Raw genomic sequence first — 72,089 nt, forward strand, 5'->3', positions numbered from 1 at the left:
CGAGCATCTTTTTGTGGGTCTGTGGGTCATCTTTATGTCTTCTTTGGAAAAATGTCTATTCAGATCCTTTGCCTATTTTTTAATCAGATTTTTTGGGTTTTTTTTGGTTTTTTTTTTTGTTTTTTTTTTTTGTTTTTTTGGTGTTGAGTTGTAGCAGCTCTTTGCGTATTTTGGATATTAACCCCCTATAGGATATATCATTTGCAAATATCATCTCCCATTCCCTGGGTTGCCTTTTTATTTTGTTGATGGTTTCCTTTGCTGTGAAAAAGCTTTTCATTTTTGTGTAGTTCCGCTAGTTTATTTTTTGCTTTTGTTTTCCTTGCCTGAGGAGACATATCTAGAAAAATGCTGGTAAGGCTAATTTCCAAGGGATTACTGTCCATATTTTCTTTTAGGAGTTTTACGGTTTCAGGTCTCACATTTAGGTCTTTAATTCATTTGGAGTTTATTTTTGTGGGTGGTGTAAGATAGTGGTCCAGTTTCACTCTTTTGCATGTGTCTGTTAAGTTTTCCTAACACCACTTGCTGAAAAGACTGCCTTTTCACACAAGAACCCATTGTGTGTGTTCTTGCCTCCTTTGTCACAGGTTAACTGACCGGGTAGCTGTGGGTTTATTTCCAGACTCTCTATCCTGTTCTGTTGATCTCTGTGTCTGTTTTTGTGCCGGCACCACAGCGTTTTGATTACTATGACTTTGTAGTATGTCTTGAAATCTGGATTGTGATACCTTCAGCTTTGTTTTTCTTTCTCAAGATTGCTTTGGTTATTTGGGCCTTTTGTGGTTCTGTACAAATTTTAGGATTATTTGTTCTAGTTCTGTGAAAAATGCTGTTGGCATTTATTTAAAAGCATTAGTAATGATGCCTGATTAGTCTTTACTTTGATGGATTTGATTTTTGTTTATTTTTCATTTTACTGGATGGTATTTTCCTAGGCTTACTTATAAAAGGTGCTTTGAAGAGAGATGAAATTATTCTAACAGTATTTCATGTAGTACCAGGTTGACCTCTGGTGGTAGTTATGATTGATATATTTTTTCATCTTATTGCAGTCCTCATAATACTCAATGCCAAGGAAACTTAAAAGTACTGAGAATTCTAGCTGTTTAGTTGACCAGACTACATAATCTGCTTTGAGGACTAAATCATCCACTTCATTTTTCTAAATAGCTGAATTCACCGCATACAGACATGATTTTGGATTTCCCATTAGCCTTTATTTTGTTTTTCCTCTAATGGAAAAACACTGATCAATTCTTGTTTAAAATGATAGTCTGTTTCTTTTTTGAATTTTTATTCCATTCCAGTTCGTTAACATACAGTGTAATATAAGTTTCAGGTGCACAGTATGGTGATTCAGCACTTCCACACATCCCTCTGTGCTCATTTACAAGTGCACTTCTTAATCCCCATCCCCTAGGTCACTTCTCCGCCACTGACCCACCTCCCCTCCACCAGTAACCGGTAACCATCAGTGTGTTCTCTGTAGTTAAGAGCCTGTTTCTTGGTTTAATTGTTATAGTTTAGGTGCTCGCCATTTTTTTCCTATCTCGTTCATCCTCAGGTATGCTTTGCAGTTCAGCATTATTCATGATTTAACCTCAAATAGCAAAAACCAGAGAAATGATTCTTTCATGTGGTAGCTAGTGGTGATTCTCTACTTTTTTTTCTTTTTTTTTTAATAAGTAGATGAAATAGTATTTTAAATAAGGTTGCTAGAGGTCTAGTAAGGTAGGAGTTATACTCTGGTATTTTAGACTCCTGTTTGAGAAAATGGGGAAAATAAGGCATTCATGAAGTCTTTTTTTTTTTTAATCTTTAAAAAATCATAGTAGTATAAGGGCACCTGGGTGGCAAAGTGGGTTAAGCTTCCAGTCTCTGCGTCTGGCTCCATGCTAAGCACAGAGTACTTAAGTAAAGATTCTCTCTCCCTCTCCCTCTCCCTCTGCCCCTCCCCCCAGCCCTCTCTCTTTCTCTCTGTCTCTCTAAAGTAAATAAAAAAATCTTTTAAAAAAATCTCAGTACTTGTTGGGGTGTTCTGTTGTCGAATTTCAGCTGAAGTGAACCATTGAGGTTTAGGAGCAGGGACAATATAGCTAATTTATTTTTTTTCTGGTATTCTAAGGGTTTGGCCTCAGAGGGATCACTTTTGCAAATGAGTGTGTTGGATACACAGCAGTCAAGTAAAGTGCTACTCTGATATCCTTGCTGAACTAATTCACACTTAACATGTTGACTGGCTTCCCTATGGTGAGAGGTGGGCACTCTTATTAAAATTGACATTGTTTCTTGTCCTGCATGCAAGTGGAGAAATAATTTTTAATATAAAGAAGAAAGGATGGGCTGATATGCAAAATGAAATTTGTTTCGAGCCTTCGAATTCTGGATTTTCCTCAATCCTGTGACAGTGAAGTACAGTCAAGTAGCAGTAGCATCTCAGAACCGAGAAAGAATTTGGAGCAGAAAAGGGAGCATTAGTGTATAGGGTTAGAGAGAAGTCCAGTTAGATAAGTGTTGGGGGGAAAGGGCATTTGTGTGAGTATTATGAGGTACTTAGTGCCCTTAACAATGAATGTTTGGGCTGAGTGGTGGTGGAGACAATGCCAGGCTGTAACCATCTGGGGAGTAAGTGGAGCCCTGCAGTAGACATGATATTTTAAGACATTTGACTCCAAGAGTGGGAGTAAAGCTCCGGCTAAAGGGGCATGGAAATGGAATGAGTGTGTTATAAATATTATATATTTTTGGTAGAAAACTTCAAAAGCCTGGAAATACAAAAGTAGGAAGAGAAAACAAAATCCCTCAATTTGAAAATCCGATTTACTACTGATGACAGTTTGCTACTTACTTTGTGAGTCGATATAATCATTTTATGTATATAAGTGATATATATATAATTTTGTTTCTTTTATGTTATGAGCATTTTCTCATGTTAAAAATGTTTAAAACATAGTTTTGATGGTTCTATAAGACTGTATTGTAAAATGTGTAATGATTCAATTAATCCTCTTGCTGGATTCCTAGTGGTTTCTGGCTGTTTGCTGTTACAAGCGAATACAGGAATATCTTTGTACGTACATGCTGGTATTTCTGATTTAGAGTAGTTACATACATGTCAAATGATGTTCCAGTTGTTTTCCAAAACATTTGCACCAATTTATATTTTCACCGCCTGCCTAAAACTGCGTTACCATTAAAAATGATGCCCTTGCTTGGGGCGCCTGGGTGGCTCAGTCGTTAAGTGTCTGCCTTTGGCTCAGGGCGTGATCCCCGCGTTCTGAGATGTAGCCCCACACCAGGCTTCTCCGCTAGGAGCCTGCTTCTTCCTCTCCCACTCCCCCTGCTTGTGTTCCCTCTCTCGCTGTCTATAAGTGAATAAAATCTTAAAAAAAAAAAAAAATGATGCCCTTGCGAATTTTATGAAAGAAAAATCTAGTTTGTTTTGTTCAGTCATTCAGCAGACTTAAGCTCCTTGCATCTAACTGGGAGGTTGGGTTCAGACTGTGTGCATGGATGCGGCATGTCCAGCGAGCAGTGCTTTCTCTAGGGAGCATCAAGGAGGAGCCACCTCCCTCATGCCAGCGTTAGGACGGTCTTACCCTGAGTTCTCAGTTCTAATCACTCTGCAGGCAGCTTATCTCTTTATCTAGAGAACTGATGTGCATTTTGACTTTGGGGAGTAAGTGCAAAACTGCCTCAGCTTTGGGGGTGAAGGGAAGATGTGAGAGAGGGGAAACCTGCCCGGCTCCTCTTTCCTGAGCCGTTCCCTTGGTCCTGCTCCATCCACTACTCCGGACCCGGGCTTGTCCACTTACGCTCTCAGCCTTTCTGGAAGTGGTTTCCACCTCCGCGACAGGATCCTCCTCTGTGCGTTTTGGGTCATGACTTCCTCCAGTCACTTTTATTCCTCAATAAGCTATTCTTAGCATGTTTTCTAGAAATTTGTCAAAAATCCATTACGCTGATGACTGTAGCCCAGCCCACACCTCGTTTCCCCATACCAATTCTCAGTGATGTTAGGTGTTCCCTTTTTGTATGCTTTTCTATCATTTCTAAAGAAGCTTTAGGAAGAAAGGAGTAGAAACATTTGGGTTCAGTCAGTCATCTTGGAAACCTCTGCCCCAGGTATTTTAAACATTCCAAAAATATTTTATGATTATGTAGTCAAATCTAATAGTATCTGTAATAAGGATTTCTTTCATTGCTTTATGCTCAGATTGTTCTTTTCTCTTTCCAGAGATCATTTAAAGCTCAACACTTTTATTGGCTGTGTTAAAAAAAAAAAAAAAATTAACACTGTTCTGTCTGATTTGCTTTGGGGAAAGTCTAAGGTAAAAAATTCAGTGATTTTTTTCTCAAATATAAAGCCAATTTTTTTTTAATAATGATTTTTTATTATATTATGTTAGTCACCATACAGTACATCCTCGGTTTTCGATGCAAGTAAAGCCAATTTTTAACATTGCATTTCAAATAAGTTATTCCTTTCTCATCTACTTGTGCTCCCTACATCTCATGTTATGTTCATATTTATTCACGGAATTCTTACAGGCTACCTACTCTGATCCGTTTATTTGAACTAGGATTCTGAAGCTAAATCCATAGTGTTTTAATTATTTTTAAAAATATGCTTTAATATTTACCTTGCTGTCCCAAGGTGATTTACTGTTTCTTTTTTAAAAGTGTATTCTCTCTTCTTGAATATTCTAACAAGTGAACATGGGTACAGTTTGATCAAATTCCAAACAAAACAAAACAAACTATCTAGTGGGATTTCATGGGGAATTTATTCAGTCTATTTATAATATGGAAAGGATTGACTTTTTCCAAATACCATCTTTCGTTAAAATAATAGAATATTTCTATACACTTAGTATTATTTCTATGTATATGTCTTTAGGGAAAGGCTTGTCATACTTAGTATAGCAAACAAATATACTTTTTAGTTCATTTTAAAGGTCCTTTATGTACTTTTTTGTTATTGTAGATGAGATACTTTCATCATGTATTATTTAAAAACAATACTTACTATTTTTATTAAGAGTAATACATGTCCTTTATAGAAAATGTTAAATTAAAATCCCTTGTTATTTACACTTTTATATGCATATTATAAGTAATATACATTTCACTTAGTAATATGCATTTAAGTTTTTTCCCTGTCTTTTAATGATTTGATGGTTCATCTTCTTTTTAGCACTGAGTAATTCTCCATTCCGGTTTATCTATCCATTTACCTTCTGGAGGACATCTTGGTTGCTTCCAAGTTTTGTCAATTATGAATAAAGCTGCTAAAAAATCCATGTATACAGGTTTTTGTGTGCACATAAGTTTCAACTCTTGTGGGTAAATACCAAGGAGCGCAATTGCTGGATCATATGTTAAGAGTATGTTTAGTTTTGTAAGAAACCGCCAACCTGTCTTCCAAAGTGGCTGTACCATTTTACATTCCCACCAGCAGTGAATGAGAGTTCCTGTTGCTCCGTATTCCCTCCAGCATTTGGCATTGTCAATGTTCTGGATTTTGGCCATTCCGACAGGTGTGTAGTGGCCCCTCATTGTGGTTTTAATTTGCATTTCCCTGATGACACATGATGTAGAGCATCTTCTCATATACTCATTTGCCATCTGTATATTTTCTTTATGAGTTGTCTAGTAAGATCTTTGGACCTTTCCAGAGTCAGGCTGGTTACTTTCTTATTGTTGAATTTTAAGAGTTTTTTGTGTATTTTGTAAAACAGTCCTTTATCAGATGTGTCTTTCGCAAATATTTTCTCCCAGTCTGTGGCTTGTCTTCTCATTCTCTTTTTATTATCTTTCTCAGAGCATAAGTTTTTAATGTTAATGAACTCCAGCTTATCAGTAGACACACTCTGATAAGTCTGGGCTAGCAAGAATCTTACCGTTTGTCGGTAGTTGTGTTAGTCACTCTGTTATCCACCACAGTGAGGTTTATGAGATTAAAGTGCTGTTGTGGTCCTACATACTTAGTTTTGTATTTGAACAACAAAGTAACACACTTGTACAAATGATGCTTCTTTGTTGGTAATTAGTAGTTTTTCATGAAGACCCAGTAGACATTGTTTTTAGAAGATATTTTGTCACACAGCTATTGGTACGTTTGCATAGTTACTTTGGGAATCTGTATATACAGAATGTATGCACTTTTTCTAACCTTATATTACTTCTGTAGCTACTAGTACTAAATTAATTTATCCACATGTTATGATTTAAAATTCAGTTCCTCAATCACACTAACTACACTTCAGCTGCTTAATATTGGATAGTGAGGATATAGGACATTTTCATATTCGCAGAAAGCTCTACTGAACAATGCTATTCTCGAACAAAAGCAGTTGTGCATTAAAAAAATCCATTTTCTATGATTTTTTTTATTTTGTAGTAATTACTGAAATAAAATATTAAAGAAGGAAGAATAGAATAAAAAGCTCAGTGAAAGGATTTGTTTCCTACTATTATTTTTGGTTTTGTGTCTTAGTTATTTATGGTAGATGAAGCAATGGTTTTGACTGTGGCTGAATGAACTGTGTTTTCACTGCTCAGCTAGATGCAAAACAGAGTGGGAGGAGTAGTTCCTGTGATTGGTCCATCAACTGGTCTGTCTTCTTGGCCATGCAAACAGTGACAGGTAGTATTAAACCACAGTAGTGAACTCTAGCTGCTGCAATAACAACAAATAAAATGTTTGCATAAATCTCATTCCTAGAATTAAGAACGTGTCTACTGAGAATCCCTAATTTTTAATTCCTTGGAATTGGAAAGCTCACCAGAGAGGCACAATAGAGAGACACTACAGTAGAGCAAAGGCCCGGAAAATTTCCTTCAAGATTGGCTATTTAATTTCTTTCTTTATTGACCTTGTAATTATAGAATAAACTTACTTGATTGCTATAGAAATAGTGTTTTCTCCAAATTTATTTTTTTAAAGCCCTCATTTAATTCAAGCATCATTTAGCATATAATAATATGCTTATAATGTGCATTACTTCTGTTTATTCTTAATGGTATAGTGTCAACTCATCTAGAAATAGTTCGAAAATTTCTCTGGAGTGGGAGGGAAAAGGCCCCTGCAAATATATAACGCATTTCGTAGTTTAATCTTGATATTGGAAGAATCGATCATTTGCCTGCTATTGATTTCTTTTTTGTTTTTTTAGGTTGCTTGCAGTGTTTGAATGTTGAGAAGGTATAGTTGCTAAAACTGCATTTAGATGGTGGGAATTTGTACCAGCAGGATGGTTAATATGTGATAATGAGTAAAAATAGATACTGATTTGGTGATGTGCATATAAATCTAATTTAAGTTGTTCCTTCAAGTAAAAAGATCCAGTTTGCACAGGTAGCTATTGTTTAGATCTTTTCTCTACTTGGAGGCTAATTTAGAATCTAAGTAAAAACTCTACTGGGTAGGGCAGGGGGAGTTGGCACACTATAGAGCCCCCACAGGTTGGGCACGTATTTCTGAAAAATGACAGAAGACAACACTATTGTACGTGATCTAGTACCGTGAAAGTGTAGAAGTGATAGGTGTCACGTGTGCAGCCGTCGTCTAACTTGCCCTTTGCACCTGAGTTACAGATAGAACACAAGGAAGTGTGGTCTGGGACATACTCGTTCATCATCACTTCTTCCATAAGCATTTACAGAGATCCAGTTAACTCTCTTGAATTTTCCTATTAAAAGTTTCTCATTTAATGCCCTGAAGTGGATAGGCAAATTGATAGAGATTATATAAATAGAGACTGCCAGGTTACATAAGGGTATTTAGGCAAAGGGGAAATTCACATTAAAGATAATTTTTCCTGTAGAAAAATGTCTTTTCTATAGAACCGTTACTTGAAAGGATTATTTTTTAAAACATAATCTTTCTTTGGTATGCTTTGGTCGTAATTAGGTATGTAACCGCTGTGATAAAATGATTTAAAAAGAGATATACATGCTAATGCACCCAGAAATACAAAATCTTGGCTCTTCTTCCTGGGATTAACGTTGATGTTCAATTAAAAGATAAACAGATGTTTCACAGATATCTCACAGCAATTATTCAAAGAGGAGAGATCTTTGGACATTCAATCTTACAGAAGTTTCAGATTTTCAAAAATCTAGTTCTCAAAAAAAATCTAGTTCTCTATTGTTGATGCAGTCGTGTGCTCTGAAATGGATACGTTTTAAATATATTTCAGTTTCTGTCAGCTTTGCTGTCAGTCTATACTTTAAAAGAATTATCTTTCAAAAATAGATAATTAGAACCAGTATTAGATACTTTTACACAGTGATCCTTAGACAAAGTATTGGATCATGAGGTACTTGGGAAAAAGTCTCTGTGATTGTTTTGAAAATAGGGATTGTACTTTGTTTTAAGTAGTTTTCTGGTTGTCATTTCAGCTATGAAGTCTTACACTCCGTATTTCATGCTCCTGTGGAGTGCTGTTGGGATAGCAAAGGCTGCCAAAATCATCATCGTGCCGCCAATTATGTTTGAAAGCCATATGTACATTTTCAAGACGCTAGCCTCCGCCTTGCACGAGAGAGGCCACCGCACGGTGTTTCTTCTCTCCGAAGGCAGAGACATCGCGCCATCTAATCGTTACAGCCTCCAGCGCTACCCAGGGATTTTTAACAGTACCACCTCGGATGCGTTCCTGCAGTCCAAAATGCGGAATATTTTCTCTGGGAGATTGACAGCAATCGAACTGTTCGACATACTGGATCACTATACCAAGAACTGTGACATGATGGTTGGCAACCGGGCCCTGATTCAGGGTCTGAAGAAGGAGAAGTTTGACCTGCTGCTGGTGGACCCTAATGACATGTGTGGATTTGTGATAGCTCATCTTTTAGGGGTTAAATATGCTGTATTTTCAACGGGCCTTTGGTATCCCGCGGAAGTGGGTGCTCCCGCCCCGTTAGCTTACGTCCCAGAGTTTAACTCACTCCTCACAGACCGCATGAACTTGCTGCAAAGAATGAAAAATACCGGCGTTTACCTCATTTCCAGATTGGGGGTCAGCTTTCTGGTTCTTCCCAAGTACGAAAGGATAATGCAGAAGTACAACCTGCTGCCGGAGAAGTCCATGTACGACTTGGTCCATGGGTCCAGTCTGTGGATGCTGTGCACAGACGTGGCTCTGGAGTTCCCGAGACCCACCCTGCCTAACGTTGTGTATGTGGGAGGAATCCTCACCAAACCGGCCGGCCCGCTACCGGAAGTAAGGTTTGCCCACCTCCTCGGTGACCTTTTCTAAATATAAAGGTCAATCGGTCAGCTTTGATTTGTGGAAGAGATGGGATTGGTTATTGTTGGCTAACGAGTGCTGCTCTAAAAAGTAGCTGAGGCCGTGGAGGCTGCTCTGCGGTCCCTGCCGTGCGGATGCGCCATTCCCCTGGAGCACGTGCCTGCTTTCGCGGAGCGTCTCTGCGATGCTGAGAGGCCGTTCGCCATACGGTCAATAGACGGGCTGGGAAATAGACTTTTGGTTAAGTAATAACTGTAGTGTGTGAGGAGAATGTAGTCAGTTAGCTTTAATGAACGGAATGGTTTTGCTTTTCCTTAACCCCGGAGCGCGCTCTGTTGTCTCCCAGAAAGCGCCATCGCCGGTCTCCGCGTCTAGATCAGGTTCGCGGAAGTCAAATAAACAGAAGCCATGTGAAGAGCGGGTCTTCTTTCAGCAGTCATAACCACTAGAAAGCTTAGGTCCAACAATGAAAATGAGGTAGTAACTTCTATCAAACTCGGGAGCCAACTAATTTTTAATAAGCAACTACAACTGTATTAAAGAAATACTGCCGGTTGCGATTTCATTCAGAGATGGAATTGATTGCACTTTAGCAAAACCCTGTCTCCTAAGTCAAACCTAAATTCTTTTTCTGGTTGGGCTGTCAGCGAATCCCTTGTGTTCTTTTCTCCATCCTAGTTTGTTTTGCATTAGGTAACTCAAACTCACAGGAGCCAAACTTGTGTATCTGTTGTCGTAGGGTTCTCTTACCTCAGGCTTGCTCTCTAGGTTTAATCTCAACATCTGATGGCATTTACCTGGAAGCAGCAAGTGGTTCTATGATTTTGCTCTCTATTGAAACTATTTCTACTCTCGAAAATCTGAAAGACACACTCACAACAACTCTGCTAAATCTCTGGTCACCACATACCAAAAAAATTTGTCAGGGCCTTGTTGAAGAGCATATGCGGATGTTTTCATGTAGGTATCGGATAAGGACGATCGCTGGGCAGAATTTTCTCATGGAGAAATAATGTGACTGGAATATACAACCTGTAGACTTTTCGAATCCTTTGGAAGTACATTTAATAGATAATACCTTGATATATTTCATCTAACATGAAAAAATAGAGCTTACCCGATTTGGGGCCCACACCACCCTAGCATTTCAAACCGCTGCGGCCAGCGGAGGCTGTGAGGGCTCAGCTCTCTCTGCCATCAACTGTAAAGGATAGGAGCTAATCTCAGCTTTTCTCAGCCATTCATGAAGTTATCCAAGCCCACTTCAAATCCTTAAATATTCTCTGCCAGACTCACCGTGTGATATATTAACTCCCCTTCCTAAGGTAGCAAAAATCAGATTGAGAAGTAGCTTCTAAAAGACTTGATAAGCAAATCCGTCTTTACTCCGAGTCATTCAGAATGTGACACAGATCAGCTCTGTTCCCTCCAGGTCTTCATTTTTTCCCCGCCAGAGCCCTGCCCTTCTGCCTTGCTCCTTTTGTTTCCGTTTGGGGGCTGCCTCCCTTCTTCAGTCACCGGATTGAAGAAGGAATGGATGATGAAAAGGAATGTTCTGACGAATCTTCAGTCTCTGTACGTTTGTCTTGAGGGGCAGCAACTTGAACTACATAGCATAAGTACAGGATAATATTTTACGGTTTTTTTGTTTGTTTCTGTCGTCTACCCTTCATTAAGATGCATAGCATGGGAGAATGCTTCTTTTTTTCCTATAACCCAAGCTTATCTTTTCCCCCATGGATCCTTCTGTCTCTTAGTTTCACTATTTTATTTTACTTTTAAAGCATCTTTTGAGTGATTTTGGAGCCTTAGGCAAGGTTATTACTCAAAATGTTTTCCGATTTGCATAATTTCTAGTTTGATACTGGCTTGACTTGCTTTATGGGCTTCCCTGTTCTTTGTTTCCTCTTTCGGCTTTTTGTAATGATTCTTTTGAAAATGTGCTGTTTACTTACAGTGACCACTTTGGCTGTGCCAGTGAGGTCACACACACAGGTACATGCAAATATGGCCGTGCGTGCGTTTTATATGTAGACCTAGCTAAGTCTACTGTAATCAAGTCTACTGTAATCAGTCTTAGGTCATAAGTGTGAAGGGCCATTTTCATTTCAGTATGCCATTTATGGAGTTTTTCACTAGGGAGTATTTTGAAGGATGAGGTGACTTACCCTTTCAGATATTTCTTTTTTTTTTTTAAAGATTTTATTTATTTTTGTGACAGAGAGACAGCCAGCGAGAGAGGGAACACAAGCAGGGGGAGTGGGAGAGGAAGAAGCAGGCTCCCAGCGGAGGAGCCTGATGTGGGACTCGATCCCGGTACTCCGGGATCACGCCCTGAGCCGAAGGCAGATGCTTTAACGACTGCGCTACCCAGGCGCCCCCCTTTCAGATATTTTTTACTCTGGTGAGGCTTCATATGCTTAGGAACACATGTGTTCCTACCGGGATTTCTCTGGTGGATTTGTCTGATATGATAAACTGTACCTCAGGGTTCTACAAGTTAATGAGTTTCTCAAATGCCTATATTATTTACAGGTCATGGTTGTGACACTAAAATAATAGGGCCTAGCAAGTGACCGTTTAGAACACATGATTCACTAATAACAGCTTAATTGTTAACTACCTTGGTATTTTACACCGGGAATGGATTCGGTTTTCCAGATGTCTGGAAATGATTTGACAGTGGGATTTCATTTCAAAACTTGGGATGAAGGGTACAGAAAATTTCTAAAAGACACTTTTTAGTAGTCTTCATAATGTTTGAGCCCAGAGAAACTAGAGAGCCATCTAGTTCAGTCCCATTAATTTAGTTTATTTTTTTCCCCTTCAAAATACAGAGAATAGTCCATTCATTTGTCACATAGGAGAGTCAGAGAGTTCGGATGTCTCATCCAAGTCCATTAAGCTAGTTTGTGGCATAGCCAAGTAAAATGTGGATTATTTTGCTGTGATTGAATATTTTGTCAAGATGCCTACATCTCTTGTTACTCTATCACTCGTTTACACATTTATAGTGTATAAAAAACTGCAAAGACAAATATTTCTCAGTTCTTTCTTTGATATCTCAAAGATTATGAGGACTTAACATGAAAGTCAAATTTTAAATCATGCATACCCTTACCTATGCTTTAGAAATTTAGTAACAGCAATCAGCCAGAATCCAAATGCTTTTGCTTACAAAGTATTGTCTTGGCATAAAGTGAAGCAGCTGTGTGCCTTAATAATGCAATCATTTTAAAATGCATGTTAGCAATGTGCCTACCTTATCATGCTATTTACTACCTGACTGCCTAGAGAGTGAGTCCTTAAAGTGTGTCAGTGAAGGAGAAGAGGTCTGGATTGGATCACATCTACTCTGTCATTGAAGGGTGGCAGAGAACACGAATACACATTTCTTTAAAAAAGAACATTTGTCTTGGCCGAGAAGGAGGTCTATAAACAGATCCCTATTTGACTAGGTCCTTTAAGTATTAAATGTGAATGAAATAATATCTAATAGACAGCCGTTGTAGCTTTTAGCAGTTTTATTGGGGGGGACTAATAATACAACTAAAGAATAGTACATTTGCTTAGGAGTCTATTAATTTTTAGAGTTAACATAGTTCAGGTGATCATTTTTAAATGATTTCTTATTGACTGAAATGGCCTGACTCTGCCAGCCAAGCTGATCTCTCCCACTTTTCTGCTTCTCCAGCCCCGAATTATTTTTGCACTTAATAGATTGTACTTTAACTACCGGTTTTTCACATGGCTCTCTCCCTAACTAGCATGTGGATGCCTCGAAGGGTGGATCCTCTACTTTTTCATCTTTGTACCCTGAGTATCTGGAAAATGGTAGGAATTCAATGAATGTTTAAGATTAAATGAACTGCATCGAATAGAAATAGTTGCCCCAAAAAAAAAAAAAAAAAAAAAGGTTTCAGCTAGTACAACAATGTTAATATTATGGCCATTATCTGCTTTTTTCAAATTTATGTACACATACCATCCCAGCCACTAAGCGACCAAACATTCCAGGCTAAGTTATTTTAATGACTTGGAATTGCTACATAATGTTATTGATATTGACAAAAGATCATCATACATTACTCAGTCGGTGAACTAAATGGTCTCTACTGTCTTCCAAATAGCAAATGACCAGGGTTAGGAGTATAAATCAGTCCACCTGTTGCTGTCTTGAGACACGTTTTGGGCTGATGAGGTACTCATTTGGTGTACCTCAGAGGTGCTTTATTGCTGGGCTAGGAGTATAAAGGGCATCTTCATTTCACCAGTTGTAGAGACATTTTTAATTTAGGGAAACAGTCCTGGGGATAGATACAGATAAGAGATAAACAGAGATAAGAAAGAGCATGAGACCAAGGACAGGGTCATGAAACACTCACTGTTTGTCTTTTTGTTATTGCCAGAACTCCTTCACAGAGAAAGGTTTTAGGGAAAATGAGACATTGGGCAACAGATTCATTAGATTAACTGCTTGTGAGCTGAGCAGGTTATGAGGACAATAACACTGAGGAGCAAAACAATGGCTTTTTATATTCAGTTTTTATTGATTTGCCTGGAAGCCATTACTTACTATTACATATGGTAATGGAAAGTGGACTTCCCCAACAATGAATGAAGTGTCTAGGCTGAGAAATGGGACCAGAGTCGCTGGGGCTAACAGACTTGATCCAGGATTATAGCAGATGTGGAAAATTAAGGCCATTTTAATACCGTGTAACATATAAATTATATTATCATGAATAAAAAGCTAGAGATGGGATTATAATCATTGTACCATATTGATTAAAATGTCCACTTTTAAATAAGTGTCATTTAATCAAAATATATATCCTTCATAGCTGGTTTCTTATTTTGAATGCCATCACTCACAAAGAACTTTGTAAAATGTCTTCATCTGTGTAGTATTACTGTGCTGTTGGTAGCTATGTGGGGATCAGAAAATTGATAACTCTCATGTTTGGGAGAGACAGATGATTTCATTCCAATTACTAATTCTGAGCTTAAATATTCACTACAACGTGGAAGCTGGGCAGAAATGATAGATTTGCTATGGGAAGTCATTAATGTAAAACGTTGTTGCAGATATTTCTTGCAAAAGTTTTACAGGTTGATCATATATTTTGTCTTTATTTTGTGGTGAGAAACCACCTTGCTAAATGAATCTGTCCAGGAAGTAAATCAGGCAGTTTGAACCATCAATAACTTCCTGTTCACCTCACTGATATGATAATTTTCTGAGCAGCCCTGGAGTTTTAAATAGCTTATCAGTTGCTTCTGTAAGCATTATGGGTTTACAGAGATGCCATGATACGATAGGAGACCCAAATATAATTGGAGCTGCAGAGTCTGGTATGATTTTTAAACACCTTCCTCTCTCTGCTGTTACGTATTTAAGCTTTAGGATGCCCTACAGAATTGTTCGTTTAGGTATTAATTCAAACACTGGCCGTGTCCAGGGAAATATTGTTAACTGATCATCTTTACAAATTATAATTTTCATAATTAAATTCCTGTTGGCACTAGTTTTTTGGTATGATAATTCATCGCAAATGCTCTCATTCTAAACCAAACAAGTTCTGTTTTTGAAATTAAAATCTCTACTGTCAATTCAATTTGCCAGACCAACTCCTGAGTGTAGATTTTGAAGGAGAGGATGGAGTGAACTGGAGCTTCTGAAGAGTCAGTGTCACTGGAGACAAACTACCTAATTCATAGTTTTGTTTATGGAATTTTTAAATAACAACTTTCCAGGAGCTTGTGGCAGAAGTAGCAAAGTGGAAAAACATCGGCTTTTTCAGCCAAATGGTCTTGACTTTTAATCTTGGCCTTAATAGGACTCTTGGATAAGGGCATCAGCCTCATTACAGTGCAGATGGCGGGACTTCCCTCAGAGTGCTTGATAGAGGAGAGCCATGGCAGTAGCTGGCGGTGGTAGTTGTTGCTTTTATTGTTGTTTTAGTTAACTCTTGTCATTTAAGGTGAGCTCTAATTACTGAATCACTATCCCTTGCTATTTTCCACAGGGCAAATAGAATGGTTTCGGGGTGAAGGAGGGATGTGGAGGAAGTCTCTAATGCTTCCCCTCTACTTATTTTAGGGTTGGCACTTGGTCCTTCTACTTCTGTCTTGGGGATGTTTATTTCTCTTTCCTTCATCCTCTCTCTCATCCTCTTTCCCACAGAAATGGAAGAGGACAAGTGAGATGTGTGGGCATTAGCCCATCTGACTTGTAAGAAGGTAGCAGAAGCAGACAAGTATCTTTCTCAAGGGTGAGAGAATTACGGGAGTAGCTTCATGGTACTTGGGAATGCTGGCTTCTTTAGGCTCAGTGATTCTGTCTGTGGTTTTTCAGTCCTTTACTTGGAGGAGGTGGGACTCTAACCCCTGTTCTGCCGGCTCTGCCCCTGTCCATTTTCCTACTTCCGGTGCTTTCCATTCCTAAAGTAGCTTAGGGCAAAGAAATGACTGCCTGCCTTCTACAGAGACTCTCCTCACGTTTTCCTCCACACTCAGACTCTGTAAACTACATTGTTAGATTAGATAACCTAGAAACCTAAAAAAATAAGATAAAATAAATTTAAGGTTTTCTTCTAAGATCTAGAATGCAGACTCAGCAACCAACCCCAATCTTTATCCTGACTTCTATGTCTCTATATCTTGCCCCCCTTGTATTTACTCTCCTCAGTATTGTTTAGATCAGTATGCTGCGACTATTCTTGTTAAAACATGGGTTGTAGGGCCGGCTAGTGGTCTGGGATGGGCATACTAACTTGTGACAAGTTCCCAGGTGTTGCCGATGCTGCCGGTCTGAGGACCAACTGTATTTTGCAGACAAGCTGTGTGATCTCTAGATTTTAATTATATTATGTAATATATTTTGCATGAGAATCTTTTTTTCCCCCTAATCATTATAGGTTTTCTCTCTTCTAGACAGTTATTTTCAGTATAAATTGTGTGTGTGTGTGTGTGTGTGTTCGTGTATTTCAATAACTAGAAAAGCCCTGGATTCTGTTGTGCATTTGGAGAGCTTATTATCTTACACTTCTGTGTTGTGAAATTAAGATGATGTTGTTGCTTTTAAGATACAGTCCTAAATAGGGGCACCTGGGTGGCACAGCGGTTAAGCGTCTGCCTTCGGCTCAGGGCGTGATCCCAGCATTATGGGATCAAGCCCCACGTTAGGCTCTTCCGCTATGAGCCTGCTTCTTCCTCTCCCACTCCCCCTGCTTGTGTTCCCTCTCTCGCTGGCTGTCTCTATCTCTGTCGAATAAATAAATAAAATCTTTAAAAAAAAAAAAAAGATACAGTCCTAAATAGAATGTCCCTGTGCAGCCATGTTCATAATAGGTAGGGTTTTCAGAACTAATACCCTCAACTCTTTTCCCTATTTTCATTCATCTCCATTATTTTTTTTACAACATTCTAAAAATATTCTGTCTCAGGTTAATATACAGAATTTGAACAAAGCAGGCTGTGGTTTTGTTTTGTTTTGTTTTATTTTACCTTATCTTATCTTATCTTATCTTATCTTATCTTATCTTATTTTTAAATTAGGCTCCACACCCAGTGTGGAGCCCAGCCTGGGGCTTGTTTTTAATTAGGCTCCACACCCAGTGTGGAGCCCAGCCTGGGGCTTGAACTCAAAACCCTGAGATCAGGATCTGAGCTGAGATCAAGAGTCAGACGCTCAACTGACTGAGCCACCCAGGTGCCCCAAGCAGACTATGATTTTAAAGTCATTTTATGTAAATGCCTGTTTTCTAAAATTCTAAGAAGTTATATGCTGAGATGATATTTTTTCTTACCTACGATCTTATATCCAAAATTTAGTAGCGAGGAGAATGCCATATACTCTACATAGCATTCTATAGATGCTCACTACCCGTTGTTGACAAACTATAAATACAAAATATGAGATACGATTTATTTTTTAGTGGCCATTCTTTGTGTCAGCTTGCTTACTCAGGAAAAATTTTTATGCTGTGAGAACCACTTTACCTTTTTACTTTGAAGGCATCTCTCATAAATTTGCAAATCCTAAACATGTACTTAAGCAAGATACTGGTCCCTGTCTGATACGCCCAGAGTCGACCTGGGGCAGGGAGTTGCTTTGTAATGTGTATTTTTGTAGCAAGAAAACAGGATAAACAGCCAAAGAGAAATAGGCACTGAAGTCATGGCACAGTTTTTCAGGGGCTTCTTAATCCAGAACGTGCTCTAATTCCATCTGAAATCAGAGTGGCACAGAAAACTCCTCCTTGCGTAGTGCCAGTGAAAGGTCATTTCACAGAGCAGAGGGGAGAGGGCTGCAGGGTCCTCACAATGCCTGCTCTCCCTCCATTGCTTGTTCTCAGCAATGGGAACTGGGCGCCAAAATAAAAATGACAACGCTGTGCGGACCAGAACCCTGGGTATCTGTGCAAGAACACCTGTTTTTTTTTTTTTTTAAAGATTTTATTTATTTATTTGACAGAGATAGAGACAGCCAGCGAGAGAGGGAACACAAGCAGGGGGAGTGGGAGAGGAAGAAGCAGGCTCACAGCAGAGGAGCCTGATGTGGGGCTCGATCCCACAACGCCAGGATCACGCCCTGAGCCGAAGGCAGACGCCTAACCGCTGTGCCACCCAAGCGCCCCAAGAACACCTGTTTTTTAAACCTTGGACACAAAGCAGTGATAGCCCAAGAGGCCCTCTGTGCAGTCAGACGCCATCGTGCTACCCAATGCAGCGCAGAATGGGATACACGTACCTCCACCATTTACTTTTGGTTTTCTGTCAAGATATATTTTTGTAAAGCAGCATTTATTGCTGCTTTTAGTAGAAGGTGCAAGAATTATGATTCTATCAATATAAATATAATTAGTCTGTTAACAGAGTGTGCGTTACCGTAAGTGCTGTAAGAGATGAGGGTGCTGTGAGGGAAGAGAGGGAGAGAGAGAAAAAGAAAGGAGGGCACAGAGAGAGGCATGTCTTCCTTTTTCCTAAAAACTTTACTTCAGAGAAGAGTGCCTATTAAAATGGGCATTTACATATAATTAGATTATTTCATTTGGTGGCTTTTTGACAGGGTAGCTTTTCAGGACAATTATGGTTTTCAGATAAGAGGGGAAACTTTATGCCCTATGGAGGATATTATTTGTTTCCCCGTGATTTTCTTATGCTTTTTTTTTTTTCTAAATATATGATATAGTAAAAATAAACTTACCAAGGTAAGCTGACTTGATTCTTTGACTGTAATAACTATTTAATAAATGTCATTTGAATTGTTTTATACTTAGAGAAGAGTTCTTTTAATAGCAACGGAAAATATTTAATTTGCATAGATCTTTAAGAAAATCTAAATCTTTTTTAGGTTCTAAAAAACTGAAAATCTTTCAGAAAGAGTAATGGAGGGGAAGCAAAACTTTGGGAGCAGGGGATCCCAGCTCATTTTCTTTTTTTCCGAGAGAGCGGACTTGTGTAAGGGAGCCTGAGTTGCGGAGGGAAAAGGAGAGAAAGAATCTCAAGCAGATGCTCCACTGAGCACAGAGCCTGGCACAGGGTTCATCAGGGGGCTTGAACATACCCTGAGATCATGACCTGAGCAGAAATCAAGAGTCGGATTCTTAACTGACTGAGTCGACACAAGCTCATCTTTTATGTCCCACCCACTAACATACCTAGTGCCACAGCACTCTGCATGTATATGACTACCATTTTCAGGCCATCATGAGGCGCGAAGCCAGCTTTGACATTGTCTTTTTCACTGCAGAGTCCTTGTAGAACTTTTTCATGGGTGGGGCAGTGAGAAGCTTTTGCATACCACAAAGGGATGGCCATTCATAAAAGGGATAGATAGCTATTTTGTTATGCATTCAGTGCATGTTTATTGAAAGCCTAATATGTACCAGGCACTGGGCTGGTGATATTAAGTGCAAGCCCTAGTTTCTCTGTTGTGCCAGTTAGACTGTAAGTAATTAATAAAGATGTAAATAAATAAGTAAGATCCATAATTTCAGCCCTACGTGTTATGAAGGAAACCCACCAGGGTGCGTGATAGAGATGGAGTATTTTCGGGAGATAAAGTAGGGCCTTATGAGAAGTTGGAGCCAGCCGTGGGACGAGAACATTCCTGTCAATGAACACAGCATCCTAAGGTACACTTTGAAGACCTGAGAGAGTTCAGTGAGGCTGAAGAGCTGAAGGCAAGGGACTAGGGCAGGGTGGCTCAGGGACATGTTGACCACTGAGCAGAGATCATGTCACAGAAGGTCTTATACGCTCTAAGGGATTTGGGTTTTATTCAGTGAGTTTAAATATGATTGGATTTGCTTTTGGAAAGAATTTCTCTGGTTGCTTCATGGAGAAATATTGTTAGAAGGGGCTAGAGAAGAAAGGAGGACCAGCTGAGTGAAAGTTGCTTTCTCTCAGGAAAGAGGTGGGCTGGTGAAAGGAGGGGTGATTCTAAGTGTGTTTGGGAGGTAGAATTAACTGGATTGGAGTTTGATGAGGGAATTCTAAGAAAACAGCAGGTTTCCTGCTTGAGTAACCAGCAGAAGACATTCCTTAATGGGAAAGACTGAGGGATGAGTGGGTTGTTGAGAGAAAAGGCACCGTCCAGTTTGGGCATATTGAATTTGAGAAACTGGGGATCTATGAGTACAAATGTCAAATTGTCCTTTGCAGATATGATCATAGACCTGATAGAAAAGGTCAGGGCTGGGTATTCAGATTGGGGGTTATCTTCCAAGAGACTGAAATAAAGCACTGGGAATAAATGAACTTACAGAGAAGTGTGGATAGAAAGGAGGGTTTTGGTTCGAGCCACCCACACTCAACCATGTAGAGGCTGTGTAAAGGAAGACAAGTCTTTAAGAGCTCTGGGAAGTCATGACCTAAGAAGTGAAGAATATCCAGGAAAAAGTGGTGATTTAGAATCTAAGAAATGAGTGTTTCAAGAAGGGACAGTCCACCAGTTATACTGCTGAATTAGGTTTTCCATGAGTTAGTTGGGGACATGTACAGGTGGTCCTTTGTCACTGGATAATTTTGGTTATTTGCCGAGTAGATAAATAGCAACAAAACACTAAATTTAGGCTCTCCTTTAACATCCTCTTACATCTGCTGGTTCAGTCCTCACTAGGAACTGGGAGAATATATATATCCGAGGACCCAGTGAGATTCTTGGGAACATCACTTTATCTTTCTGGGCCCCAGTTTCTTTATTACTAAATTGTGGTCAGGTCAGTGGGTGGGAATTGGATTAGTTTTTAATAAAAGTTTCGTCCACTTCAGTGATGGTGTGAAATAGAACATTTTGAGCACCATGCTTTAAAATACATACATTAAAATACAGTTTATATTCTTCAAACATTTTGATTTCTGGTACAGTTATGTTGACAGAACCAAAGTCAAGCAGACCTCTCTGTGTAGGCGTGGTCTAAGTCATAGTTAATGAGGGCGGAGGCTCACAGAGAATGGGCAGGGATAGCAGTAGATAAGGATTTTTACAACTTATATGTAGTGAAACTTTGATTTTCTAGTAAATCATAAGCAATAATTAGAATTAGTATTAAGATAAGTAGTTTTTGACTTATAAAAAATTTATGATTAAAAATTCAAACCACTGTTTGGTTTTATTTTATACAACACAGAAAATGCAATTTTTTCAGAGAATATATTTGAATTACCACTTCTTTTGAACATTTTTTTTTTGAACTGTAATCTTAAAGAGAATTTTAAGGCACATCAAGCCACATACATAATTTGGTTTCTTCTTACTTGAAAAATTCATTCAGCTTTTTATGATAGATAATCTGTGAATAGATTTTCAAAATGTGTTTCATCCGAAAGGCAAAAATTGAAATTATAGGAAAATGCTTAAAGCCTTTGCAAATTGGATTTCATTTTGGTAAAGTTCATACTTAGTTGACTATTATATAGGGTAGTTAAAAAAGGAGGGAACTCGCCCCCTGTGCTGCCAAAGCTCAGAGGCATAAAAACTCGCCTTAGTTAGAAATACGAAAGATTGAGAATTACCTATCATCCGAGGCACCTAAGACTGACCTGTTTTTAATTACTAGGCCTACCAAACAATGCATTTGTGTTTTGGGGTTTTTTTTGAACTTAGTTATTTCAGTTAAGTCTTAGATAACTTGCTTCATAAATAGAACTTCAAATGAGATGTATTTACAGGATCTTTACCATTTAAAGGGTAGAAATAAAAAAAAAATAAAGGGTAATAATTCATACGGACACATGTAATTTGGGTCACTTTTCTGTTATCAAGATAGAAAAAAAAAATCTCCATCGTTTTTAGCTATTTAGAAGTGTCAGGTGTTTTCAGGAAGGAAGTGAGGTAGAGAGTGGAGTTATTTATGTACTAGGTGATGCACAACTTTTTTTCAGGTGAATGCAGAAGAGTTCATTTTTGAAAAAGTATATGGGTTTCCTATAATAATGTTTGAATGGAGATAGTTTGTCTCTCTACACTTGCTTAGTAAAAAAGTTAAAGTCTTTTTGTAAATTGGGATGATTTAATGGCGCTCCATATGTAATAAGTAATAATGTGAGCTCGACCAGTAAGTGACCTAGGCTAGGCTTATTTTCTTTTAGTGCAAAGAGCTTTTGAACAGAGTTGACGAGCACTACACAGCTATTAGCTTTATTAACATGTTATGTATAATTGCTGCTTATATTGATAGCTTTCCTTTCAGCTGAATAAGGCCTCAAAAGTTTTGTATCCAGTATTTGAGTACTTTTGTTTTTCTCTTTTAAAAAGTCAGTATTAGGCACTACTGGTTACTACCAGCTGAAGCCTCACACAGCTGTGTATTTAGCATTTAATCATGCTAAGAATTGCTAATTAGAACATCAAACTGGACAAAGCGTACCCAGTGGAGTTGATACAATACCATTTTTGTTTGAAAAACATAAATAAATAATCTTTACACATTACTGGTTTCATTAATAAGCATTTGTGTCGAGTATGTAAAGCAGGCAGTCTTTAACAAAATGTTTTAACCTGCTAGGAATAATTTAGCAATATCATCCTTTCATCGAGATCCACAATCTCTCTAAAATATGGCCAGCCTTAGTAAAAACTGTCAAGTTTACGTGCGGCGTTTCGATTTCTCTTTCTGTTCTTCACTTTCCTCTTTCTGCTCCCTTTCAGCAACTGCCCCTTGCCCCCCAACACAGGGGAAGTTTCTACTGCTCTCCCCCTCCCTCTGCTTTGTTTTACGCCTACTCTGAACCCTGGCGCCAGGAACCCCTCGGTAGCACCTTACTCAGTCAACCTTACTGTGGCTCAGACTGCCTTATGTTTCAAAATCCCCGTCTCGTTTTCTTTTATTAAAACCACCTTGTTCCCAAATATCAGATGCAGTGAGCTGAAGCAAAGATCAGGTCTAAGAAATTTGTTTAGTGCTGCGTTAATGGCTGATAGCAATTTAGTGTATTACCTTTCTAGGAGTAGTGAATATTTTATACTGAAATCGGAGGTCTAGTGACAGTAAGACCTAAGTCAGAAGAATCAATACCAGTAGCGTAATTAGTCTGGTTAGTCAAAGGCAGAGCCAAATGGGTCCGGAGGATGAGGGGCACACTCTGGGTATCCTTCATGGCAGTTCTTATTGCTCACTCACATGAGTGATTATGCTCTGGAGGATTCAGGCTTTTTCTGGGGAGGAGAAAATGCAGCATTTTTAGCTTTTCCAGCACTTGATCGCACAGTCGCTGTGAGTTCAGAGGTAACAGGAATGTTACCATGCCTGACGTGGTGCTCGTATAAGTCATGCTTAACCCTCTTGTAGACTGGACTTTCCCTTCTCTGGTTTGGGGATTAAATAGGCCAGACAAGTAATACTACTACATTGAGAAGCTAAGGTGTGCAGAAAATATTTGAATACATTTTGAATGTTTAAATGGTACCGATTTTGTTGAAAATATTTCCTCGTTGAGAAATACGCATTCGGGGAAGTACTGAGATCGTGATCATCTGAAATTCAACAAGGGCACGTATAGTAGTGTAGTATGTAAGCGACCCCTTGTAGACAACCTCTGCTCCGCTGACTCCTGATCAAACCCGTGTCCCCGCGTAGCACAAGCTGCCTGGGATTCAAGAGACTGGGGTGTGGGTCCCATGGCTGCCCCCTCCTAGCTTTGTCATCACGAGGCCTGCCCACAAGAATTTCTCAGGTGCAGGTTTCTTATTTATAAAAGGAGAAGATTTTTGTCTATATCAAAAATGTTCACTAAAGATCAGTTTAAATAATATTTATAGGGATCTATAAATTATAGAGCATTACATAAAAGCAGAGGATTATTGAAGCATTATGTGGGCACTGTACATTTTGAATTTCAAAAGATAAATCATTTACCTAAGATGAGCTGCATTTTTAAGAGAACATTTAGTGGTGATCTGAGTTTGGGTGCCATTTCTTCTGCTAACTCCAATTACAAACACGCTTTTTTCTGGCAGTCTCATTTATCTGGATGACAACCAAGAGCTAAAAAAGCAAGTCAAAAAGACATTTGAGAAGCCAGAATAAATGCCCAGATGTCCAGGAACTAAAGTTCGTATACTTGACTCACGGTAGATACCTTTAGGTCTTCTCCGCCCCAAGTCAATTCACTCTGCTTATGTACGTGTGAAACAGCTTGGGTATAGGTCGCCCAGTGTTCTGGCAAAGCTGGTGGCTACCCAACATGAGGCCAGGCTCCAGGACCCCTCTCCTCTTGCGCCATTTTTTTTTTAAATAAAATTAAGTTAATTCACTTTACAAAATAATTTTTTTGCTTTGCAAAGTAATTTCAGAATATTGATAAATAACAAGTACTGCTTACACGTTTAAAACATACATTTTTTAAAGTAATCTTTGCACCGATTGTGGGGCTCAAACTCACCACCCCAAGATCCAGAGTAGCGCTTTCTACCAGCTGAGCCAGTCAGGCACCCCTAGATTTATTTTTAATTCATGCTTTCAGGAGAAGTAACTTTGGAAAGCTTAGTACTTACTTTTAAATGACAAATGTATAAATGACACAAAATCACACTGTTTGAAAATGTTGTAGACCTTGGAATATTTTGACCCAAATTCCTTATTTTTTGAAATTAGGGACTAAAGTTCATCTTTTGAAAAATCTCGAGAGGCAAGAAACCAAGATGAAGAGTTGCCTGGGGGTACCCAGCTGGCTCAGTCATGTGACTCTTGATGTCTGGGTCCATGGGTTCCAGCCCCACATTGGATTGTACAGATTACAAAAAAATAAACTTGGAAAAAAAAAAAAAGAAACACCTTGGTTATTTTATTCCCAAGCCCATTGAAGATTAAAAGAACAAATACATTTTTGAGATAGGCATGCTGAAAACAGTGAAAAGTGACAATTTAATAACTTGACAGAAAAAGGAGACCCTACCAGAATAATTGTAGGAAGAATATAGCATAGCCATTTAGTGTTGGGGCCAGTCCGTGTTGTACACACTGAGGACATCTCTCTTTTACAATGACACAAATTATAATTGGGTCCATGTATTATATATTCTTTGTGTAATCAAGGACAGAAATGCGTAGCACCCTTTATAAGTACTTTCACTAACAGTAGGCTTTAGCTATCATGTAAACCGAAGGACCCAGAATGATGCAGTTCACAACAGGCTTCAGATAGTTGTATTTGTACTTAAGCAATTCAGAAATACTTCATCAGGACAGGCCCAGTTTATTCATTTGCAAAACGAAGAGTTTGGGCTAAAATAACCTTTAAAGTTACAGGCCAAAATATGTAACCTCATGTATCCCTTCTGTCAGATTAATATTATGTTTTAAAACTTTGCCAGATTTCTTACAACCAGTTTTCCAATAGAATACAAACAATATAGACTTAGAAGACATGTGGTACTTGCTTTATTCACTTAAAAACATCAAAAATGCTTTTATCATTATGATCTGACCATAAAGTAAGACTTAGAAATATTTAGATCATTTATTCATTTATTTAACAAATACACATTGAGCACTTTGGTAAATCCAGGGACTGCATTAGCTGCTGGTAACACAGGATTTAGCAAAGCGGTCTTGTGTCCTCAAGGAACTTAAATCTGGTGGGAAAGACAGATATTAAACTTCTAATCACATTAAATGATGTTTGGAAGTACTATGGAAATGGCAGGTGCCTGGAGAGTTTGGCATTAGAACCTAGGGACAAGGAACAGGGTCCACTAAGAGCTTTTTCCCTGAGGATACTAAGAATGTTCCAGTGTAGTTTTTCTGGATCTGTGCTATGGAAATGCTTGCTGGGCAAGACCACTGCGTTACAGCAAGATCCTTTGGGGCAGCCAGAACTAGAACTCCTTGAAAGGAATAGTAAGGAAAACCCCAGACGAGGCAAATTTTGAGGGGCAGTCACCTGTTTTTCTCTCCCCTCCCCTGCCCCTCCATCTCTCTTTTCCTGTCTTTTTTTTTTTTTAAAGATTTTATTTATTTATTCGACAGATAGAGACAGCCAGCGAGAGAGGGAACACAAGCAGGGGAGTGGGAGAGGAAGAAGCAGGCTCATAGCGGAGGAGCCTGATGTGGGGCTCAATCCCAGAACGCCGGGATCACGCCCTGAGCCGAAGGCAGACGCTTAACTGCTGTGCCACCCAGGCGACCCTCTTTTCCTGTCTTTTGTTGTCATTTCCATAATTTATTGATAGTCGCCATGTATGAGGCAGTATGCATTCTCCCATTTTAAAACTCATCTCTTTTGACAGGGAGCGAGAACCTCCTTTTGCTACCACCAAGGCCAACATTTTAGATTATTCTGATTTTTGGTTCATGCTTAATGTTCTCTACTTATTGGGAAGTTATTCCCTCCCACAAGCTGCTTGTTTGAGTAATGAATTCTCTTTTTCATTTTACAATTTCACCCGGTTTTATAGGTTGTCTGTCACCAGGGCATCCATGTTCAGGTTGAGCTGTCATTCTTAGATAGCTCTTAAACCGCAGGGGAGTTTTCTAGCTTCCATCAGCACGCACTGAGGATTTCTAGGGCTCTCAGACCTTTTCTAATCTGAAGGGGATCTCGGCTGAGAACATTTCTTCATCCTTATAAAAGAAAATGCCCAGTCCTCTTCATACCGATATCTTTGGTTCATTCATTCATTCATTCACTTATTGAGCAATATCTGTTGAGTGCCTACCATGTGCAAGGTACTCCGTTAGGTGCTGCGAATGCAGAATAAAACCTCATAGTCCCTAAAACTGCAAGGTCTTACACGCCATCTGTGAAGTTTTATAGCCCGCTGGGTATCTAGTGCCAGTTCCGGTTGCGGAAGAAAACCCCAAGTGGAAATGAAGGATAGCAATCTCTGGGGCCCTGCCACCCTCTTTATCAGACTCCCTCCACTCATTTCATCCATCCATCAATTCTGTCACCAAATATTTATTGAGAATTAGGTGTTGTTCTAAATGCCATGGCCAAACAGTATATTAACCATGCCCTCCATTCCAGGTACTAAAAGAGCTTGCCACCCTGAAAGCTGATGTTGGGGGCATTCTGATGTCCCTGGCTCTTTTGTTTAATAAGGACTTTCATATTCCCGTTATGCCTAGACACCCCGTTGAGGCCGAGAGTCAGAATGAGATTTTGTGTTCAGAAAGTGGTGCCGGGAGAGGCAGCCTTGCTTGTCTGTGGGTAATTTGGAATGACGAATCTGCGCCCTGTGATCTTTCCCATTTCTTTGCTTTACCTTTCTCTGTTTATGGTTCCTTGACTTTTACTTTTGGAAACCGTCTTTGTCGGAACTGACCTAAGGAGGCCTCCTGGTACCTCAACTTTAACACAAGGCAAACCTGTGGGCACAGACTTTAACACAAGGCAAACCTATGTTTTAATTGTGATTTCACTGTTACTAGTTTTAGGTTATTGGGCAAGTTACTTAATTTCTGTGAATCTCAGCTTCTTTATCCATGAAATAAGAAAAATGATTTTGTTGTAAAAAGTACACAAGGTAAATTGTAAGTACCCTGGCACATGTAGACTTAGTTTCCCTTGGTTGCCTAGTGTTGTCTCCCAGAAACGGTTGGTGAGAGGAAAAGTGGATCGCAGGTAAACGTTGAACTGGAATGGAGATAATGGATGCTTTATTGGAGGCATAAAACACAAATTGTTGACTTTACTTTTGTGTGACCTCTCGTGCATTTTCCCTTTCACTATTATGATCTCCTAGGTTGATAATTTTCATGTAAAGAGATATTAGAAGAGAAGAATTTCTAAGAATTTCTCTTTGAAGAAAAGCATTCCTCAGGTTCCCACTTGTGTAATATTTTTCAAGAGCAAAGTTATAGTTCTTTACTCCAGTAGATACTAGCTGCCATCCAAAATAAATAGAATATTTCTAAAAATAATGTTAAAGTAAAACAAATGAATGGGTCACATATTGCTAGATTTTTTTTTTTTTTAACTAATCTCTAGCCCCAGGGTGGGGCTCAAGCTCATAACTCTGAGATCAAAAGTCTCATGCTCCACGGACTGAGCCAGCCAGGAATGCCTGCATTGCTGGATTTTATTCAATTCCAAGATCTGTCTTAGAAAATTTCATCAAAAGGATAGTCCCACCTTAAAAGTGAAGGCTTGATTTTTGTGACACTTTAATTATTGTTGTCAATCAATAAGAGTTGTCAATCAATAGAGTAATTTCTGTGGAGAAATCCTGCAAAGCTTTTGATGTTGCTGTGTTCAAAAACCTGACAGGTTTTAAATCCAAATTTAATACCTAAAATTAATAGCCTTTCAAAAGGCTAAGGATGAAGTTTGAATTAATAATTTGTAATGAATCTTTGTCAACCGATAGATAATTGCTGACAAAGAACCACACAGGGCCTACTATTGGTGGAATTGCTATCTTCATGGATAATAATATTATCTTAAAATACAGTGTCACTACTAATTTATTCCTTCTCATTCCTCCAACCATCTAAGAGATCTGTCCCTCTTTGCTCAATTTCACTTTGTTTTTATTTCCACAAACAAAGCAATACTTGAGTTGGATTATAATAAATTTTGGTCTGGTAACTGTCCTATGTGACATAATCCAAGGTTCTAATTCATACAAGTGGTGAGAAAGTTATTTTAGTCATTTCTAAAATATTAGGTCTATAAATTTTTCATAATGTTAATTAGAAAGAAAAGAAAGAAAGGATATTTGGTGCCTACAGATTTTGATGGTTGCTAGACAGAGGCTTGTTCATACACGTTTGTATGAGTGATGTTATAATGAGATAAGACCCAAGTATATTGACAGTATTTACTGATTCATAAAATAAGGGATTAACCGTTGAAGTAAATTGATAGAAAAATGAGAGAGAAGGGCAGAGAAAAAAAATTATTAAATTGTTCTAAAAGACTTAATTTTTAAAGAACTCTTTTATATTCACCACAAAATTGAGTAGAAGGTACAGAGATTTCCCTTAGATGCCCTGGCCCTACGCATGTATAGCCTCTCCCCCTGTCAACATCCCCCACCAGAGTAGTATGTTTGCTACAATTGATGAGCCTACATTGATACATTATAATTATACAAAGTCCATAATTTACAGCAGAGTTCATTCTTGACGTTGCAAGGTCTTGAGTTTGGACAAGTGTATAATGGACAACTCATCATGATAGTATCATGCAGAGTAGTTTCACTGCCCTAAAAATTCTCTGTGCTCCACCTGTTCGTCCCTCCTCACCCAGCCTCTGGCAATCACTGATCCTTTTGACTGTCTTATAGATTTGTCTTTTCCAGAATGTCATATAGTTGAAATCATATTGTATGTAGTCTTTTCAGATTGATGTCTTTGACTTAGTATTATGCATCTAAAGTTCCTCTATGTCTTTTCATAGCTCAGCAGCTCATTTCCTTCCAGTGCTGAAAAATACTTCATTGTCTGTAGGTACCACGTTTATTTATTCACTTACCTACTGAAGGACGTCTTGGTTGCTTCCAAGTTTAGCAATTATGAATAAAGCCACAGTAAACATCCATATGTAGGTTTTTGTGTGGACATCAGTTTTCATTCTCTTGGATAAACACTAAGGAGTGTGCTTGCTGGATCATATGCTAAGAATATATTTAGTTTTATAAGAAACCATGAGGTTGTTTGAGTGCCTCTACCATTTTGCTCTCCCAACAGCATTGAATGAGTTCCCATTGCTCCACATCCTTGTCAACATTTGGTGTTGTCATTGTTCCAGATTTTGGCCATTCTGATAGGTGTATAGTATTACCTCCTTGTTATTTTAATTCATGTTTCCCGGATGACATATGATCTGGAACATTTTTTCATATGCTTGTCATCTGTATATCTTCGATGGTGAGGTGTTGGGTCAGATCTTTGGCCCATTTTTAAATCAGGATATTTATTTTCTTATTGTTGAGTTTTAAGAGTTCTTTGTATATATTGGAAAATAGTCCTTTATCAGATGTGTCTTCTGCAAGTATTTTCTCCTACACTATGGTTTGTCTTTTCATTTTCTTGAAATTATCTTCCACAGAACAAAAGTTTTAATTTTAATCAGGTTCAGTTTATCCATTCTTTCTTTCATGGATTCTGTCATTGTCATTGTATCTAAAAAGTCATCACCATACCCAAGGTCTAGGTTTCCTCCTATGTTACCTCTAGCAGTTTAGTAGTTTTGTGTTTTACATTTAGATCTGTGATCCATTTTTAGTTAATTTTTGTGAATGAATGGTGTAATTCTGTGTCTAATTCATTTTTTTGCATGTGGATGTCCATCTGGTCCATTTGTTCAAAAGACTGTCTTTGCTCCATTGCATTGCCTTTGCTCCTTTGTTGAGAATTCATTGACTGTATGTGGGTCTATTTGGGGGCTCTCTTTTCTTTTCCATTGACCTATTTGTCTGTTCTTTTGTCATTACCACACCGTCTTGATTACTGTAGCTTTATAGTAAGTTTTGAAGTCAGGTAGCATCCTCCAACTTTGTTCTTCTCCTTCAATATTATGTTGGCTATTCTGGGTCTTTTGATGCTCCATATGAACTTTAAAATCATTTGTTGATATCCACAAGATAACTTGCTGGGATTTTGATTGGGTTTGCATTGAATCTATGGTTAAAGTTGGGAAGAACTGATATCTTGACAATTTTGATTCTTCCTGCCCATGAACATAGAATTTTCCTTTCTATATTTAGTATTTCTTTGATTTATTCTTTCAGAGTTGTGTAGTTGTCCTCATATAGGTCTTGCACGAATTTTGTTAGGTTTATATCTTATACCTATAAGTACACCTATACTTCATTTGGGGGATACTAATTTAAATGGTACTGTGTTTTTAATTTCAAATTCCACTTGTTCGTTGCTGGTATAGGAAAGTGATTGACTTTTGTGTATTCACCTTGAATCCTAAAACCTTGATATAATCACTAATTAGTTCTAAGAGTTATTTTGTTGGTTATTTTGGATTTTCAGCAGAGATGATTATGTCCTTATAAACAGTTTTATTTCTTCCTTCCAAATCTGTATATTTTTAAATTTCCTTTTTTTTTTTTTTTTTTTTTGCCTTATTGCATTAGCTAGGGCTTGCAGTACGCTGTTGAAAAAGAATAGTGAGAGGGGACATCCTTGCTTTGTACCTGATTTAAGTTGGAAAGCTTCTAGTTTGTCACCATTATGTATGATATTAGCTAGAGGTTACTAAGCTGAGGAAATACCTACCTCTCTATTCCTAGTTTACTAAGAGTTTTTAATCATGAACATGCATTAGATTTTGTCAGATATTTTTTCTGCATCTATGATATGATCATGTGATTTTTCTATCTTAGCTTATTGATGTGATAGATTCTAATAATGTATTTTTGCGTGTTAAACCAGCCTCACGTGCGTGGGATTTTATTAGATCTTTTGAACATAAAACAGATGCAGTTAGGCTTGAATTATAGGGTCTAAATTTCTCTGTTGCCTGAATTAGGGAGATTTATTAGATTGATGAATTAGATGAATTAGATGAGAAATTTCTCATCTTCACTTGCAATTTGACAGAAAAACAAAAATTTGTATCATTGTATTTCCCATTCATCTGTCTACTGAAAGATATTGCAACATAACTGATAATTTAAAAAGTGAATTTGAAATCTTATAACGAGAGGATATTTCATAGTTCTTAAGTATATGGAAATTCCTATTAAGAAAAAATAAATTAGCATCAATAAGAGGAGGAAGTGGGCTCATTATGCTTTGTAACGCAGTAGGTCAGGGCGTTAGTGCTCTCTACACGCTGAGTAATAGTGTCGTCTTGCTAAAGTTGTTAACATGGCCCTCACATAGTTAATAGAATTGTAATGTCAGATGCAGAAATGACTGGCAGAAAGATAATGAGGTTTTTCAACGTGCATTAACCTTGGTGGAATTTGTTTGTTTGTTTCAGCCATTTATATCTTTGAAATATTAGGATTTTGAGCCTGCAGTTTTGTCATCTATATACGGGAAAACTTTCTACCGTATAGTGATGTTTTACCGTCTAAATAGGACAGCAGAGTGAGTAAAGCACATTATTTAATGCCATGACCAGCCTATTCTAGATGCTCAGTAATCATTAGCTATTAATTTACAGCAGGATGAACATTTTGTTACAGTTTTTGTAGTTAGAATTTTATTGATATGTTTGTTGCAGTATGAGATTCTTTAGCTATTCTTTTTACCAACTTGTGAGGCTGTGACTATTTTGCTTCCCGAATTCCACTGCTGTATTTTCACTTGAATGAGCAGCTGTATAATAAATCTCCCAGCATAGACAGCTGGATAAACCAGCACTCAACAGTTCAGTAAATAAAACTTCATTTTATTTATTTCGCCTTTTTCTTTCGTAGCTATTTTAGTTTGTAAGCGATGGGATATAAGTTTGCTGTTTGACTTTAGGTTGGTTTATGAGAAAAATGTATTTATTTCAATAAAACGTGTTTTAAAGACCCATGAAAGCATAGGTCACAGAAAAATTAATAGGGTGGAATTACCTCTTTAAAGACACTCTCCTCTTGCCTTTAGAGAATTATTTTTTTTAATGCAGAATATGGTGCTTTTCTTTTGTGAATTATTATCTGTAGGCCTCTGGGGTATGTGATGTCTGATCAGTATCATACTTCAAACAGAACAAAACTAGAAACAGCTGTCCCTTTAAAGGATCCTTTTTCTCCAAAATGGGAAATCACCCTTGGGGGTTCTGAAAGAAAAACAAAAAAACCTTTTTGGTTCTTGTTATTTTAATGGTGTTTTAGTTCGTATAATTTTGGCTTAAGGTCCCTGGTGAAAAACTGTGGAAGGGCAGGACCCAGCACTTAAGATGCATGGTCATGGTCACACTCTCTCTGATTGTTTTATTTACATTAAGTTCTAAAAACAGTGTCTGGATGCAAGATAATGGCAGTGACCTCCAATGCAGCTCTTAGGTGATTAGGCCCCTCGTGTTCAGAGAGAAATACGGTCAACGTAAATTTAAAATTTAATAGTTACATAGTATTGGTGAAGGATAAAGCACCTAATAAGTAAGCCTCTTAAGTTACATTTGGGACAATTAGACAGGAAAATCCTTGGGGAAAGCTAGTGCTAAGCCATATGGTATCAGGGAGAAGTACTTTGTGGTATTCCATTTGGTGCTGACGAAAAGGCACTCCTGAGGCTTAGAAAAAATGTTACCCTATTTTCCTGAGTGAGTTAATAATGCTTGGCCTTTAAATAGCTTCTTCAAGGCAGTATTTTAGAGTCAGGTACTATTTCACAAACCAAAAAATAAATCACTCAAGCTTTTTTTTTTTTTTTTTTTTTTCTGATAGTGCTGAGCTCATTATTTGGCATATGCACGGTAAGTACTCCGTGAATCCCCTTTGGATGCATGAATGCATTTATAATTTTTATATTAGTTTCTCAGATGGAAACTCAGCCTTCGAGCATAATACAGAGTTATAGAGAGGGAATCTCTTTGGCGAACTGAGGCCTTCTTTTTTAATGTTGTACTGAAAACTCTTGGAAGCCATGGCACATCAAAAATGAACTACATCTTTCTTTCTTTCTTTCTTTCTTTCTTTCTTTCTTTCAGATTTTATTTATTTATTTGACAGAGATAGAGACAGCCAGCTAGAGAGGGAACACAAGCAGGGGAAGTGGGAGAGGAAGAAGCAGGCTCATTGCGGAGGAGCCTGATGTGGGGCTCGATCCCATAACGCCGGGATCACGCCCTGAGCCGAAGGCAGATACCTAACCGCTGTGCCACCCAGGCGCCCCAAACTATATCTTTCTTAAACTCCTTCAATGTTTCTTTCTTTCTGGCTTCAGCAAATACTGGTGGTTGGTTCTTCCTAAGAAATGATATCTATTCCTTTCTGTTCGTTTTATTTCCACTCCCATTGTTTTGCAAATTATGGTGACCTCACGTGTGAACAATTACAGAGCCTGCTGACCTGCTCCCCCAGCTTCCCCAGCAGGCACCTTGCCCTTTGCCCTGATGCTAATCTACCCTAGAAACTATGACGGATTAATCTTCAAGTACTACAGCACTGTGAAGTTATTTCTCTCACGACAAATTCTCTCGTTCCCTTACATAAATGATCAAGTTCAAAAATCTGAGACCTGTAGTCAGGCCTACCTGCTTGCTTGTATCTTTCTAATGTTACCTCTCGCAATTTACTCACAACTGATTGGCTTCCCATTTTTAACATTGCTCCATTTGAAAGACTTCCTGGACCGTTTTTTTTGAATTCTGCAGTCGCTTTCAGCACATCACATTGCATTGTAATTATTTTCTCCTCTTCCCCTCATCGGACTGTGAGCCTCTTGTGGTAGGCACCTTATTTCATCTCTTATGTGTCCCTGGACTTATAATATTATAGGCCTTCTGTAAATATGCACGGAATGAATGAGTTCATGCAACTTATAATTTGTGGTCCATCTTTACCTGCCTAAAATGGTCTGTCCTTGCTTTATTATAATCCTTTATCTCCTTTCTTTTGTTCAGTTAAAGTTGATTGAGTGCTGATTATCTGTAAGATATGGTACTGGGTGCTTAGTATGTAGTGCTGAGTATACTTGTCTGCGTGGGCCGTCAGTAGCTGACAGTGGTGTGCTCACCTCTTACATTATCGTTCTGATGCACTGCTTCACTGGGAATCATCATATTGCTAGTTCTATTCGTTTGGGTCTTTATGCATTAATATTCCTAACCTGGTTATTAGTTCGTTAAAGTCATGTTCAGTTTCTACTGTAATTAAACATGTATAAAACACCCACTACATACTCCGCACAGAGACAGAGGCATCCTAACCATCTTCAAGATTGAAAATAAGGAAACTGTGTGGGAGGAATTCAAGCTGTATTGACAGAAGAGAACATTTAGTGAGAAATTAAATTAACAACTCTAGAAATTGTTCAAAAATTGTTAGGAAAGTCATTGTAGAATTTCTTGTAGGACAGGAAGCATTCAAAGATCCTTGAAAATTATATGAGTGGATGTCGTCTGGTGCGGACTTACCATGAAGAGGCATGGTGTTGAGTGCTTCCCGGGCATCATTCCATTTTATAGTCAGACTTGTTAATCGACAGAACTGTGGAAGACATGTTGTGAACACAAACAGATGTTCTAGCCTCTGCATAATATAGTGTTCTTGCTTATAGCTAAATGTATGTCAATTCAGTGTCTTCTGTTTGCCAGTTGGGGCAGTTTTCTACCCCGAAGACTCTAAAATTTAATGAATTCAGCCTTCCTTCTAAAGACCTTTGCCTATTCAGTGCCTGGAGGATATAATGAAAGATTCCTTGTTTTGTTTTGTTTTTTTTAAAGATTATTTATTTATTTATTTGACAGAGATAGAGACAGACAGCCAGTGAGAGAGGGAACACAAGCAGGGGGAGTGGGAGAGGAAGAAGCAGGCTCCCAGCGGAGGAGCCTGATGCGGGGCTTGATCCCAAGACTCCAGGATCACGCCCTGAGCCGAAGGCAGACGCTTAACCGCTGTGCCACCCAGGCGCCCCTGAAAGATTCCTTGTTTTGATTCCCTTTATTCATCGTCACTGTATTAGATGGAATGCCATAACAGCATATCGAGTTTAGCCTGAGCAGGTCAGTATATGGTACCATTTGTGTGCGTTACCAATACTCAACAGTGTATGAGAAATGAAGGGTATGCACCGCTGGCCTGTGCTGGGGAAGGGGAGTTGTGTCATGAATATGCCGAGTAGTATCATTTATATGTAACCTCAGACGCACTGATAGCCTGTTTATTTATTTATTTATTTTTCTTTTAGTCAAATCCATAATGTTTAATGACTGATATTTAGGCTGTCTGTAACAGCTTGGGAGAAAAGCATTATTTTTTTTAAATCTTGCCCTATGATACAAGAATGATATTTGAGTTATATGAGATATATGTACTTTCCATCCAATTTTGTCATGAATCGTAATTAAATAAGAATATATTTATGAGTCTAAAATTCCATTAGTAGTGCTTCAGGTGGATTGATACCTATGCACTAAAGCAAAGAAAACAAAACAAAAGGAATTAAAAGAAATAAAGTAATTATTGCAGAGTTGGTTAAGATTTCTTCGTGCATGTCATTGTTTTTCTCTTCCTTGCACTGCACTGCAAAGAGAAAGGTAAAAATGTGGTCTTTGAGGATGTAACACAACATAGTATCTTTTTACTGAGCAAGTAAAAAAACAAAACAAAACAAAACAACTGTTTATGAACTACCTGGATTAATACCCCCAATTTACATAACATGATCTTTCGGAGGAGCTTAAAGTAATTTTTGCATGCTCTCCTGTCAGTTAATGTCTTGCTTCCCTTTCTTCAGCTGTAAAATAAATTGGTAGGATAACATGAATTTTAGCTGGACTTTAAGCTTTATGATGCTAGGGTGATGTTGAATTTTTAGGTACAGCCTCTGGTCCCTGAGGTACCGGATTGATAATATAATGTCACCTGTGTGATAGTGTGACAGCAGTGTCCAGTGAGCCATAAGTAATGGACATTTATTTGAAGTCTTCTATTTTGCATTCTTCATGATTTTATCACTTAGGATCACGTTTCAATGTGAATAACAGAAAACAACTAAGGAGCCGTACACAGTAGCAGTGATTTTTGCGTCACATAAGGGAAGTACTGCGGTGGCCGTCCAGGGTAGTATGGCAGCTGTGACAAGTTGGCAGGGACCAGCCCTCTGTCCTGCTGTCCTGGAATACAGCTCCCCTACTCACCATCAAGATGACTGCTGCATTCCAGCCATGGGAAGGCCCACTGTGCTTACATGTCATTGTCCAGAACGCTGGCTAGTCACACGTTCATGCTCAGCTTCTTCAAAAGACTGAGAAGTGTTGTTTACTTGGGTTGCAGTATGTCCAGCTACAAGCTGGGAAGTGTTACTAAGGAAGTGGAGGAAGCGGATATTGCAAGGCAACTAACAAGTCTCCCCCACAATGATACATCTTTATATGTTTTATTATAGAAAAGGATTTTAATGTTATTTATGGGTGAAAATTAACATTCCAGGGTAATGTATTTATTTTATGGCTTTATGGTCTGCATTCCTGGTATACTTGGGTGTTTCCCCACCGAGAAATACAGATTTACATGTGATTGTTTAAATTTAGTAAACACTGACTTACATGGTATGTGAACTGTCCGTTAAAAGCAATGTTTTGGACCAGTGTTTTTTGTTCGTTTTTGTTTGTCTTTCATTTTGTTTTCTTTTTTAACTACTTTGGATTGGTGTGCAGAGATTTTTCCTAATTGAGCTCACATGGAGATTCTGCATTTGCCCCGAGGACCTGACATTGGTGTGTTAAATTCCCAGGTGTTAAATTGTTTGCAGTGATTCCAGCCATGGAGTCACATTGGTTGCCTCTGGAGTTGTATTATTTCAGAATGACTGGCAATTGGCCAGGCCTGGAGCCCTTCTTTTTACAATCTTACCTGTGTCTTCTCTTCCTGGAGAATATTACAGTATTACTAATAGCACTTGTTGGGTAATTTTCCCACATTCACATTCCTCTTATGTATAGGCCATTTTTTAAAGGGTCTTCTGTTTTGAAGCAGTATATATGCTACTACTCCATACAAATATATTAGAGTTATCTATTTTTACTTTAAAATGATATACATGCATTCTTACATTTTAATGAAATACTTAGTCCAACCACAGTGACTGTGGTTTCTAGTTCCATTAAAAGAATTTATTTCTTGGTGATGTTTTGATGCTTGGTTGTTGGTTTTTAATCTATTTTACGTGTTACTCTGTCGGAATCATCTGGTAGGTAAGGGGAATCCAGGATGATCTCATAAACTCAGGAGTTCTTTACATCTTTGAGCTCTCTGGCATCTACTCTTTAACCGATCATGCTGATCTCTTTCTTTCCATAGAAAGGATTTTTTCTTCTGTTAATGTGTAATGCTCTTTCTATTCTGCAGCGTTTTTCTTATTGCTTTTTTCCATAGAACATGCCCTTCCCTTTGCCCAAAAAGTTATTTTTCACTCTGCCATTTCCTGTCTCAACTATAAGCTTTTCTACCTGAAACTCATCTCTTTAAAAACTCCTTACTTTATTGATCCTGAAAAATCTCATGTTTGCTTTACTCAGGGTTCTTTTCTGTACTTCTGTTCTTAGACTCAGATTTTCGGAACTAGGTGAGATACTTGAGATCTTTGCCAGTAAACTTCTTCCTTTTATCTGTTAAGGGGAGGGAGTGTTTTTATCTAGTTTTCTTGTTTTTCATTCTAGTAGATGATTGTCATACAAATTTTCCTTTGGAGACCTAGAGTAAAATAAATCCCGTGTATCAAGAAAATATGTCAACAATTTGACTTAAAAAGATTTGGCAAGTCTTGATTCTTTCCATTTTTCCTCAGTTGAGAATATTTGAAGAATCTTCTTCTTAGAGTATTAAGTTTTTTTCTTTAGCCATGTCTCTTTTTTACAATATAAAATTCTCCCATGTTTTAATTTTATGTGAAATTCAAGACAGTTTTAAGATTTAAAGCAAATACTGGTTGGTTTTCCATATATGCATCATTTTTGCTCTCATTCTTTTTGTTTTGTTTTATTGTTCTCATTCTTACATGCTCTGCTAGGGATTTCCTTCATGCCCCCTCTGCTACAAACATAGCTCAGTTTCATAAACTCTTTAAGTGCTTACTGTTAAACCTACACAGAGAAGTGTTTTTTTTTTTTTTTTTTTAATCAGGTATAGCATGTCTATCAGTCAGTGGTGTCCAGGAATGGGAATAGAGAATGTGAATTTGTTGTCTCAAAGTTCCCATTGGAGCAGTGTCATTATGTTATGCATCACAGCTAGGTCCTTAAGACATCTACCAAATGTCTTTTAAATTAATAATTGATCCATGATATACTGAAGTCCTAAAATATAACTTAAAATATTCTAAATACCATGTGTAACAATAACATTTTATGAAAACATACATAGATTTCTGAAAAAGATTTACAAACGAACCTTTGGAATAAATCCATTTGTAAGTTGGTGGATGTTTGTATGGGTTTGATTTAGCAAAACAATAATGAAAATTTAATGTAAGCTATCAGATAGGTATGTATTCAATGGATGTTTGAGTGTACATGAATTATGGTCAATACAATGTTTTGTGTGCTTTGATATTCAAGGAATTTATAGTCTGCTAAAGGAGATCACATATCTATACAAATAATTTTATAACAAGTTCAAATACGAACAATACCATAAGAGAGATATAAAGTACTATCAAAGGAGAGACATAAATAATAATTTCTTAAAGTTGGCAAGATCAAGGATTAGTGTAGAAGGTGGCATTTGATCTGACCTTGAAGGTCCTGTTCAATATGGTTGGATGGAAGTACCACGATGCAGGGGAACCACAGCGAACATAGTCACCAGTGTGGGCGGTGATGGGATGGGCTATGAGGATGTAGAATGATCTAGTGTGGGTCAGTGTAGAAAGTGAGAAGCAGATTGGCCTTGGATTGTCCATGAAGATCTGAAGATTTTTTTTCACGGATGAAGTTCTAAAAGTGGATTTAAGAACGTGAGCATCGAGTGGACCATACTTGAATAGACTTTTTCTTAATATACTGGTTTGGATTGGTCAGTAAACTTTTATGAGAAGGCCTAGGAATTAGGATAAAAAGAAATTGGCCAGAAAGACATTTTGAGTGGCTCATTCAAAGATGGACTTCTACTAGGCTTCTTTGGGAGCATAGTGGTTAATTGTATCAATGGAAGGAAGTCGTGATATTGGTGAGTTAGAAGAGCAAATGAATTTAAATTTTAGTTCCACAGAACTGACTTGAGAGTGAATAATTGGACGGAGTGCTCCTGGAAGAGCAGTACCAGGAGAGGGACTGAGAGGCAGGACGACCCCAACAGCCGTATGACGTCTGTCCTTCATTTACGCAGCCTTTGCTGGGACCAGCTAGGGTTTTATCTTTTTCTGATCTTCCTGTTCTCTCTCCAAGCAGTGGGTGAGATTTGTTTTGTAAATCGTCTTTATATAGGTTAGTACATGAAAGATTACACCATCTAGCAGGCACTGTTACCATGGCTCTGCATGTTTTTGTCCCAGGTTGAAATGCTTTCCCTGAGATGGCACAACTACTCATGCCAGGATCAATGCGCCATTGCCCAGACGCCTCTGGGTCATTGGCTCTGTTGCATAGGAGGCGTTGCACTTCCTGAATAGTTGTGGAAATAGATTATCTAAAAGGGGAGTGAGGTTGAGGGGAAAGGGTAGATTGGTTCCTAGTTTTCCAGTCTGTATCGTCACTCACCCCATGCTACAGCAGAAGTAAACCAAACACCTCTCCTGCCTTCTTCCTGTCCATGTACAGTATTCATGCTCAGCATGGAAAGACACTAGAGTTAATGGAAATATCTATGAGGTCATAGGATGTGATCTTACTGTGTATTTAGTCCTTGTCTAGCTTCGTACACATTTTTTTACACATTTGGGAGAAACTGACTCAGCTGCACTCTCATGCTATTATTGACCTGGAAAGATCTAATTGAGTGATTTACCCTGGCAATGATATGAACCTGATTGGTTTTAACCAATTTCTGCATTTACTATTCTTCTCTTTGTAGGTTTATAAATACCAAACACCAGTATTATAATATCAGAAAAAGAGATTTTCTTTGATTTATAAAGGGATTTTTTAGTTGCCAAAGAATTTTTGACACTTTATTTAATTGAACTACTAATGTGTTTCTAATTGGTTCTGGAACCATTTGCATACAGCTTTTAATTGCTGGTTGCTACACATTCCATTGGGAATTCAACTCCAAAATCAAGAGAAAACCGAACTATAATTACAGAAATTGAATGTAAATGCGTTGTTCGAAAGTATATTATTTATTTCCGGGGTGTCCATTTCCCCAACATAGAGGGAAGAAATAGGACAAAGGTAGCATTCATGTGCTGCTTATTGTGAAGCCTGACCTGGACTATGAACTGGGTAGGAAACCATATCTTGCTCTTTTGTATTCCTGGCACCTAGTGCCTGGCACATAGAAATTGACCAATAAAAGTTTAACTGTTACTGAATTATTGAATAAATGAATATGCCTGCAGATTAACTAAGGGTGTGCACTCTGTCCTTGGTAATATCGGTATACTTCAAAAGGGAACAGGGCTATAAGAATTCTTTTGGAAAAAATACCAGGTAAATATTGCACTTTTCTCAATTGAAGTCTTGATGTAGACCATAGGTCCACTGCTCAGAATTAGATTCTTTGGGCCTCAAGTCTATTCGTTATCTTATTTTCTCAGAGGAAGCAATTTAGATGGGTTTGAAGTCACAAATGAGGCTTTCAGTGCCCATAGTTACTTCTTATTCTCTCAGTTTTTTCTGAGAAAAAAATTCTAGGACTTCATATGGATCTCCTAGCCTTGTTTTTTAAAATCCGTCTGTGCCTCTTGAGAAAGTAACCAAATAAAGATCCTTTGGGATGTTTCAGTTATTAAAGCTGTAAAAACAATCTTAGTGACATTTAAACAACCATTTTTTAAAAAAGATTTTACTTATTTATTTATTTGACAGAAAGAGGGAGAGAGAGAGAGAGCACAAGTAGGCAGAGCCACAGGGATAGGGAGAAGCAGGCTCCCTGCTGAGCAGGGAGATGGATGCGGGACTCAATCCCAGGACACTGATATCGTGACCTGAGCTGAAGGCAGACGCTTAACCGACTGAGCCACCCAGGCACGCCTAAACAACCATCTTTAATGCCCACAGCATCTGTAGGTGAGGGATTGAGGTAGTGTCCAGCAGGAATGACTTGCCTGTGCTTTACATTGTCTGCGGTCTCGGCTGGAAGACTGAGAAGTAGGAGCTGGAATCATCCTCAGGCTCATTCAGTTGTGTGTTGGGCTATTGATACTGGCTATCAGCTGAGACCTGAGTTGGGGCTGTTGCTAGAACTCTTATTTGTGGCTTCTCCACATGGCCTGGATTTGCTCGTAGCTCATAGCGTGGTGATTGGGCATCAAGGGTGCATGTTCCCAGAGAGGGAGAAGCAGGTGGCATCCATACCCTTTCTGATGACCTATCTTTTCATATCACATAGTATTACTTCTACTATATCGATCAGAGCAGTCACGAGCCAACCCTCAATAGACTTGAGGCCCACTTGACTGGGGAGTAGCAACATTCTGAAAGTACACGTGGGTCTCAGCTATTGCTTTACTTCTGGAAAAATCCAGTCTACCACACGATGTAATTCCCATGTGTTTTGCTAAAATGTTCACATATGATTAATAATTTATAGCTCCCTAGAGTGCTTTTAGCAAATATATATACTATTTACCAATTCCCCGTATCCATTTAAAAAATAACCTGCAGTTAAATGTGTTAAACAGATGCTGAAATTGATGGAGGGAAGTTTAAATTTAAAAGTAAAAAATAGTAGATTTATATGTATTTCTCAGTGTGGTGATTACAGGTTTGTTAATATTTTGGAGAGCAAGTAGTTCAGATTTATAATAAAATGAATGCATTCTTCTCTTATAGAAGTAAATAATGAATACTCAGCTTCTAGGTAATTTTTTCCAGTTTATTTTTGCTATATGCTATTTCACTTTTCTCTTGCCTTTAATTTTAATCCAAGACATCTTAGTTCAGACATATAGCAATGGCATATTTTATAGTTCTAAGCTGTTTTATGTGATTGAGCAGGGAGTTATAGAGATATTTTATACAGGAATTGCTGAGTTCTAAGACATATCAAAATTGATATGAGCTCCCTTCCTCAAACTTCCTTTTTTGTTTGTTTTGTTTTTTATTCTCTCTTTTTGGGCAAGGTGCTGATTTTCCTAGTCAGGAAGTTCTTTTCTGTCTGAACAGTGCTGAATCCCCCTTCTGTTCCGTGTGAAGGTGCTCTGGAGAGCCCTAGCATGGGACTGCCATGGCAAGATTAAGTTGAACTCATTCTTGAATGAGAGTCATGGTCATTTTGAGACTGTGATCTGGTTTGGAATCCTCCCCAAAGGAACCAGATTGAGTAGAGGATGAAATTAATCTTTTGTGGGGTTGCCTGGACTAGGACTACAGGCACATGCCATCAACTCTTATGTTCCAACGTATTGAACTAGTGGACTGTGTTTTAAATAGTGCTGTGAACGGAAGTGTTACCTCTTATGTTCCAACGTATTGAACTAGTGGACTGTGTTTTAAATAGTGCTGTGAATGGAAGTGTTACTAAGATATAACGAGGAGACCACCTGTCCTATTGTCCATAACACCTACATGTTTCCCCTTGAGATAGCTGAGGTACAAAGCTATATCTGTAGCTCATTTTTCCCTCCCAAGTTTCATATTTCCCACTGCTTTCTAGATAGTTTCACTTGGAACAGAAGTGGACACAGAATTCTCAAATTCATTATGTTCAGATATAAGCTCTTCTTCCTACCCCTCAGACCTGCTCTCCTTACATCTTTCTTCCCTTGGTTAATTCTACAGTGATTCCAGACTAGAAACCTGAAAATCATGCTAACCTCCACCTTCCCCCAAGCCCTCACTAAGTCTTTGGTTCTAATAGACACCCCAACGCATTCATTCCTTAATCTTCTCATCAGCTCAGCCCTGGTTTAGATCCTCGTCTGGTCCTCCCCTATCGCCTCATCTCTTCTAAACACCCCATGATAATCTCTCCTTGTATGAATTTCACTTTATTACAGCGTTTCACTCATCTGCCTCCATCCTAGACATGGATGTTGCCTTGTTCATTCTGTCTCTGTGGCATAACTGTGATTATCACAAAGAAAGTTTTGGGTTTTTCCTGGAAGGAAAGAAGACAGACAGCTAGATTGGCTGGCACACCTACCTTTATTTTCTCTAGGCAAGCCATATAACTTAGTAGCTAAAGCTGAATTTTAAAAATGAGACCTTTCTTTAAAATGTTCAACATTCTTTTTGTTGGCCCAAATTCTAGAGAAAAGACAATCTTGCTTATCTAAGTAACTGAAAGAAAAAAATAAAGCAATGCATTTGTTTATCTGTTTAAGGATGTAGATTACTATTAGATTTCTTGATTTCTTAAAGTAAGTAGTGAGCACCAAGAAGAGAGAAAGTCTTGTGTGTAAGTTCACATACAAGTGAGGTCATAAGTATCCTGGAAGAGAGCACCTCCCACAGAGGAGATGAACAGAAAATAAGCATCCTTTGTCAGGGCTTTGGTAGATTACAGTGATCTAAGGTGGAAATCCCAGGCACCACAGGGCAGGCTGTATCTGGAGAAACCAAGAGCAGATAAGCTGTCCAAACCTGTTGGGAGATAAGGGTAGAAAGTTAGGTTATGGCTACGTTGTTAGGAATATAAACTCTCTGAAGATAGGAATTTTTGTTCATTTGTTCTTTGATATGTCTCAAGTGCCTAAACTAAAAGAATGTCAGGTATGGTACATAGCAGGTGCTCAATAATATTTGCTGAATTAATAAATGGACTTTGAAATCCACCTAATTTATTGGGATGCTATTTGATAGTCATGCCCTTTTTATTCTAGTAAAACTTAGAACATTCAGCTGACAGCAGACGGAAGGAAAGAATGTTCTGGATCTCTCATCTGCACGCTACACTCAGATGTGCACAGAAAACGTATGCCTCTTTCTGCATCTTCATCTCTTCATTCTCACTCTGTTGCAAATAAACATACTCACATCTCTTTCATTCTCCCCAAATCTCTGGATTTTTAACTTCCTTTTGTAACAAAGAAAGATTTAGATGTCGTTTTTTGGACTGACTTTTTTTTTCTTTTTCTGGTGAGATTTTCATTGTTTTATACATTCCATCGTGCCTCAGTACCTTGTCATGATTGTAACCTTGGGACATCCTGACTGTGTGCAATTTCTGAAGTTCTTCAGAACCTTGAAAACTTTGCTCTCTTCAAAGTCAAATCAAGGTTTCAAATTTTGCCTACTTTTCATTGTAACTGTAATGGCAAAAATTAAAAGCCTTATGAGAAAGAAAGAAGATACTACAGAATCCCAGTGGAAATGAATACACACTTCTAGGTACTTAATTTCATTCTCCCCAATGTTCAGTGTGTTAATAAATAAATCATCTTCTGAGATTTTTAAAAAGTAGAACCATCACCGTGACGTTCATCACTGTTTTGCTTCTGTCGGTTAGTTGTGGCTTATGCCTTTTGGATAAACTTGGAAATCCCTCGAATATTCTGAAAAACGGACAACTAGATTTAATACTGCATGTAAAACATTTTTTTTTACTACTTATCATTTGTTTGACCAAGCTTTATGCAGAAGAATCTCAAACATGGTGAACAGAGTATAACTGAGAGAAAATATCTTGGTGCAGAATGACTTTTTTTTCCCTCTTCTCAACATGGCTCTCATTTCAGTCCGTATTCAGTCTATTGCTTATCAGACATCCTGTCTAGGGAAAAATAACAGGGTAATTTTTACTTAACATAGCACTTTTACATATTTGACCTCATTTAATCTTCACAATGTCCTTGTGAAAATTATCAGCACGTCTAGAGATGAGAAATCTGGGCTTGAGAGAGGATAGGAGACTTGACTGAGATCACGTAGGAAATTGTGGAACTGAGATTTGAACCAAATTCTTTGCCAATCAGATCTGTGCAAATAATGGTTGGTACATTTCATTTTGAATGGTAACTTTCATATTTATATCTTCAATAACATTTTTTTGTTGTTGTTTAATAAGTCTTGGTTAACTATCTTAGCAGTAGCCAAAGATCAGGTTTGATGTCCCAAACTTTAAAACATTTTATATCAAAATGTTCATTATTATCTTACCTACTGAGTTTTGCAGAATGAATATTCCAATTCTCTGCAGCCCACCTGACCAAAGTGGAACATTCTTTATGTTAGGCACTTTAAAATGGGAAAAGAGGCCTATTGATGTTGGTGTTGGAAACAAGAAAAAAGGTCCCTCTTCTCCCATCGTCATCTCTATGTAGGATTCTCTCACAGTCCAGGCATTCTTCGTCTCAGAATGGACACGGCTGACAAAGGACGCAGTGTTGCTGCTTTCTCAACTGCGCTGGCCCCCGCTCAAGGCTCCTATTTTGTGGGGAGAGAAGAGAGTATGTTTGGGTCACAGGCTGCCATCAGGACAGATGTGATAGTAACTAACCACGGCAACCCGGTCTGCCCCCAGGTCTCAGAGAGCAGTGGAAGATCTGCCTAGTGGTCTCTAGATTCCTGTGCCCTCAGAATGAAGCCTAGACAGAACAGAGTTGGGCCTGCACTAGCCAGCTTTTCATTAGTTCTTTCATTGGTTCTGAAGTGATTATCTTTTTAAAAATCTGCTTTTACATTTCTGGAGTTGGGTGGTTCTCACATTGGCCACAACTAATAGGAAGGCTTTGGATAGGCTGTGAAGTATGTAAAGAAGGAGTCGCTCAATGATTGCCTTCTCTAAGTGTCTCAAGATCTTGCTTTCGCCTCCTCCTTCTTTTTTTTTTTTTTAAGATTTTATTTGAGAGAGAGAGAACTAGAGAGAGAGAGAGCAAGCACAAGTGGGAGGCAGAGGGAGAGGGAGAAGCTGGCTTCCCGCTGAGCAGGGAGTCCAAGGCAGGACTCAATCCCAGGATCCTAGGATCACAACCTGAGCCGAAGGCAGATACTTAACCGACTGAGCCACCCAGGCACCCCTCTCCTTCTTTTAATATTTTTTCACAGCCTTCATTTCTTGATATCCAACATGTCAAAAATATGATGTGAAATTATTAAACATTTTGTACTTTGGGAGTGACTTGCTCCCCCTGTCTAACTCTGGCCCATCTCTTGGCTCCTGTTCCAGCCCCTGTCCAGTCTCACAGAGCCAGGCTACTTCCCCCTGGCTTGTCCTGAACAGCTTTCCATGGAAGGAACAAGGGAGAGTGTCTTATTCTCCCTATGACCAAGTCAAGGCATTTGGTGAAAAGAAACCTGGCAGTACTAGAAAACAAATCGTTGTGCATCCGGGTCACAATTATAAAAAATAAAGAAAGCAAATACATCAACATACACTGTTTGATTCTAATAAATGTGTTATCCACATTTCCTTATTCTGCCTTCTCCAGTTAAGGACTAAGACAACTTAACCCTGCAAGAAGATAAAGTGATAATTTTTATTGTGAGGTTCTCTTTTCAAAAGCTGTGTATATGTATATATATGTATATATAATTACTTTGTAGCAAATCCTACGTAAGTATCTAAATTGATTATTTTAATTGTATACGAATGGAAATATTCATAGTAATATAGTGAGGGAAGCACCTGCCTACTGCTGATTTCCTGCTTAATATTTGATTCATTATTGTGATAATTTTGCTTTCCTTTGCATTTGGAAAATGACCACGTTCTTCCCCTAGACAAGGAGCAGGAAATACCATAGATACAGGCTCTGGGTTTGGACCTGTTCTGACGGTCAGAAGCCTGGGGAGCTCTAGGCAGACACCAGACCCCCCTGCTCCGTGCTCGCTGTGCCACCTAGTGGAGCCGCGTGCTGCAGGTGTGCCGGCCGGTTGAGCAGGAAGGACTGAATGCACCGTTTTAACTGATACGTGAAACGATGTGTTTATTCTGTCCATATATGCGCAAATCCCTGTAACGTAAGTAAGGAGTGCTACTGCTAGTAAATGGCGGTCGATGTGTTCAAAAAGAAGAGTCGGGGTTTGTTGGTTGTCTGCTTCTGCAAATGCAGGCACCCGTAACCATGAAACTGGATTTTTGAGCTTGCTCAACATATTACAGAGCAGATAGGAATAGAATGATCGATGCCAAGTTCATATTAAAATTCTTTTGTTCTCCAAGTTTCCCCTTGATACTTGGCAATGATAAAGGAAATGTTAAAATAATTAAATTCACTCATATAACACTGCAGTATTTACTACTTTCGGGGCTGCAGTAATGTCTCCATGGATATATTTAACAAAACTATAGCCAAAGCTCTTGCGATTTTTAAAACTTGACATAATACACTGTTTTCTAACAAAAATAAAAAATAAAAAAGAAGAAGAGTCCTTTAAAAAGATGCTAAATACAGGAATAACTAGTAAAATCCCCAGAATGAAAGCTAATGAGAAATCTAACACGGCAAATATTGAAATGTGTTATAAAATAACAGTAAATAAAAGTCTTTGACCCTGACACAGGAATACTCAGATATATAGATCAATGGAACAGAATAGAATTCAGAAATCTGCTGAGAGGGTAGAATTTTACATTAATGAGGACAAGAGGAAATATTCAGTAGTGTTGAGAAGACTGGCTATCCATTGGGTTAAAAATAAAGATGGATCCCAGCCCCATTCTTTCCTCCAAAAAGAGATTCTGGATGATGAAGGATTAAAAATTCAAGAAATGAAACTATAAAATTACTAAAGGAAACTATGGTATTTAGAAGATAATCTTAGGGGCACCTGGGTGGCTCAGATGGGTAAGCATCTGCCTTCGGCTCAGCTCATGATCCCAGGGTCCTGGGGTCCAGTCCCACATCAAGCTCCCCACTCCTCAGGGAGCCTGCTTCTCCTTCTGCCTCTGTGTCTCTCTCTCTCTGTCTCTCATGAATAAGTAAATAAAATCTTTTTTAAAAAATTCTTTAAAAAATAAAAAATAAATAAAAGATAATCTTAATGTGGGAAAAGTTTGCTAAGCCAGTAGACCCAGAGCCATTTAGGAAAAGACATTTTATCCTTATAGCAAAACAAAAAAGTTGACAGAAAATTATAAAACAATAATACTTAAAGGTAAATACTGAGTTTGATTATTTTTCTAAGTTAAAATGGATTAAATTATATGTTGACACCATCTAAAAGGACTGTAGAGACTACAGAGAATGAGATGAAAACAATCTGAATTTATTTCTCCGACTAGCATGTGAAGCTAAGCGTCTTTCCATGTGAGTGCCATTTGCTTTCCATCTGTGAAATGGGTATTTCCTGAAGTTGTGGAAATATTTTTCTCATTATTTTGTTTTGGATATTGAAAATATTTCTGCATCTATCTATTAGTATTGCTATTATTATTATTTTGCTTTTAAAAAGTGTCTTTTACACTCTAGAAGTTTTATTGTTCTGTAGTCAGATCTCTCAGTGTTTCCTTAATGACTTCCGGGATTTGTGACTGGACCAGGAAGGCCTCCCACACCCAGAAACAATGAAAAGATCTTTTAGGGAGTTTTTTCAAGTACTTCATATATTTTAATTCACTTTGACATTTTAATCCTTCTGTAATTTATATTAGTGGAGGGATCTAACCTCATTTTTTCTAAGTCAGTGGTGGGTGGCTTCTCCCCACTGATGGAAATGCCCAGTTCCTGTGTAGACAGCAGTCTGGTTCCGCTGCCCCCTTCACTGTGGTCTCTTCTGAAACTGGACATTTCGTAGAGATGGCTGTAGATTCTAGAGTCCATTCTGATAGCTAGAAGGAAAACTCCCTTTCCCTGCTCTTTTTCAAAATCTTCTTGGCCTTCCTTGTACATTGTCTTTTCCAGGTGACTTTTAGATTCTGCTCTTGCTTTGTAGCTGTCCTCTCGGAATGTAGGTGGGGAATGCATCGAACTTAATTTTATAAAAAAAAAAAAATAGCATCTTCAGGACATTGATGTTTCCCTCCTGGCACATGTTACTTCTCTCCACTTTCTCAGTTTTTCTTTTTTGTCCTTCAGTAAATTTTTCTTCATGTACATGTTCTCTATTTTGTTAGGCTTACTCTACTCTTAGATATAGATGGTTTTTTGTTGATATTGTAAATGAGGTGTTTTGTTTTGTTTTGTTTTACTCTCTCTTTTTACCTGTTATTTGTCAGGAGGCAGGGACATTCTAACGTGCCTTTATCTTTGATAGTGTTAAATATCCAGAATTGGGTTTTGTGTTTTTTTAAGAACACATTTATTATGAAGGTTATTATTATTTTTTGAAGAGTTGTTATTAAATCAATTTGTACTTTGTAATTGCGGGGTCTTAAATTCCAGAAAATACTGCATATATAGATAGAGGCAAGATGCTACCTGGGGCCTCTCGGCCCTTTGGAGAGCCAGGCATACTGTTCATGAAGTTCCGGTTCCCAGGTCTTCACCATGTGTTCAGCAAATTCGGGTCCCTTCAGCCTCTGGCACCTGCCACTCCTCCTGCTGCCTGTCACCCTTGTCAGCCAAACCCAAAACCCAACCCCTCTGTGTTCCCATCAAACATCAGTCACACCAAACGTTTTGTGAATTTAGGCTGAAGATGAGAGATCATGGGGGAGGGGCTTATGTCCGGGAGCCCAGTGTCAGGCTCACTGTTTCTTCTCTGACCTTTCACGTCCCCTCTTCTTCCAGCCCAGGGAACAGCAGTTTGGAAATCACCTTGAGGCCTCATTCTAAGCCAATTGGAGTATTAGCTTCTAAAAATGCTGAGCGCTTTTCCTGAAGGGAACTATAATGAGTAAAATTATCTCTACTCCCTTTCATATCAATAAAGGCTATAAACTTGAACATATTCTTGTAAATGGTTAATGAGTGATGGTTGGAAAAAATCTAGAAAAATAGGTTAATGGATTTAATTTTATATCATGCAGAACAAAGAATAAACAACTGAAGTATTTATTGCATAGAGTCAGTTGAAACTCAAAGACCTTTTAAGTCCTTGGGAAACAAAATTTAAATAACATTATTACCATAAGGCTTAGTATATCAATGTAAGCTTTTTTAAAATGGCATTGACCCTGAAATTTTAATCTTTAGAGAACTGGGTAGTAGGCGATAAATTACTTAAAGACAAACCATAGGGATAAAATGTAGTATTAGAGTCATTCTGCCGTGCAGCATTCGTATTTGTTTTAAGTACATCCGGCTTAGGACTGTATCTAAAATGAAAATTTTAAATCAGTTTGGTCTTGTTTCTTACTTTGAATCCACAGATAACACTGTTATATTTTCAGTACGTGTGATATTCTTGGTAAATGTAGTAGAATGTAAATTGAAAGCTTTATTAAAAATCACAGCCTGTTTCACTCACTGAGTAGCTAGAAGGGTGTACCTCCTTCCATCATCATCCCAGACATCTAATGACACTACTCAGTAGCTCATTTTGGACATAAAATGTGGCCCCCTCTTCCATGCTAAGAATGAGTACAATAGAGTTGTTAATACAGATCTCATTAAGTGATAAAAGAAAAGAGAGAAAAGCTAGGAAAAGGAGGACATGGGGGGGGGCTAATGTTCCATATGAATACTTGGTATTGAGCTGGGTGGTGATGCTATTGTGATGATGCTTCTTACTGTACAGGGACCCCCCCCCCTTCCCCCTGCAGTAAATCAGGGTTTGCCAGAAGGGGGTGTGAAATGCAAAGAACATGGGTGACACCGTAGTAACTCATTCATCCTGAATGAGAGAACGGCAGGGTCCGTGGGACAGCTCGCGCTGCACACCATGAATACAGAGTGGGTCTGTCCCGTTTTCATGCCTGTATTATGGCAAAGGTGTTGTCAACGGACAGCACATTTGTTTTCCTTACAGTGGAATTATGTGTTCCTCAGAGTGCTGTGGCTCTATTAGTTTTCATGTGGGAAACTGAAGCTCGGTGTCTTTGACAAAGACTTTTTCAAGGGGTTAACGTACCATAAAAACAAGTCTGTGCCCTACAGAATAAAACAAAGCCAGGATAGTATCCCTTAAAACCAACTGCTTTCATTTTCAGTATGAATCAACCATACTGGCAAAACTTTGTGAATGCGTCATCCTCCCACATGAGTGACTCCTGCAGTGTTAGAGTTGTGCCTGCTTAACCTCGGATCTGCTGTGGCCCACCCTCTGTCGCCTGTCTAAAGACGGGTTTGGGAATTTAGCGTTTCCCCGCACCATGAGGGAGAGCGACCACTCAGAGATCTCCAGAAGCCCTGGATGCCTCATGACAGAACATGTATGATTTGTGTTCTCTGTGAGTTGGAGAACTATTCAGAGAAATAGTAAAACTCATTAAGCCTATGGATCTGTGGAACTATTGGCTAACTCCTTCTCTTTCTTATCATATAACACAGTATGACTCTTTAGAGATGAGAACCACCAAGCTTAGACTAAGATAAAGCCGGCCCCTCCTAAGAACAAATCTTCCTGGGTGAGGGTGGTAGTTAATGTTTTTGTTTTATGTTCAATCCACATCTTTCACTTACATCCTCATACAAAATTTTTATTTTATTTATTTATTTTTTTAAAGATTTTATTTATTTATTCTACAGCGATAGAGACAGCCAGCGAGAGAGGGAACACAAGCAGGGGGAGTGGGAGAGGAAGAAGCAGGCTCCCAGCAGAGGAGCCTGATGTGGGGCTCGATCCCATAACGCCGGGATCCCGCCCTGAGCCGAAGGCAGACGCTTAACCGCTGTGCCACCCAGGCGCCCCTCATACAAAATTTTTAAAAAGATTTCATTTATTTATTTGAGACAGAGAGAGAGCTGAAGCAGGGGGAGCGGCAGGCAGAGGCAGAGGGAGAAGCCGGCCCCCCGCAGAGCAGGGAGTCCAGTGCGGGGACTCCATCTGAGGACCCTGGGATCCTGACCTGACCCAAAGGCAGACGCTTAACCCGCTGAGCCACCCAGGCGCTCTTCTCATACAAATTTATCCCTGACCATGCTTTAAACATCAGTTTCAATGTCTTGACTGAGGTCTTAGGCCATCAGCTACTGATTTTTTGTTGTTGTCATTTGTTGGTCTTACTGAATTAGCCATCCACTCTCCTTATTTCAGTTGGTGTTGTCAGATGAAATATTTCAAACAAAAGCAGTTATTTAAACACAAATTTTATGTCCTCTACTTCCTAATTGTTTAAGAAAATTACCTGACGTCTTTTTAAAAAGGGCTCCTGACGAAGCTGATTATGCACTCTATTGGTCTTTCGTAAAATTGACTGCCGCACTCTGATTTATAGGATCTCCAGAGGTGGGTAAATGGTGCTAACGAACACGGCTTTGTCCTGGTATCTTTCGGAGCTGGTGTCAAGTATCTGTCGGAAGACATTGCTAACAAACTGGCTGGAGCTCTGGGGAGATTGCCCCAAAAGGTGATTTGGAGGTAAGGTAATGATGTCCATCGTTTCTTCGCTGTTGATTTTCAGCGCCCCTTTGCTTAGCCTGCAGGTCGCGGTCGAGCACAGCATGCTGGCTCCCCGGCAAGATTAGCGGGATGCCCCTGACTTTTCATTTTGTTTCTTAGTGTATTGAAATTTAGGGACTAATTTATGAGACTCTGTGATGGATAAAGAAAGAGATATCAAGCCTATAGCCTACAAGGAAAATATGATGCAGAATGATTTATCCTTGTCTTGGATGCATTTTTATGTTACCCTCAGCGTTATATCCTGTTTCTGCTTCTGTTAGTTATTGTCATTTAAAAAAATTGTAATTACATGCATTTCTAGATGCATTCTATATACCCTCAAATCAGTGTTGGAATGAGGTAAAAAACGATGGATGAATGAATAAACAGGTAAAATATTTCATGGAACCTTTTGTTCTTTAGAAATGCTTTTTATTTCATTTATCCAAGAGACCAGGTTTTAAAAAACACAATAACTTGCCAGTTAATGCTGATTAAAACAGATCCATAGATTACCCCCAGCTTCCCTTGGGAGGACCTGCCCACAAGTGTCTGTCTCTGGAACTCCCAACCCACCATGTAAACATCAGACCCGCACACGATTTACCATGTATTTATTTAGTACCTGCCACTGCTGTTGGGCTCCGGGGATACAGCAGTGAACAACGTCGGCCCTGAAATCTCAAGCCATTGCAAGTAGGGTCTGAGTCATATGGGCTTTTCCTTTATAACAACTGTGTAAAGATTAGCTCCCACTTTTCCTGACTGAGCTACGAAACGGACACATATTTTATCCCCACTGTTGAGGACTTTTTCCTTTGGATGGTGGTTCGATTGCATTTCCTCTCTTAGGCTTAACCCAGAAAGCACCTTTCTGCTTTATTTGGGATAGTTTGTGTCTGCTCAGTTCAGACTCTGGCCATTCCCTCAGTCATTAAGCGTGTTCATGGTTTATCTTGCAAAGACCAAGGCAAGAAACCACTTAATTCTGTCCTTCTCCCCACAGAACTCCTCTCTCTGGGGCCAAGCTAGGGAAGAGTACTTCCTTCTTTCGTTCAATTCCCACACCTTCCCTTAGGCCCCGGGTGTCAGAGATTGGAGCTCTCCACTGCCCAGTGTGGCCCTCCCTGCTTCTTCCTGTTTCTCCTTCCGGGTTCTCTGGGGAGTGACTTTCTAGCACAGGTTAATTTGGATGCTTCCCACCCACCCCCATCTCTGTAACTGGGTGAGAAGAACTGAAGGAAAATAGATCTCAATATAAGCCAGGTGTTTTGTTTTGTTTTGTTTTTTTGTTTTGTTTTGTTTTTTTATTTCTCTCTCAGTCAGTGAAAATGTGAAAAAGAAACTTAATCAAAATTTTGTTGGTATTAAAGCATGGTTTCCTTCTTAAGATATCAACAAAAGGTCATTTAACATTTATTTTAAATCTAGTAATTTAACCACAGAGTCTGTACCAGGAATAAAGTTTGACTTTTGAAAGATTCATTGTCTGATGTACATTTTAGGTTTTCTGGAACCAAACCAAAGAATCTAGGAAACAACACTAAGCTCATAGAATGGTTACCACAAAATGACCTGCTTGGTAAGTCTGCAACATGTAGGTACTTACTTGGCTTTTAGATCTTAATTGTGTAAATGTGATTTTTGCACTTAAACGTCTTCTGTAATACGTGTGCAGTTCATGAGAGAGTCACTATGTCATCCAGTGTCTCATCTTAGATTTCAAACCGACTAGTCAAATCTTTATTTACTGGAAAATAATTTGTCAAGTATAATCATTTGGGTCTATAAATTAAAATTTTTAGACCAGTCACTAATTTTAATTTTCTGGAAAATATACTTAATAAGCTATATAAACTAGCAGTGAATAAAGTTATACCTGATTAGACTAATTAGCTAAAGGTAGTAAAATTAAAATAGTGAAAATATAGATTTGTGTTACAGTTTTATTACAGATGTATCTGAGAACTCAGAAAAATTCAAAGTTATTCATTTGTTTGAAACCACAGAGAAGCAGAAGGCCAAGGAAACAGTCAGTTTATCTTGTTTTTATTTGGTTCATCTGTTTAGATTTCCCCTTACATCACCAGACATTTTTGAAACGCTTTATTAAAAAAACACTTGATTTATTTATTTTTTGGGATTCTGATCCTCAGCTAAAAACAAAAGTAACAATTATATGCATTTCTTTTAAGATATTTGAAATAAATAATTTAACTCTGTTCAATAAGCATAGATAGTAAAACTGTAAAGTAATTTCATTAAGTTTCTAGGAAAACATGCTGCCATGTTATCCTTTAAGATATTAAGGAAATTATAAAAATGTTATTGAGTTTTGGCAATATTGACCATCATCTGTTCAGTAACACTAAAATCTAACAGATTATGTAAGTGTCTTTAAACAATATTCTTAAAAACAGGTTGTTGAAAAGTATTTTTGAGAAGCTACAATGACCCATCCTAAAAACCAGCAAATTGAATTTTGTAACTAAAAAACAGTGAGGAATTTTCTTTATATATGTAATTCCTTTTCATCTAGTTCATTATATATATTATTCTATAAATGACAAAATTGAAGCAGAAACAGGGCAATTTACCTTTCTTAATACTTGTATTTCATTTTCTTTTTTTAAATGTCTTTACTAGTGTGACTTCAGATTCCATAGAAGGTAGAAAGAAGCAGGAAATGTCAATAAGGTACTCTTGACGGCCAGCTCCTGCAGGGTGCCGCAGCGTGATACCACTGTCAGAGAACATCAGAATGTTCTCACAGGTTTTTTCTGAGAGGCCGTACAGTACGGTGTAGCTACTCAGCGGTCCACACCCAATGGCCTCCTCAAATTCAGAGCTCTTCCAGGTTCCTCAGAATCTCAGTTCTTTGCCTTTGCCAAGATTAGTGTCCTTTTTATCGCCAGGTACGAATTTGCGGGTCCTCTCTTGGGTATTAACCATGATTAGAAGATTCCTCCAGGATGAGAAGGAGAAACCAAGCAAACCACTTGTCTTTCCCCCCTTCCCTCCAAACCCCCCTGCCCTCCACCCACCAGCACTGTCTTATTTGTCACTGCCAAGCTTGGTAGTAAGGTTTTGTTCAAAGAGAAGGTTTTGCTGCTAAATAGAAAGTTTGAAATGCACCGAGAGGACAGATCCGTTAGGTGGGCCGAGTTGAGCAACTCTTTGTAGGCAAAGGTGACACTGAGTGACTAACCCCGCTAGACACGGGGTGGGAGGGTCCTTGGGGAGACCAAGGTTTAAGACCCAGAGTCTGTTTTGTACCTGGTGTGTGAATATTTTAAAACTTTGTTTCTGTGAGCTGTAGTCCCTTTCTGACCATGGCACACACTTCCTAAGAGCCGTGTTTCTCTGTCCTACGCTCCTTATACAAGGCTTTCGGTCCCTTTATGCAGTACAGGCTGCTCACAAGGAGATCTGGCGTTTGAAATACCCCATTAATTTTGATAAATTATCTTCTTTTATCCCCAAGACAACTAGATGTTACATGATGTTCCATCGCTTACAACTAATTTTTATAAGTGTCAGTCCCTACTTGTTTATATACCTAAACTGTGAAATTGGACCCTAAAATTGTAAAGCACAGAAGCTGACATGACTTGAATGTTATAAATACTTTGTTCTATACAGTGTTCCTCCTTGGATAAGCACATGAACTCTTCATGGACTTAGGAGTCCAGCCCCACGTCTTAACTTTTTTTTTTTTTAACCAAGTGTGTTCTACTTATTAATATAGATAAATGCCAGGGTGCCTGGGTGGCTCAGTCAGTTAAGCGTCTGCCTTTGGCTCAAGTCATGATCTCAGGGTCCTGAGATTGAGTCCTGCATCTGACTTCCTGCTCAGCGGGGAGCCTGCTTCTCCCTCTCTCTCCTCTGCTCCCTCTGCTTATGCGCTCTCGCTCTGTGCTCTCTTTCTTGAATAAATACACAAAATCTTTAAAATATATATATAGGGAGATAAATGCTTGGGTATCCAGAAGTGGATGTCTATTTTTAGTAGACTGTGGTTGCACCCTGGTATTTTTGGCATTTCTTGCTTTCGTTGACTTCCTAGTTATTATTGGCCACTTAAAGAGATGTGGCCAGTCAGTTGATATTTGCATTTGAGGGAAAGGTGTTAATATACTCCTTAAAGCTATTAATTTTAGCTATTTAAAAATGGCTCTTAACTAATATATACAAATCAGTTCATTATTTAGATAATAAGCATTTTAATTGATGTAGAGCAGGAATCAGTGAAATCATGCCTTTAAAAATCCTATATCTAAAATGTGTATTTACTATAGTGTTGACTTTCATGAGATTTCTGGAAAATCTCTTTTTAGAGTAATACGTAGTACTGTAAGTTGTTTTCTTTTTTAATCCTTCTTTAGGGCATTCAAATATTAAAGCCTTCCTGAGCCATGGTGGTTTGAATAGTATTTTTGAAACTATGTATCACGGTGTACCTGTAGTGGGAATCCCACTCTTTGGAGACCACTATGACACTATGACTCGGGTCCAGGCAAAAGGCATGGGGATATTGCTAGAATGGAAGACAGTGACTGAAGGAGAGCTATATGCAGCACTGGTGGAAGTTATCAATAATCCCAGGTAAGTTTCAATTAATATGAAAGCAGATGGAATATATATACCACAGCATATTGTCAATAACCGATTATTACCAAGAAGTTGTCAATAGACCAATTATAGAAATATCCTCTAGATTCCTGTGTCTCATGCCTTGTGCATGTCTTCTATAATTTGAAAAATAAAGATAGCAATCCAGCCATGTATGACCTTGAATAATATTCTACCAGGATTTGCCAAATTGAGGGAGAAATTCCACTGGGAACAATTATCGGGTCCTTAAAATGTGTCAAATTTTGTGTTCTTCGTCTCATTTTAATACTCATAATATCTGTATATGACTGTTTTCATTATTCACATTATAAAAACGAGGCACTTGAAACTCAGAGAACTTAACTAAGTTGCCCACAGTTGCACAGCTATTAGAGTAGAAATTTGAACCAGGACTGTCTGATTCCAAAGCTGGTGCTCTTTGTATTGACCAGTGCTGGGTTTCCCTAGGACAAGTATCACCGAAACACAGGGAGTTATTTACTTAGGTGCATGACTAATCAGAATCTTTATTTTTTTCCAATATTTGATTTCTTGAGTTAACCCAGTTAACCACTGAGTCTCAAAGGGTCATCTAGAGAACCGGCTTGTGTAGTTTTAAAACAGCATAGTAGTTTTCCCCATTTTTACATGACATTTAATTGATCTTGCATTTCATATGACAGTAGAGTTTGGAGGACTATATGCTTTTTCTCTTTATACCTGCGGGATATGGCTTAACACTGGATTGAGAAACATTGCCATAGTCTAAGAAACAACCAACAATAAGAAAAATTCCTTCATGTAAAATGATGCAGCTTTCATATAAAAGGCTGGATTCAAGTGCACTGAGGTTCATTGTGCTGCCTTATGTGGGCTCAGAAGCTGCCTTCACACTCTGACCTCTTAAAGGATCCAGTGTCTTGATCACAGCTCTGGCCCCGGGAGCAATATGTTCCATGACCCGAGGTGCCTGAGTGTGGGGGTCCCTCTGCCTGTGTTCTGTAGCTCTTCTTTTGAAGTTGAGTGTTTTTCGAGACATGATTTTATGAAAAAGAATATATACCTTACAAGCTTTTTTAGGAAGGTTTGCAAAATACAGCCCTAAAGTGGAGTATATGGGGGGAGGATAGTTGCAAGAGCTACTGAGATTGGATTTGTTCTACAGAAAAAAGCGAAAAGTTGGATTGTCCACGTGTATTCCCGCTGTCAGTGTTCTTTGAGATATAATCAGGGCCTATTCAGAGGCCACGCTATAGTCAGAGGTCACACTGCAATTAAATCCCAGTTGTGCAGTCTTCAAGTGTACAGAAGTACTCTGTTTCAGATTAACCATTTAAAAGGGTATGTGTGTGCACACACACACACACACGCATATGTGTGTACTACATATAATGTCATCTGTGGATGGCTTCATAGTGGTGCATCTCAACTTCTTTTCCTCTGTTGAATAAGTATAATAACCTCACAGCTTCACTTAATGTTGTTTTAAATCAGAGCAAAGTTAAATTTCATTGCTTAAAGAAGGTGTTGGGACAAAATTCTGCATTTTTTCTCATCTCTTTCTTTTAGAATCTAATAAATAGACTCCTCTTCCTGCTTGAGACTCATTGGCTAATAGTATTTAAAAGCGGAGAAGGAGTATGTGTGGGTAAGAGGTATGGCACCGCAAAACACAAAACACAACACAACTGGGGTTTAGAGTCAGAAACACTTGGATCGGAATCTCAACTTTGTAATCATCATCAGGTCACTTAGTCTCTCCGATTTCCATTTTCCTCACTTGTTTCAAATTTATTTTATTGTCTTAACATAAGATATTGTGTTTAAAGCACTTAACACAGTGCTTGGCACATACTAGGTATTTAATAAAAATAGTTGCTTTTATTATTTTCCTCATTTTTAGATTGAGAAAGTCATGATACTGAACCTTGTATCGACATGATCATTCTGTGTTCTACTTCTCCACTCCACAGCTACCGTCAGAGGGCCGAGAAGCTTTCAGAAATCCACAAGGATCAACCTGGTCACCCTGTCAATCGGACTGTCTATTGGATAGATTACATTCTTCGTCACAACGGAGCCCATCACCTACGTGCCGCGGTCCATCAAATCTCCTTCTGTCAGTACTTTTTACTGGATATCGCCTTTGTGCTTTTGCTTGGTGCTGCCTTGTTCTACTTCTTCTTGTCCTGGGTGACAAAATTTATCTACAGAAAAATCAAAAGCTTGTGGTCTAGAAATAAGCATAGCACGGTTAATGGACATTACCATAATGGAATCCTCAATGGCAAGTACAAAAGAAATGGCCATATTAAACATGAAAAGAAGGTGAAGTGAGCCAACAGCCCACAGGATAGTAACAAATCTGTTCAGTCACTGAATTTTTATCACTATAATTTAGTCTAACACCTACTGAAAGTAAAATGTCGGTAAACAATTCTAACACTCCCTTATCTGATCTTACTAACAAAATTCTATGAAATTAAGATGGCTGTAAGAAGCACAAACCTAAAATGCAAAAATGTATTTTATTCGAATACTGATACAGAGAGTTTTGGCACTGAACCTTTTAGAAGCCTTAATTATTTAAATCAATTAAGTGACCATGTCAGACCTTAGTTTTGAATCTTGATACGTGTGTGTCCCAGATGAGGAATGGTTTCTTTTCTCTTAAAAAGATTTGTTTGTTTGTGTGTATGTGTGTACGTGTGTGTGTTTCCTAATTAAGAGAATTTTTAGCTGGCTGCTTGGCATATCTGTCGAAGGTACAACACATTCAAGAATGAATTTGAAAGACAGGCTCCAAATGTTTCTTTTCTAGAATTTAATATATGTGAACACAGAACGCTTTACCATGAAAGAACACTTTTCCCTCAAAACTGAATGCAGTGGAAGAAAATGAAAAGATAAATGGCACCGTTTTTATACTTTCTGGGGGATTTTTGTTTGTTTGTGTTAGTTTTCTTGTTTTGTTTTGCTTTTTGTTTTTGTTTTCTTTTTCTTATAGGCTGTGGACACTTCCAGGGGAAAACTACATGCAATTAAGTAAACGTATAGGTCGGTTGTCATATTTTACTTTTGTTTTCCCCCTACCAATAATTTGCCTCTGGAAGAATTTTATAGTTTTTTTTCTATTTCATTTTAATGAATAACATTGTGTTAAATGCATAATTAAGACAAAGCTACAAAGCTCTGACTTGTTCAGAGTACTGAAGATTATTGCTTACGTGGCATCTTTAAACAGGGCCCTCATTTGAATGTTTTTGTAACTGATGGCTTTTTATATTGTAATTTTTGAATATTCAGGTGTTATATTTCCAAAGTTTTAACTTTAGAAAACATCTTCTTCATTCTTTGTGTTGTCTGGGCCACACAATCCATATTACATAGGTGCCAACATTTAATTAAATGGGACATTTACAGTTCTCCATATTGGTACCTTCTTTGTCTGAGAGGTTTGAGATCTTGTGAACAGATCAGACTTTACATGTTTTAACAGAAGTGACAGAGAAATTGTATCTCTCGCTTGTGAAAATGAGTTTCTAGTTCCCTCTTCACTTCTTCACCCCCCACCTCAGTAGCATTTTCCAGTCATTGTGGCTGACACGGAACAGTGACAGTGTTCACTGGAGAATAGCGATGCACGTCACGAACATCATAACATCAGGACCTCCTGGCTGAACCGTTCGCTGGTTGGCAACTATGAGTTTATTCCATGTCATTCTGTTTACTTAGCATTTGCACTACACGTGTTGAGTGTATGCTTTATTTATTCGTAGTTGGAGATCCCATGTCTGACAGCTGAGAGTAGAAATATGCATTCACCTAATGACATTCACTAACATGGGAAGAGTTGTGAAAATTCTAGAATGCTGTAAATCCTTGTCATACACTATGACATACAACTTCATTACAGTCCCACCAGGAGCCACTCTCCTCTACTTAGAAATAATGTCACAAATAGTTTTCTAATGTACAATGCAGACAAATGTACTGCTCTCTGAATACTTGAAGAAATGGTATTATACATATAAGCCTATTAGTTATACCTTTTCACAATCTTATCGTTATATTGCCGTTAAAAGGGAAAAAAGGCACAGGCAATGAATGGTGGGATGGGAACAGGCTTAGAGTGTATGAATGAGTTGACTTTACTTTTTTGGAATTGGATGAAGTTGACAGTAGGCACTCACTGGATGATTAAGCATAAATTAATCTCCACTGTGATAAAAACTTAAACAATAAACATGATTTAAAAATAGAGAAATGTTGTTGGAATAAAATTTTTATTCAGATTTTATTTCACCATATTATGTATATCCATTATAAACATGTTTCTAAGACATGTCTCCCAACTTTTATATGTGTATATGAGTGTAAAAAACAAAATGTTACATGGGAATTTTTTTATTATTATTAAACAGAGGGATTTACCTTATAAGTACATCAACATGGATCTTAAAATTATCCCAGGATTAAGAATGTTAAGTGTAGGCATTTACTGATCTTTGTTGTTCTTTTTTTTTTTTTTTTCTAGTAAGCTTATTGTTAGCCAGTTTTTGGTAAATAGAGTGATTTTAAATTTTCCACATTTGGGCTAGATTTTCCAATAAAGTAAAGTTTTCAAGAAGGTATTTATTCATTTGTTTTTTGAAAAGAGCTTCTGCAAATATTTTCATAGCTGGTCATCATCCTATCAAATGCAAATGAGAATTAAGACATCAATCCATTTTACTTTTAGAGCCATAACTTTTAATATCCCTCCACGTAGACATAGGGGCAGAATTTGGATGTCCAGGATTGAAGGGAGCTAATGTTTGGGTGAAAACAATGGTTTATGATTGAAGTTGAAAGTTAGAGATTCTTCTTGAGAAGATAGAAACTTTGTGTTAAAATTTGAGGACAGTCTCAGACTACCTTGATCATTTTCTGGTAAGGTCTTCTCTGGTATTTATCAACGTAGGCTCGGGGGTACTGTCCTCAAAGAATCACCTCTGAACGTTACCCAGCCACATATCTACCACCCCACCCGTAGGCTGTGGTATACAGCACCCTTCTCCAACGGGGCGAGAAGCCACCGCCCTGGATCCTCAGAGGACTGCCCTTCACAAAGCCTGCTCTGTGATCTGCTCTCTGCCCCTGCCGCCTCCTTCCCTGCCAGGAACTAGTAGTGGTGAGACAGACACTTCAGAGTCAAGATGCAGCATCCTGGATTTTATCCCCCCACATTTCCTGCTTCTGCCAAGACTTTCAGAGTATTTGTGCGAGAGTGGTCTGATCGTTTCTGATAACCTGCCTCGGTGTCCTGCTTCCAGCCTTGTACCCTAATTAGGCATATTAGACCCTGTAATTAGTTGTTATGGAGCATAATACATGCCCTGAAATTAAAATGAAGGAAGTTCACTTTATTGGAAGAACATTTTGTGGACTATTACTATTTATAAATGGTAAGCACCTTCTCTGAAATACCCAACTGTAGTGAGTTAAAAAAAACAAAACAAATATATATATATATATCTCCTAGAATTTAGGAACTCGGGGGGCAGAGTGGCATTCTTTCAACATTCAGTGAATGGCCATCACACACCAGATAATATGCCAGATGCCAGGGGAATTTACAAATGACAGGTCAGTGTCTCTTTCAAGGCGCTCATGATCTAGTGGGAGATAAGGACGCGTAAGTAACTCTACCGTCAAGTGCTGGCGGCTACAGCAGATACACGTGCGAGGTGCCGTGGAAGCACTGGTGGCCTAGAGTACCCCGCACAGCGCACCCCACACGCACTACCGACTCGCTCGGTGGTGGTTGGTAATACAACTCCTACGGCATTACTTGCTTAATCAGGAACATCCTCATCATTTATCGAACCCAAGTTCTGGCTGTCTGAGGGCCCTGCCGTTGGAGGGTAACCCCAGCAGTTACTAATTTCTGATTTGGACAGTGATATCTACTGCATGGGTTTATCATGCATACAGACTCACACACACTGTGTACTGGCCACTCTGCTAAATGTTTTAAACACACTGTGCGTGTGTGTGCGTGTGTGTGCGTAAAACATGTAGTGTAAAGGCCAGCGTGAAATGAGCACCCCGTCTGTGGTGGTTAGTCCTCAATAGACTAACCTCGGTCACAGTGCTGCACTTTCAGTTTTTGAAAGTTGTTGTTTGAAACACTGTGTTTTATTCACTCGCTCAGCAAGCCTTTCCCGAGCCTTCTCTTCACCCCGGTGGCGGCCGAGGTGCTCGTGGCGCACTAGACTGTCACAGTTGTCGTGTCTTCTCTTCACAGCCCAGCTCCCCACCAACGCCCACGACGCTGCTAAAATTGAGTGACTCCACTGTGAAAAGAAAAGGTTTAAAAGTGAGAGAACCAAAACAAGGCGACAAAACCATTTCAAGGAATCGTTCCGTGATCGGTTTTATTACTGGAAGTATCATTAATTCATCAACATTTTTGCTTCTAAGTAATTCAGCTGGTGTCTAAATATTAAATCACATTAGAGAATGCTTATTTATAACTGGTAGAATCAAAAAAATTTGAAATCGAAAAATTTTAAATCTTACATGACAAAGTTTAAGAATTACATGCATTCTGTTGGTGAAAATTCTGTAAAATACGCGGTATGGGGTTCTTATTCTCTATTTCTGGAAGGGTAAGATTTTCAGCAAGCGTTGAAAATCTCTGTTTCATTCAAAAATGTTAGTGAAATGTTTAGAAGACAGCAAAAACATTTTTCTAACAAATTTTAGTTGTAAGAGTCTTAGGAATCCATGCGATTAAAATCTTCACATTGTCACTTTTCTATGAATTCGGCACAATGTTGCAGGCTCCCTATCACTTGGGTGTTGGGGTTGTTAAGCCGGGACTAGCGGGAAAAGAGCATGGATGCTCTTATCTGTTGAAATATAAAAACTGAAAGGCACACAATAATTATATATAATTGGCATTCTTTACTTTTGGGTGAGACATAATTTAAGAAAGAATCCATATAGTCCACAAGATTACTGAAAATATGCTTAGTTTGTGTAATAAAACCAGCAGATTTTTTTCAACAGAGCAATATGCAACCCAAGTTGACTGAAAAACAAGAATTACATGTAAAATTATGTTATTCAAATAAAACAATTATAATAGTGTAAATCTACTCAAGTCTAACCCCAACATTAACTATCTCGGGTATTACAAAGCATTGTCATTTATTAACTAATAAAACCTGAAGTTCTCACTGAATTTTATATGACTAAAAATATTTTATTGCTATGTTGGTTTCTACCTACAATTAGGTTTTACTCTTTCAGTAACCTATTTTGTGCAGTAATCGACCATTCCTTATTACAAAGACAGTATTAGCTTGAATTCAATATAGTATCCAAACTTTTAAAAGGTAATTTCTACTAAGCCATGGATCCTTAGTCCTAATACTAAGATCAGTTTTCCATTTAGGTCAGAAATAAGTAAAAGACAGTGTAACCAAGAGTAATTTGCTATTGAGATCTTAGATACAAACAGATAATTTTGCTATTGAAAGACCTATTACTCTTTTACTTACCATAGCACTGCATTGGAATGCCAAACAACTAATATGTTTGAAAGGAAAATTTTTTTAAAAGTTATGCTAATTTTGCTTTAGTTATCCTTTTGAAATTGTGGCTGAAGTCCATGACTATTACTTACTTTTAGCAGAAAATTGGAAGTTTTAAGTATAAATATCTTAGGTAAATTACATGTACTGTTACATTTCATGTTAATGATGATGTGCAGTATTATATTTCTGGGTGAGTGCATTTTGTTCACAAATCAGAGGAACTGGCAGTTAGAGACCAGGTGTCTAGAAAAGCCCAAGGCTATGATATGATGAAATGGTCAGTTCTGTTTCTGATCCTGATTCTGTCCTCTGGATATAACAGGAAGTTCAGCTTATAAATAGACAGTTCTAGAGTGCTTAAAAATGCCAGTGTGAACAAAATTAGTTAAGCCTTGGCCAATAGAAAAAAAAGCAAATACTAGTAATGTATATACCAAAGTGGTAAAAATATATTAATATGTAATGTTAATACTAACTCTGTGTGTGTAGTTAGCATTTAAATTATACCAAACGATTCTTCAGAAACTAGATTCTAAAAAAATTAAACCAAAAATTCTTTTTCTATTTTTTAAGGCCAGTATATGGAGTTAAAGTGTATTTCAAGAAACAAAAACATCTTTGAAACTGAACAGAGTTTAAAAGAACTAGCAAGTTTTAACAACTAGGTTAGTTGTGGCTCCGTAACATTTCTTGCTAAAATATTGTGAAGATAGGGTGAAATTGTTATAAAATCAAGACACTGCTCTGAATATCTTCTTTCTGGAACTTCTCATCTTCTAATTTATTCTAGAAAAAAAATATTTCGAGATTCAGATTCTAGTTATGAATAACATTTTCTCTCATAGTGAATTCAGCTGACACATGACAGTTCCTCACTGGGGGTCTCAAGAAGAAGAAAGCAAGGAAGAAATTTACTCAGGTACTTCATAGATCCAAGAGAATGGATGGGTCGATTTTACCGTGTGTGAAAACAATTAACGCACAGTATGTCAGCCTCTGGTCCCAGATTTCTTTCTTTTTTTTTTCCTAAGATTTTAGTTATTTATTTGAGAGAGAGAGAGAGCATGAACCGAGAGGAGAGGGAGAAGCGGGCTTCGCACGAACAAGGAGCCCTATGAGGGCTCGATCCCAGAACTCTGGGATCACGACCTGAGTGGAAGGCAGACGCTTAACCAACTGAGCCACCCAGGCACCCCAATTTCAGACTACATACTGCACAACCTGATTTCTTCCCTTACTTGGTCTCCCCTTGCCCCCACCTCCTGACCCCTACTTTTCTCCTCCAAGCTTTTAGTTTACTCTCCTGGGTTTTCCAGTGTTCAGTGTTTTCGGAGTTGCCCTACCATTTCCAGGTGCACAGTGCATGGATTGTGCTTACGTAATCTAATGATGCTTTTGTTGTTGTTGTTGTTGTTGTTGTTTTTAACAGACTATGGAAACACAATTGGAAGCCTAAGAATCCCAAATTTATAGAAGGCTAAATTAAGAAAATCTCCAGCTATGTTAAAAAAAATCTGTTGTCTGCTCTAGTTGAATGCCTTTAGGATGGGAGGTCCATCAAAGACAATGAATATGCAGAAAGGGCTTCCTTAGGTGTGGAGAGGAAGGCTGTGGCCTAATGAGCACTGCATTCCCTCAGGGCCCTGTCTGGCCCTTTAGGCTATGGGACCCCATGACTTGGTTTGGGGCTTAGCTCAGTGATCTTTAAACTGTCATGCCTTGAAACCCCTTTTTCTTTTTCTTTTTTTTTTTTTTTAAGATTTTATGTATTTATTTGACAGACAGCCAGAGAGAGAGGAAACCCCTTTTTTATCCCCTCTTGGTTAGTCAAAAGTCTTGTACAACTGGTTTGTACGAAGAGAGACCTTACCTTTCGCCTGGGGAAGCCTGCCTCTTACGTTCATTATTGGTGCACCTAAAAGGATCTGCACCAGGGTGCCTTTTGTCCCTGATTCTCTCGACTCTCACGTAGTATTGCTCATAACTCTGACATGAACCGAAGATGCTACAACCGCAGCCAGCCGTGTGGCAGGGCCAGAGAAAGGCCCAGGACTGAGAGGTGGCAGCATTCAAAGCTTAGCTCGACCCAGGGCACAGCAGGTTCATCCTTTAGCAGCAAACAGAAAGCTGTGAGTAGCAAAGGCCACCTGGGAGCGAGGCAGCAGTTTCAGATAGAAAACTGCCTCAGAATGCCTCGTCTGTTTTTCACAATGCGTTGTCAGCCACTTGGTGTATTTCAGTGATATTCCAGAGAGGCTTATCTGAATTGCATGGAGGGTTTCTCCAGCCATGCGATTGGTATTTTGGAAAGGCAATCCATCTTCTTTAAAATTTTACTTTTTTATTTATTTATCCCACCAGAGAGAAGGTGGGAGGCAGCAAAAGCAAGCAAAGACCTTTAAAGTTCTTGAATATAGAACCCAGAGAAGCGGATGGGATTTGGCAAACGCAAGACTTTGGCAATATCCAGGTATCTATAAGCTCGTGGGCCCTACTGTGGTGTAGCTATACAAGCTCGTGGGCCCTACTGTGGTGTAGCCATACAAGCTCGTGGGCCCTACTGTGGTGTAGCCATACAAGCTCGTGGGCCCTACTGTGGTGTAGCCATACAAGCTCGTGGGCCCTACTGTGGTGTAGCCATACAAGCTCGTGGGCCCTACTGTGGTGTAGCCATACAAGCTCGTGGGCCCTACTGTGGTGTAGCCATACAAGCTCGTGGGCCCTACTGTGGTGTAGCCATACAAGCTCGTGGGCCCTACTGTGGTGTAGCCATACAAGCTCGTGGGCCCTACTGTGGTGTAGCCATACAAGCTCGTGGGCCCTACTGTGGTGTAGCCATACAAGCTCGTGGGCCCTACTGTGGTGTAGCCATACAAGCTCGTGGGCCCTACTGTGGTGTAGCCATACAAGCTCGTGGGCCCTACTGTGGTGTAGCCATACAAGCTCGTGGGCCCTACTGTGGTGTAGCCATACAAGCTCGTGGGCCCTACTGTGGTGTAGCCATACAAGCTCGTGGGCCCTACTGTGGTGTAGCCATACAAGCTCGTGGGCCCTACTGTGGTGTAGCCATACAAGCTCGTGGGCCCTACTGTGGTGTAGCCATACAAGCTCGTGGGCCCTACTGTGGTGTAGCCATACAAGCTCGTGGGCCCTACTGTGGTGTAGCCATACAAGCTCGTGGGCCCTACTGTGGTGCTCGTATTGGTGCACACCGAGACGGAAAAGCGCAAAACATCTCTCTGCTGGCTGTCACTTATTTTCTCAAATAAGAGGGAAACGACTGCAATTCAATGATTTATTAGTCTTCAATTATAAAAGTAAATAGATTGAATTAGCATTTGATTACATGGAATTTTAATTTTATGGCCGAGCTTATCCTATTAATCTACCAGTTTCAGATGTCAGCTCTAGTATGTCTTCAAAAGAATTAAGAGCTAAAAAATGTTCCTTTCTTTTCTTTTTTTTTAAATTTAAATTCAATTATGTTCCCTTATTTTCTATGTCAAAATGTTCTCAGTTTACCAAACACCTCTTCTTCATAGCCATCTATATTTCTGTCTACCGTTCCTCACATCGCTGGTTAAGAAAGTACTAAATTTTTATGGTAAATGTTTTCAAATTCTTTCCGTGATAGATTCTTTGAAAATGAAATAGAAAAGAAGCAGATGGAGGAAATAGTACAATTTTACAAGATGCTTTCGATTCCCTATGATTTAATGCCATCTCTATTGCTTTAACTTTTTATTCTATTAGATCAATGGTAGCCTTCTAGTTTCTTCTACAGTATCGCTTTCTACTACTCAGGCTCTAAGGTTTCGTCTTAAGAGTGTCATCCTCGGGCGCCTGGGTGACCTTCCCGCCTCTCATGCTCTCTCTCTCTCTCTCAAATACATAAAATCTTAAAAAAAAATTAATTGCTAATGTTTACAAAAAAAGCGCGTCATCCTCAAATCCTTTAAGCAAGTGCAGAGGAAGATTTTAATGCTTTTCCTTAAACTCCAACAGACTTAATTCTTCATTCATTCAGTTAAGCTGAATGATGTGTTGTTACTCCACTTATCGTGTATGGCATGGGATGCCATGTTTGTTGTTACTTTTGAGGTTTTCTAATCGTCTTTGCTTTTAGATTTCAACTTGTAAACTAAAAATTGTAAGCTGTGGGTGGCTTGCTAGTTTTTGGCTACAATATTCAAGGCTATCTCTTCCCTGACCTTCACTGGCATTTCAGCCTCTGAAGGCCCTTACCTGTCAGTCCAAATGCTCTCATTAGTTCAAGGTGGGAGAACATCTTGTTATTGTCAGCATCAAATAGCTCCAGTTGCTCCTGTTCTGGTGCCTCTTCTCCTAGAAGACTCTCTATTTCATTATAAGTTAAATATCCATTTGCATTATTGTCAGCACCATAGAAAAACACTTGAAGGTCTATGAAAATGAAAGCCTGCTTATTTCAACTGAGATTTTGAATGTCAATCCAAATGCCTCTTGCCTTTCAGAACAGCACTGTGTCCTCATTGGGTTGTTTTATTTGTTTTGTTTTGTTTTCTGTTTCTCACACATACCTAGGTCATCATGACCTTCCACTTTGGGTTTTGCTGTATATTTCTTCAACAAATCAGTTGTTCCTTTACTTTCTTTTAACAGCCAATTTATCCTCTCTCTTCATTCTACTCTGAATTATCTGATTATGCACTTTAATAATTATTCTTCTGTTATCTGTGTTCTCGTGGTGTTTTAGTAGTTTACTATAAACTCAGTGTCTTGTTTTATATTTACTTCATTTATTAATTTAAACATTTTAATGGAATATTCTCCTTCATGTATACTACAGTTTTTGATATCTATTGGATCTTATTTCTCCCCTAAAATGTTACTAAAAACATCCATTTGACTAATTGTAATGTTCTTTTTATTCTAAGTACTTGTTACTTTGCTTACTACATTCATTTCCTATGTCCTATTTGTCTAACATTTCTTAATTTTACGTCAAAAGACGCCCACTCTTTTTGCTGTCAGTTCTGAACATGCCGACATCTCTTATGCTAAGTTGGGTGTCATCTCTTAAATTTATTTTAGTTTACATATAATCAAATGTTGCTTCTTCATTTATAACACCACTAAATAACATGCCTTTGTCAGAATTCTTATTATCTTCTCGAGCTCACTGTTATAAATACTGCCTTTATTAAAACACAATCAAACATTGTTTTCTGTGTTTCTAAAGTGCCAGGCACTGTATGTGATCCTGGGTGTGCAAGGATGAAGAAGCCGTAGTCCCTGATTTCAAGGAGACAAAACCAGCAAGTAAGCAGTTCAGTAAGCAATGGAATAAACACTGTAATGCAGGTACAGACAATGTGCCATTGAGCATACAGAAGAATGAGGGAATGTTCCACCCGGGGGTTGTTTTAGTTGAATTGTAAAGAACGAAGAGAAGTTCACCAGGCCAAGAAGTGGATGGAGGTAACTTTCGGAAGGTGTGACGTGTGGTCAAAGGCGTTGAGTTACTCTCAGCAGGAGCCTGCAGGCAGTTTGGTCTGACAGGCATGGATGGGGTGAAGGACGCATGACCACCGTACTGAGGAAACATATCTCTAACTGACTGTCTTCCCTCTGGATCTCCATCTCACTGTTGTCAGACACGACGTTCGCTGCGTGAGCTATTCGGCAACTTTCCCCAGGACACCTGTTTCTGTACCCGAGTCATAGGCACAGCTTTCAAAACTATTAGTATCGAGCTTCTCGCGTTGCAGATCATTTGGCATAAGCTCTTCTAGCAAGCGAAATTGTAGAGAAAGACCGATGCATAACACTTTTAAATTTACTTGTGCTTGGCTTAGGAAATCTGTGAAATACTTATAATATGTCCACCTTCTTCTTAGCTGGTTTGAAGTAAAAGAAATAAATTTTTTTTTCATTTTAAAATATGAAAGAGTATGTTCTGGTAATGAAAGGATTCAGCAAAAGCAACAATTTATACTTTTTTTTTTTAACTTAAAGTGGTAAAATTAAATGCCTAGGAATACTGACTGACAGAGTGCCCAAGAATAATAGTGACAGAATAAGGCTTATGATTATCTTGGTGGTCATGGGTTCAATGGAGTACAGAGATTACAATGGGACTTTGTCTATGGCAAGAAAAGATAAATTACTATAGTAGCAAGAGTAAGATACAGGAAATACAGTAACCGAATGTTACATAAATTTTAGAGATTTTAAATCTAGCCATGCATACTATCCGATTAACTCTTGCTCTTCCTCCAGGTTTTGGTTTGAGGTTTGCTTTAGCTGGTATTACTCTGTTTTTATTAATCTCCATGTCACAAATACATTATTTCAGACACCAACCCAGGGTCCCCAAATCAGATCTCCTGGCTTCTAAACTTGCCAAAAGCGTGGAGGGAAAGGTTTAGGTAAACTTTACTTCAGGACGACTGAAGAAACCAAGTGTGGTAACAAAGCGCAGTCAATGAAACAATCATGATACCCAACTGTCAGTTCAATAGTTAGCGCTCTTCCCAGATTCAATGACTTCTTTCTGCTGATAAGTGAGGCACTGAGTCCTAGCAGAGCCTTAGGAGAAGTTCCAGGTTTGTGCGCAGAGCCCCTGCATCTGTCTTCTGACCCCTTTTACTACTCAGGTTCAATTAGATTGTGCTAGCTCAATGGGCCCATTATATCCTTGGAGCTGGCGGTAAGCAGCACTCCTCCTACTTGGGGATGAAGGGAAGTAAAACTTTTTTCCTTGATCTTGATTCATTTTTCAGAGAGAAAGTGAGGAAAAGAGGCTGGGGAAGTCCACAGACTTGAGCTTCTTCCCACTAGAGGCTGATAATGGTGTAATCTTCTAATAGACTTAAAACTCGTAAGTCTAGATATTGATATTTGGAATTATGTTAGGTTGCATATTAAGTCCAGGGCTACGTTCATATGAGGACAAAAAATAAATAAATAAATAAGATTTAGCTGTCCGATATACTGCCAAACCTGGGAGTTTACGATAACAAAGCTGGCTGGCATCGGTAGCTGGGGTGGGAAAATTGAGATTGGTTTCATGCCTCTTCAATGAAAAGGAATTTAAACGTCTACT

The 72,089-nt window shown here is 38.6% G+C and overlaps 1 protein-coding gene across 1 annotated transcript; it reads left to right on the plus strand.

Annotated features, from left to right (window-relative positions):
• Window positions 1-8,400: 8,400 nt before the first annotated feature.
• On the plus strand, window positions 8,401-59,753 carry UGT8 (UDP glycosyltransferase 8). Its single transcript, XM_008689457.2, has 5 exons — window positions 8,401-9,233; window positions 52,636-52,778; window positions 54,308-54,384; window positions 57,188-57,407; window positions 59,390-59,753. Exons 1-5 carry the CDS (start codon window positions 8,412-8,414, stop codon window positions 59,751-59,753), a joined length of 1,626 nt encoding a protein of 541 aa, XP_008687679.1. The 5' UTR covers window positions 8,401-8,411.
• Window positions 59,754-72,089: the final 12,336 nt, after the last annotated feature.

The sequence above is a fragment of the Ursus maritimus genome, unplaced genomic scaffold, assembly GCF_017311325.1.
Source record: "Ursus maritimus isolate PB19 unplaced genomic scaffold, ASM1731132v1 scaffold_11, whole genome shotgun sequence".
Lineage (NCBI taxonomy): Eukaryota > Metazoa > Chordata > Mammalia > Carnivora > Ursidae > Ursus > Ursus maritimus.

Excerpts from the sequence above, each read along its gene's own strand:
- UGT8 (XM_008689457.2), top strand. The coding sequence starts at position 8,412 with ATGAAGTCTTACACTCCGTATTTCATGCTCCTGTGGAGTGCTGTTGGG. Across the intron at positions 52,779-54,307 it reads CCCCAAAAGGTGATTTGGAG|GTTTTCTGGAACCAAACCAA; the intron begins GTAAGGTAATGA and ends TGTACATTTTAG. Across the intron at positions 57,408-59,389 it reads GAAGTTATCAATAATCCCAG|CTACCGTCAGAGGGCCGAGA; the intron begins GTAAGTTTCAAT and ends TCCACTCCACAG.